The sequence below is a fragment of the Polypterus senegalus genome, chromosome 3, assembly GCF_016835505.1.
Source record: "Polypterus senegalus isolate Bchr_013 chromosome 3, ASM1683550v1, whole genome shotgun sequence".
Taxonomy (NCBI): Eukaryota; Metazoa; Chordata; class Cladistia; order Polypteriformes; family Polypteridae; genus Polypterus; species Polypterus senegalus.
In genome coordinates, this window is record NC_053156.1 from 87,302,633 (window position 1) to 87,366,678 (window position 64,046).

Sequence of the window (64,046 nt, forward strand, 5' to 3'; positions counted from 1 at the left end):
TTAGAATTTGTTTGTCTACAGGATATTTATGGCTTTAAGAGGTTCTTCAAATGCAAATATTGGTTTTGTAACAACAAAATATTCATATTTCCTTTACTTCCCTTGGCAGTATGTTGACCCACCAGTAAAACAAACCAAAATTGTTGATTTTTTCCATAGAAAGAGAAAAAAAATATTATGTGTAACAGAAATGAGTGAATATCAAAACATCAGCATAAATACAGTAGAAAAGGTATCTCTAATGTCCACTGCTGTACTGATTTAGAATACCGTATGTCCTTCATGTGATATGTCTTAAATTAGTCCAAAATGCACAGCATGTTCCTTTAAGCACTTTTCTTATATTTTTAGATGTTTGCGCTTGAGACGACAGAATGTAACTGCCTGATCCACAAAATTGATGCACCCCTTGTGTTATTGTAGGCTACCACAGTGCAACGCTTGCTGACTTCCACGTTTTCCTTGACACAAACAGTGACAGTTGCTGCATTATGAACAGTGCTTAGGGGCTAACATCTTATTACGCTCCCATTTGATTGCAAACATTATGCCTTTTTGCCAGGCATTTACATGCACCATGGTGAAACTACACTCGACCTGATTCACCTGGCATATCATGGTGGTTTGGTCGTACAGTGTTGTATGCGTCCGTTGTGCTATCCATGTCAATGTCTGATGACCAATTCACATTGTCCTCACTCTCACTTGATTAAACTAATGATTCCGTTTCAGTTTATTCTAAAACTGGCTTTACAGCTTGTCGTTTACACGCCATTGTGTATTTTGGTTAAAGGCTCTGCCCCACTCATGAACATTAAAGAGTTTCCATTGATTGGCAAAACTCATAAAATTATTGTTTTTGCAGAATAAAGTTATTTTATCCACTAGATGGTAGCAAAATACTGTCCTGAGTGTTACTCAGACTTAACACTGTACAGTACACTGGATTATAAAACCTTATCTCGAGATGCACTATTTTTACGTAGAATATCAAGCCTGATAAATACCTCATGGTTAATGCCAAGGAGTTTAAAACTACTTTTGAATGTCTAGCCCTAATGAAGTGATTAACATGCTGAAAGATAGTGTCTGTATAAATTGTTATGGTTAAACATTTTTTAACTTGGCTTCTCTTCTCTTGACTTCTCGTATGATTTGTAATTGTGTATGTCTGTTAGATACTGAAGTGGTATGAGTGACTCAAGATGTACCCACTTAGCTTAAGATTGAGAGAGAGCTCAAATGAGGAGGCTCTTGGGCATTCCCTTTATAATAAGGCCATTTAATATCTCTGAGTAAACTAAAACTGACGTGTGCCATTCATATATTAGATAGCTGTTTTGCTCATAAATACTTTTTCACACCATTCTCTGTTTTTCAGTAGACCTGCAACTTAATAAATCCTTTTAATTGTATTATTGGCTTGAATACTTCTCTTTTAGTATTTCTGAGATCTCCCATTTACTTGTGTTGCACTTCATTATATCTAACACACACACTTCATGAATTTTCTAATTAAAACACTGCAAGATGAAATGTGTTATTTATTGCTTGGTAATGTGTTTTTAGGAAGATATAAGAGGTCTTACATAAAAGAATTAGAACTAAATTTTAATGTGAGAAATAGAAACACACACATGGGCTGTTGGAAGTTAAAATAAACTGCAAATAATCTTTACATTCTTAACCAAGTGACATAAACAATTCAAAGATCATACAACAATGGAGCAACAATCAAGCAAGTGTCCAAACAGGGAGAGAAAAATCCCCGCAAAACAATGGGATAATAGGCAGAACTGACAGGGAGAGGTTTAGGTTTAGACAGCTATGGAAACTGTCTTTTTTATATCAGAATATCTGTGATCGATTTTCACCCAACAATGTTAAATATGTAGGAAAGTATTTGGTACAGGCTTTGCAAGTTGGAGAATCATTCAACAGATGGAACAAATTTACTGCACAACTTAACTTGCAATAAATATACTGAAAATGAAAATGAAAAACAAAGTAGCAGTGTTTGATTGATACAACCTGCCTCAATACAACGACCGTGTTACAGAGTGGTCCGGTGGCATTGCTTTGTGTAGGGTGAAGTTCTTTTTGCTGTAATCTATTGGTTATGTATTCTCAGGCATATTGGTAGTGAATTGAAAGAAAATCTGGATATTTTGTGTATTATTGTCCTGCATCAGGGCCCACCCTGAAAATCCAGTGCCACCCCCAGAACACACTCCCACTAAGTTTGTTTTTGGCTTTGCAACAGTGTTTTACTTGATAACAAAAACTAAAAATAAAGGTTGTTAATAAAAAAATAAAAATGTCATATACTAAAAAAGAACAAATGCCAGAAAACTCAAACTAAACAAAAACAAGAACATCCATCCATCCATTTTTCAACCCGCTGAATCTGAACACAGGGTCACGGGGGTCTGCTGGAGCCAATCCCAGCCAACACAGGGCACAAGGCAGGAACCAATCCCGGACAGGGTGCCAACCTACCGCAGGACAAACACAAACACACCAAGAACATGATAATGAAAACAAAACTAGTTTTTTTTATACCAGTTTATGTATACAGTACCAGCTAGCATAATTTAATTTTTGATTTTAATGTCCCAAATGATTATTATTATTATTAGTTTTTAGTAACAGCAGTGGTGCAATGCCTAGCATTTGTACCTCAGAGCTTTAGGGGTTCAGGCTCAGTTCTTACTCTTGTTACAGTCGGTCGAAGTCCAGTGAAATACAAAGAATTCTTCTAGGACTGATTCCTGCCCTGGGCTCCATGCTACTGACATCGGCATTACATATTTTCCAGAACATTTTTGTGAACAAGGTTGCTTGCAGCTTTTTTGGGTTTTTTTTCCTCTGGATATTTGAGGTTTTAACACGGAATACCAACAATATGCACATTAGGCTAATTGGCAATTCTGAATTGGTCCAGTGTGTGTGTGTGTGTGTGTGTGTGCTACCCACCATGCAATTCTGTGGAGATAAGCTTCAGCCTCTGCACTTCTAAAGTGTAATAAGCAGGTTTAAGAAAGTGCCATTATTCTTAGAGAAGCTCATATTGGAAATGTGCTCAGACTTGATGTTGGTATAGCATGTCAGTCTTCAGTGGTCTGGCTGTATATCTAAAAAATAATATTGCAAATCATGTAAGCTTTGTAAAAATTTCCCTACCATTCCTTTTAAGCCAAAATACCACACAAAAGAGTTTTTTAGTTGTTGTTTCTGCCAACAATTTTAAGATTAGCTATAGTTTAATATGACATATTTTTACACCTCATATTTATTTTACTTTCTTTCTAATTCCAGAGAGCTGTAAGTTAGGTGCATTGGCACTATATGAGTGAGTGTGGGTGTGTTTGCCCTGCAGTAGACTAGCAGCCCATCAGTGGTTGGTTCCTAACTTGAACCTGATGCTGTAAAGATGCCCTAATTAAAACAAAATTCTTTTAGATTGTTCTTTTTAATTCACGTTTTTCTTCGGAGTCTGGTCTCTTTATTGCAACCAAGTAATGAAAATGAGTGGCAAGCAGTGCAGACACAGATTGATTAGTGAAACTTGTTAATAAAAACCTTTATTCACAGTGCTATTCCAGTACTGAATTTGAGAACCAATGCTCTAGTGTTTACAGCGAAAATTAATGTTAACGAGAGAGGTTGGTGGAGAATGGCCAATATACATTCCATTTAACAGAAAAAACACAAATCCTTAGTTAACAGATTTGTACAATAGCAATTTGCAGGAGGACAATACTGACCATGTAGTGTGTAGAACCCTTAGGCAGATGGGCTGCAGCAGCAGAAGATCGTGACACACATGCCATTCCTGTGAGCTAAGAACAGGAAGATCATGTAAACTACTTGAACCCAAGGATCCATCATGACGTGTGTTAATGACACAAACTGCTGCTTATAATGTAATGGTGTGGGGAATGTGTTCATGACACACATTAAGCCTCTCAGTGCCAGTTAAGTATATTTGAATTCCACAACATTCCTAAGCATTTGTGCTGACAGTGTGCATCTCTGTATGCCCACAGTTTACCTTTTTTCAATATACTCTATCAGCGACATAATACTCCATATCACAAAGCATGCGTCATTTCAAGCTGGTTCCAGAGCGTAACTGAACAGAGCACATTTCAGAGAAGGTGAGACAGGAATTTTGACCCATATGTGGCCAAAAATTCTTATGGAATTGCCTGGTTCTATGAAGTCAACATGGACCAGAATCACTAATTGTTTCCTGTGCCTTCTTGAATCAATGAATCAAAGAACTGAGCCTTTTCTGGAGACAAAGGGTCCTACTCAGGACTAGATAGGTATGCCCAATATAGTGGTCACTAGTGCCTGATGGATAATATTGTGACACCGATATATTGGCCAAAATGACTCCTCCACGAATGTATTAATAACCATGTAGCCTCCTGTTGTGATGTGGGGTTTTGCATATAACTTGATAAATGTTTTGTATGTCTTTATTTATAATTTAGGCAAACCAATGTAATTTAGAGCTATTCGTGTTTGCAATAACCCCCTTTTTACGACTGTCTCTTTGTAATTTTGGGGGATGTGTCTTAAACCAGTTTGATGAGTATTTCTTTGCTAAAGTCTTTGTCTCATCCTCCACACAAAGCCAGGTTAGCTTAACATATGGTCTTGGGGGGTTGCAGGTGTTAAAATGTACTATTTCTCCCATTGGTCTGAGGTATGGCTGTCTGGAATTGGCTTGTCTCAGAGGCCTTTAAGTACCATGATGTCCTATTGGTTCTAGGAATTGGAGAGAACATCTATAAATGTACTTGCTCAACCACATTCTCTCTCTAACCAACATATGATGAAGAAGCATCTCTCTTGCTAACCTGTGATGATGAAGACAACACAATGAAGAGCACAGCTCAGCAGCCATATTGAACAGACATGTGGCTGAAAGCTGAGCACCAACGATGCCTTAACTAGAGACATTTTAAGTAACTGCAAGTCTGTGTGCCACCTGAATTACACATCACCATTTTATCAGGTTGTATGGTTGCCAATATTCAAATGTACTTTGCATTTTGTTATTATTTATGAATATTATCAGTAATACATTATTTTATGTGTAACTTAACTCCTGCTTGTCTTTTTACTACATCTAATTGCCTGAGGTTATAGATATAGAAGGGAAGGTGGGGATAAGTTATATACAGTGGTAAGTCTGTGAGATTAGGCATTCTAAGGCTACATATTAATAATACAATAGGGAAGTAGAGCAATACATATATTACTCTACCAAGATAAAACAATTGGCGTAGTCGGCAGGATTTTGGGGTAACCAAGTTTTGCACCCTGTTTGCAAATACTGTTTTGATGTATGTGTTTGTTTATGTATGTGAATTTTAGGGCACCCAGTGTACAAATGCGGTGGAAGTAAAACATTGTTTGGTTGCTGAATGGAATATAACCAACAAAGTGTAGAGACTTCATGTGTGTCACAAGGACACCCGCATGTTTGTTAGTGCTGGTCGTAGTGAGTCCCTAATTAAAGTGCTAGGGAGTGGTGAAAGATGCATGCGTCATTCATACGGCATTTAAGTGGTTAAAGTGCTAGGGAGTGATGGGACATGCATTCGTCATTCATACGGTACTTATTCGTTTAGAATCTTTGTGTATGTATGTGTATGTTTGCTTACAGGGGCAAAAGTAGGCCAACCCATAACGAATTTGGCAAATTGTATTAGAGTAAATTGTAGACTTAGAAATGCCTAAGTTCATTTTAAAGTCAGCCATCTTCCAGTGGAGTGGCAGAGGAAGCAGGCTAAAGCTAGGAAACCTGTAGTTCAGGTAGAGAAAGCAGAAGCTGAGCTGAGTGTGCCACAAAATGGAAGGGGGCTGGAAGGATTAAAAGCAAGAAAACAGAGATCAGGTTTAAAGAAGACAGCTGCTGTTATAAGAGGTTTACTAGCTTGTATTATTGGTAATAAGGAAGATCATGATAAGGAAGAAAATAGCAAAGTGAATGAAAGTGAAAGTTATGGAATGTTGAGTGAGAGTTTTGAAAGATGTAACAGTTGGTGTGATAATTGTGAAGTGTTAGCATGTAGAACATCCGCTGCTAAAGTAGAAAGCAGTGAAAGAAGTGGAAAAAAGAAATGTAAACCCCCATGGTGAAAGTTAGGGCAATAGTAACCAGATCGGACTGGAACCCTAAAACATGGGTGGGTGACTTACATGAGACAGATGAGTGCTCAGATAAAGAGTGGGAATGTGAGTGTGAGGAAAAGGAGAGAGATGAAAGGAAGGGAAAACAGCAAGGGTGTTTTCTTCCTTTATTCTCCACTGCACCACAATCTCCAGTAATTCTGAGGTCTGTCCAGTATTTAAAGAGCATGCTACACTGATAGATATTTCACCACTGTTAGGAAAGGTAACCAGTGCTGCATTGAAATTTGATTTAGGACAAAGAGATCAGATAGAAGGCAGAGGAGCTGGTGAGTGTGAATGGCAATTGTTGACTAGAGGGCATGAACTGGATATTGGCTTAAGGATACTGAATAAAGAAAGTGTGGAATTAACAATGGAAATGAAAGGAATTCAAGTGCTTGTGTGTGAAAGGTCTGAATGTGCTAGTGCAAGAATGGCTGAGTTGGAAAGAAAGTGCACCAGTTTAGGAGTTGGTTTGAATGAAACAGGACAAGCCAAAGAACAAAGGATGGGGATGGTGCAGCAGGAAGCTCAGCAGCAAGCCAGGAATGCACAGGGGTGTGAGGTCCTAACAGCTGTGCTAGGGCCAGCAGTAATTAAAAGCACACACACTTAGGTTCAGTAATTCGAAACCTGACTGACCAGTTGTATAAAAAGACAGCCTATGACTCTCCATGCAATAAAATGGAGAAAAGTGAGCTGGTCTTTAGTAAAGAACACAGGTCAGTTTTAGAGATGCTGGATTTAGAACTTGGGTTCTGGAGAGGCTTCAGCCCACACTTTCAGGTAGCAGTTACCATACAATAAAAAAGGACACACAGGCAATGAAAAAAAAAAATAGAAGGGAAGCGAAGGAAGACAGCAAAGGGAAAATAGTTATTTCTATTTCAATTTTCTGGCCTTTGCAATAGTGCTACTTCTATTGTAAGGTTTTTATGGACTTTGGTTTGGTGCAGGTAATAAATAGTGAAGGCAATTAGCAGAGTAAAATCCATGCAGGAGATCGGGTTACCATTGGCACATTGGAGTGGCATGGCACTAGTGCCAAGCTGTTCCAATGAATGCCTGGAAGCAAAGTTTGAGTTTTGGCACCAGGTCGACAGCCAAGAAAATGAGATGGACAGAACCTGCTTTGTCACCTTCCATTTTGCAGACCTGCCTACATAACTAAAAGAAAAAACGACATTCAAAGACTAAAGACAAAGACAAAGACATGAAGAAGAACTGAAGAGACAGCAAGAAAAGACACTTACTGGGGTTTAAGTGAGTAACAAGTCCACAAGTCATGCAATAATAATAGGACTAGTCACAATAGCTATAGTTTAAAAGGAAAGGTTTGTTCATTACTGCAGCAAATTTATATTCCAAGGGGTGGAAACTGAACAAACCAGTTAGGAATGCCAAAATAAGGGGATTAATTTTGGGCTCATAAAGTATACATTCTGGGTATTAATTAATTAAGTGGGATAATTAATATAAGGTAGACTGAGCAAATTGGTGAACCTTTCAGGAAAGCAGGTGCAGCTGGTACATTTGCAAGACATATGGGCTCCGATGTTTAGGTATAGTCTAATTGGGAAAATATGGAAGCCCTGCTGAGATTGTCGGCTGTGGTACAGGCACAGGACCAGTGGGCCAATTCTGAACTGAGGTGTTTAGCACAATGAGTATGCATATGGTGAGCAAACAACTCTAGGGGTGGCCTACGGGGGGAATGATGAGAGTTGCATAGCTTTGATGTCTCATGGTGGTGATGCCAGCCTATACTGGTAAAGGCTGATGGCAGTCAAGAGTTGCACCATGGGTAGGAAAGCACAAGAGGCAACTAAGTCAACCCCAAATGTGTGCAGAGGGGCCACAAATGTTGGTTTGTGAACAGTTTATGCAGTGGCACATGTGCTGTCACTTGGGCAGAAGTGGTTGTACTGGCACCTGTGGCATGTTACCTTTCAAATTTTGATGTTAATTGTACAGCTGCATATGCTTAAACAGATAGTTTGGGACAGGGGTCTAATTAGCAGTTAGACAGAGAACAAGTACAGATTAAAAATTCACACAATAGACTAAATTGTAGTGGGCTAGTTTAGTGGAAGGTGTGGACTTGTCTCATTTTGAACCACCAGATCTGATGACATATGAAGACTGCAGAAAGAGTTGAGCAAGCCGGAGCAGATACAAGTCATCAGGAGCGCTTCCAAGTTCTTCAGATTGTCTTTGAAATAAAGAAGATATGTAATGGACAAATGGTCACGGACAACTTTTAACACTGGGAGAGCAAATACTGCCAATCAATGCATAAGTTATGCATCAGACTCTTGAAACAATTTAAAGACATTGTTTATAAAGACATTGTACAAAACATTCATCGGGTGGAGTGTTGTGATGTGGATTTTGCATATAACTTAATAAATGTTTTGTATGTCTTTATTTATAATTTAGGCAAACCAATGTAATTTAGAGCTATTCGTGTTTGCCCCCCCATTACCACTGTCTCTTTGTAATTTTATGACAGGATTTGGGGGATGTGTCTTAAACCAGTTTGATGAGTATTTCTTGCTAAAGTTTTTCTCCCATCCCCCACACAAAGCCAGGTTAGCTTAATATATGGTCTTGGGGGGCAGGAGATAAGATGTTCTATTTCACCCATTGGTCTGAGGTATGGCTGTTTGGAATTGGCTTGTCTCAGAGGCCTTTAAGTACCATGATGTCCTATTGGTTCTAGGAATTGGAGAGAACATCTATAAATGTACTTGCTCAACCACATTCTCTCTCTCTAACCAACATATGATGAAGAAGCATCTCTCTTGCTAACCTGTGATGATGAAGACAACACAATGAAGAGCACAGCTCAGCAGCCATATTGAACAGACATGTGGCTGAAAGCTGAGCACCAACGATGCCTTAACTAGAGACATTATAAGTAACTACAAGTCTGTGTGCCACCTGAATTACACATCACCATTTGATCAGGTTGTATGGTTGCCAATATTCAAATGTACTTTGCATTTTGTTATTATTTATGAATATTATCAGAAATACATTATTTTATGTGTAACTTCTGCTTGTCATTTTACTACATCTAATTGCCTGAGGTTATAGATATAGAAGGGAAGGTGGGGAGAAGTTATATACAGTGGTAAGTCTGTGAGATTAGGCATTCTAAGGCTACATATTAATAATACAATAGGGGAAAGTAGAGCAATATATATATTACTCTACCAAGATAAAACACCTCCTCTGACACTCTGCCTAATATGATGTTGAAACTCTAAAATGCAAAGCACGCTGTTTAGGTTATTTTTGTAGGATAGTCTGTCACAGTTTCAAAACCTACTGGATGGATTTACAAAGTGACAGTAAGAGTAATTCCAGGGGCTTGAAAACGCTAAACTCTGTTGGCATTCCTCACTCTCCACGACTGAGACTAGGCCAGGTATTCACAAAAAGTTATTGGCTTAGTAACCTTTTACCCTTGATACAATTTTTCTGTAAAAATGTTAACACATTTCTTCTTATTTTTAACCAGTAATGGCGCACTGCACAATAACACGCAGTGAATACGCTTGACTTACAGTTTTCATCATCTTTCTCTGTACGTTTAGCATTCGTTTCCTCAGAGGTTGATGTGCTTCCTGTTTCCTGAGCAGCTCTTCTTTTCTTTTCCCTAGTGACCCGCTTCTTCTCTTCTTTTGTCGGCATCTTTTCATGTTAAAACTGATTAAGTCAGCAATTACTTACTACATTTTCTTAAATTTTTCACTTAAGCTGGCATTTAAGTCTTCAATCTGCCTCAAGAATGATTTAAGATATGAAGAGGTAGAGTAAGTGACGACGAAGGTGGTAGAGATGAGAATGGCACCCATATGCATGCGCCGCCTGCTAGCTGCTGCCGAGAGTTGATTCTGCAATAAAATAAAAAAATAAATAAAAAGAGGAATAACCTTGGAGGTCAATCATCACCCTGAAAGCGGATAGTAGACATCAGGTAGTACAGTGGTGTTAAAAACTATTTGCCCCCTTCCTGATTTCTTATTCTTTTGCATGTTTGTCACACAAAATGTTTCTGATCATCAAACACATTTAACCATTAGTCAAATATAACACAAGTAAACACAAAATGCAGTTTTTAAATGATGGTTTTATTATTTAGGGAGAAAAAATCCAAACCTACATGGCCATGTGTGAAAAGTAATTGCCCCTTGTTAAAAATAACCTAACTGTGGTGTATCACACCTGAGTTCAATTTCCGTAGCCACCCCCAGGCCTGATTACTGCCACACCTGTTTCAATCAAGAAATCACTTAAATAGGAGCTGCCTGACACAGAGAAGCAGACCAAAAGCACCTCAAAAGCTAGACATCATGCCAAGATCCAAAGAAATTCAGGAACAAATGAGAACAGAAGTAATTGAGATCTATCAGTCTGGTAAAGGTTATAAAGCCATTTCTAAAGCTTTGGGACTCCAGCGAACCACAGTGAGAGCAATTATCCACAAATGGCAAAAACATGGAACAGTGGTGAACCTTCCCAGGAGTGGCCGGCCGACCAAAATTACCCCAAGAGCGCAGAGACGACTCATCCGAGAGGTCCCAAAAGACCCCAGGACAACGTCTAAAGAACTGCAGGCCTCACTTGCCTCAATTAAGGTCAGTGTTCACGACTCCACCATAAGAAAGAGACTGGGCAAAACGGCCTGCATGGCAGATTTCCAAGACGAAACCACTGTTAAGCAAAAGAACATTAGGGCTTGTCTCAATTTTGCTAAGAAACATCTCAATGATTGCCAAGACTTTTGGGAAAATACCTTGTGGACTGATGAGACAAAAGTTGAACTTTTGGAAGGCAAATGTCCGCTACATCTGGCGTAAAAGGAACACAGCATTTCAGAAAAAGAACATCATACCAACAGTAAAATATGGTGGTGGTAGTGTGATGGTCTGGGGTTGTTTTGCTGCTTCAGGACCTGGAAGGCTTGCTGTGATAGATGGAACCATGAATTCTAGTGTCTACCAAAAAATCCTGAAGGAGAATGTCCGGCCATCTGTTCGACAACTCAAGCTGAAGCGATCTTGGGTGCTGCAACAGGACAATGACCCAAAACACACCAGCAAATCCACCTCTGAATGGCTGAAGAAAAACAAAATGAAGACTTTGGAGTGGCCTAGTCCTGACCTGAATCTAATTGAGATGCTATGGCATGACCTTAAAAAGTCGGTTCATGCTAGAAAACTCTCAAATAAAGCTGAATTACAACAATTCTGCAAAGATGAGTGGGCCAAAATTCCTCCAGAGCGCTGTAAAAGACTCATTGCAAGTTATCGCAAACGCTTGATTGCAGTTATTGCTGCTAAGGGTGGCCCAACCAGTTATTAGGTTCAGGGGCAATTACTTTTTCACACAGGGCCATGTAGGTTTGGATTTTTTTTCTCCCTAAATAATAAAAACCATCATTTAAAAACTGCATTTTGTGTTTACTTGTGTTCTATTTGACTAATGGTTAAATGTGTTTGATGATCAGTAACATTGTGTGACAAACATGCAAAAGAATAAGAAATCAGGAAGGGGGCAAATAGTTTTTCACACCACTGTATATGTGTACCAAATTTCAGGTCAATTGTTCAAACGGTTTGCAAGCTACAGGTGATTTAAAATCCTGGACAGACAAACAGAGTGTGGCACTTACACTAGTAAAAACCCACAATGCATAGTAAAAGTTGAAAATGCAATATAATTAACTAGCCAACCCGCAGCATAGCATACGCCGCATAATCAGGCCGCTTTTTAAATGATTTTTAAGCACAGAGGAAAAAATAAACATTTGAAAAATCTGTAATTTAATTAATCACCAAGAAAAGTAACATTGCAACAATGCACGCTACGAACGACATACAATTGTCCGTGACTGAAAATCGGAGGAGTGCCATCGCGCTTTCTCCTTACAAAGCGAAGGACGGGGTTGAACGGCACTCGTTCAGTACGCACTGCCCGCTTATGTGCCCGCCCCCAACTCCCTACCTGAGTCGCTGCCTGTGTACAGTCCACACGCACCTGTGAGTCACGTTGACTGTTAATTTTCCAAACACCGCCTCAGTCGGTTTCCACATTGATTTTTCATTGTTCTTTGCGGTTCCGGCTGCTTTTTTTTTATATATAATCCACCAAGTCACCCAACCATGGGGGCTTTACAAAGGGCAGGACGTAATCAGTGCGAGCGTATGACCCGCATCGCGTACTGGGAATTTCGCTCATGGGGAACAATTGGAAGCCACGGTCTCCATCACGAATGGGGTTCAACGGCTTACCCACGCTCCCGCGCCCGGTAGACACGCGTTGATCCATTCAGTGTAGCGCGCGTGCAGTACCGGACATACAAGTGCATCACAGACCTGTTATTGCTCAATCTCACGTGGCTGAAAGCCACTTGTCCCTCTAAGAATTTGGACGCCGACCGCTGTTGGGTCGTGTAACTATTTAGCAGGCGGGAGTCTCATTCGTTTTCGGAAATAACCAGCCAAATTGCTCCACCAACTAAGAACTGCCATGCACCACCACCCACAGAATCGAGAAAGAGCTATCAATCTGTCAATCCTGTCCGTGTCCGGGCCGGGTGAGGTTTCCTGTGTTGAGTCAAATGAAGCAAAAGGCTCCACAGCTGATGGTGCCCTTCCGTCAATTCCTTTAAGTTTCAGCTTTGTAACCATACTCCCCCCTGAACCCAAAGACTTTGGTTACCTGGTTGGCTGCCCTGTTGCGGGGCCTACATTGGTGAAGCAGGTGAGACGGTAATGAAACAGAGGCACAGGGCTTATTGGTTTTTAAAGACTGCTTCCTTCATTGGGTTTTAACCAACACACAATCGTCCGTGCGGCGCTCAGGGTGGAACGGGAGGAGAGGAGAAGGACATCCACTCCGCTCCCTCCGTCATGCTAGTCTGCTGATTTCTCGTTCAGTATACACTGCCTGCTCATGTGCCCACCTCCAACTCGTCACTCGACACTTTTCATTGCTCTGTGCGGTTTTGCCTGCCTTGCTATATATAATCCACCAAGACACCCGACCATGGTGGGAGGGGGGTGTGTACAAAGTGCAGGAGTATCTAAGAAGACGCATGTTTGTCGCGGATGCGAATTGCTGTATGTAGCGTGTAAAACAGTTTGCTATAATGCACGCGGTCGTGCGTCGTAACCAAAAACTCATTTTTTAAAGACTGCTCACTTCATTGTGTTTTAACCTCAGTTGTAAAGGAACGTTTCAAGGATCCCATGGCATACCCCTCGCAAACAGTTTTACACGCCGCATATGGCGATTCACTTCCGCGAGAAACACGCCTCTATTAACAGTCAACATGGGTCAGAGCTGCATGTGACCTCTACGACAGACGAATATAAATGAAGCCGGTTTTTCTGTGTCGTCGCGTCCGAGTTGGTGGGCGTGGCTCTGTGAGTTGTCTTCGTATCCAATGGTCTTGGAGTTGGTGGGCGTGGCTCCTTCCTACGTGCGCCATAGGTGTCTCAACTTGTCGGCGGCTTAGTGAATCCATGCCCCTTCTGGCGTGCTTTCCATGGTTGTCTTGCCTTAGTGAATTATATATATAGATTGTTTTGCCATGGTAGTTTCAGTCCAAATACATTAACACAAAGACTGCAATACTGAAAAAAAAAGATTACTTAGCTTTCTGGTTTGAGAGTGGATGGGATGCTATTATAGTGATAATTAACAAATGAAGTGCATGAGCAAGTCATTTGATAATAATGTGGTTCAAATAATCGGCTCAATAAAATCCATCTATATCTATATATATATATATATATATATTCTTAATATATTTCCAAATACTAATGAATTAAGAGAATTAACAACAACATTTATTTATATAGCACATTTTCATACAAAAAAATGTAGCTCAAAGTGCTTTACAAAATGAAGAATAGAAAAAATAAAAGACACAATAAGAAAACAAAATAAATCAACATTAATTAACATAGAATAAGAGTAAGGTCCAATGGCCGGGGGGACAGAAAAAACAAAAAAATAACTCCAGACGGCTGGAAAAAAAATAAAATCTGTAGGGATTCCAGACCATGAGACCGCCCAGTCCCCTCTGGGCATTCTACCTAACATAAATGAAACAGTCCTCTTTGGATTTAGGGTTCTCACGGAAGGACTTGAACATGATGGTCACGTAGAGTTCTGCCTTTTAATCCGTCCATCATTGTTGGAGCATCATGAAGCTTTGAGTAGGTGGTGGTGGCGCAGGCCACCGGAAAAAGAAACAGAAGAGAGAGTAGGGGTCAGTACGGATTTTAGAGCCACCATGAATAGTTATAATGATGAATTGAACATACAGAGTATCAGTATTAAGTTAAAGTGAAGTTATAAAAAAGCCATGTTAAAGTAATGTGTTTTCAGCAGTGTTTTAAAGTGCTCTACTGTATTAGCCTGGTGAATTCCTATTGGCAGGCTATTCCAGATTTTAGGTGCATAGCAGCAGAAGGCCGCCTCACCACTTCTTTTAAGTTTAGCTTTTGGAATTCTAAGGAGACACTCATTTGATGATCTAAGATTACGATTTGGAATATAACGTGTCAGACATTCTGATATATAAGATGGAGCGAGATTAATTAAGGCTTTATAAACCATAAGCAGAATTTTAAAGTCAATCCTGAATGACACAGGTAATCAGTGTAGTGACATTAAAACTGCAGAAATGTGTTCGGATTTTCTTTTCCTAGTTAGGATTCTAGCAGCTGCATTCTGCACTCGTTGCAAGTGATTTATGTCTTTTTTGGGTAGTCCTGAGAGGAGTGCGTTACAGTAATCTAGTCGACTGAAAACAAAAGCGTGAACTAATTTCTCAGCATCTTTCAATGATATAAGAGGTCTAACTTTACTTATGTTTCTTAAGTGAAAAAATGCTGTCCTAGTGGTCTGATGAATATGCAATTTAAAATTCAGATTACAGTCAACAATTACCCCTAAACGTTTTACCTCCGTCTTGACTTTTAATCCTAATGTATCCAGTTTATTTCTAATAGCCTCATTGTATCCATTATTGCTAATCACTAAGATTTCAGTTTTCTCTTTATTTAACTTGAGAAAGTTACTACTCATCCATTCTGAGATACAAGTCAGACATTGTGTTAGTGAATCAAGAGAATTGGGGTCTTCAGGTGCTATAGATAAGAAGTTGTAAGTTAAGTAAAATAATATACAAATACAAGCCCAAATGCTAAGTTGATTCCTAGATAAATATTATGAATGCTTCTAGTAAGCCACATGTCCCTTTGTTTTCTGTTAAGTAAGTAACAGTTTAAATTCATGGTGATTGTGAACCAGACTTGATCCATGAGCCCATACTGGATTCCTACCTTTCGTAAATATTGCTTAGTACTATTAAAGAATGCCTTTTTCTTAGAAGTTTCTTTGCTGTAACTGAGAAAGACATACATCCTTCGTACATTAGAATCTCTTTATGTCAGGCCTTATGGAGAATCTTTTTCATTACGCATGTTAAATTAGTCTCACAAGAAAAACTATATTATTATTTACCATGTTGTAATTTCCTGGAAGTTTGTTCAATAGTTTCAATGACATGCACTTTTCCACACAGTACCTACACTTTAGCATCTGTTTGGTTGTCCTGGTGGTTGTCTTCATTCATCTATCAATTTTTCATTAAACCTTCTTAATCCTGTTTATGTTCATAGGGATGTGTTAAACTTGATGCATTCAGAATTTCATTGCTGAATAAATACATCCATTGATTTTAGACCTGATCTTTAATTACAGGTTTGTGGAGAACAAGAGTCTATCAACAAAAGATCTATCCTTGAATGAGACATCAGTTATTATTAGCAGAGACTTTAGTCATCATTAGTAGATGACATGGCATCCCAATTTAGAGTCACAAGTTAACTCAGACTTAACAGCTTTGGAATAGGAAAGGGAACTGGAGAAGCTGGAGAAAGCCAATACAGAAATTGGGTGAATGTGCAAACTTCATGGAGATCATGACTGGGCTGGGAATGAAACCCTGGTCCTTTGACCCGTGAGACAGCAGTCTTGGCTGGTACTCCAACATGCCACACAGAATAAATAAATTAAATGCAAATGAAAACGTAAAGAAATAATACTATAATAAACTACTAGGCCTCTCACTATTGGTCAGTTTTTATTTTAAATAACACAAAGCGTAATGCAAGAAGTTGTTTTTTTGCAAACAATACTTTATTAAAGCACCACTTTACACTTGAACTTCTTTACAGAAATAATGTATTAAAATGTCATAGTGACGTACATAAACTTTGGAACAGCTCCAAAAGCATTTTAATGTGCAGCTTTTAAAAGCGCATATGTAAATTTTCACATAGTAACAAATCTATAGTAGTATAATTGGATACTATTTGTAGAAAATATTCTAGTCATTTTTTGTTAGTAAAAAATATAACTAAAAATGATGCAATGAGTTAATAATGAAAAGAAAAGCACACCTTTGATTGCATTATTTTATATCTCAAATGCACTATGCAATGCAAAATTCAATTGGCAGAAAACATTTTTAGGATTTGTTCACATTTTTCCCAGAGTGGTCATTTGTACACATGCTACATTGTTCCTCTCTAGCAAAATAAAATATATATATATAGATATACACTCACCATACCATTCCATTTTCTAAGCCAGCATAATCCTGATATATACGCATGTATTTTTCCCCCCTGAATTTATTTTACTTAAAGCATGTCTTGATTTCCTTGCTAATACAATCTGGCAACATCGGTGAATTTAACAAGGAATGTTGGACCTGCAGTGTCCCTTTAAATAATCATGGTTTAAAATTATTTGTACTAATAATTTGTTGGTGTTCTGAGGTGTGCAAGAACATATAGAATATTGGTCGATGTATTGTAATATTTGCTTAAAATGTAAGGTATTTGTCAAATTATGAAGAAGTCGTTTTTTTTCTTTTATGGCATAGTTTCTCAATGTGTAGTTACATTTGAACTTTCACATTCATTTTTCACTTTTGCTGGCACTTTGGCCTATTAGAGCCAGAGAGTAAAGCACATGATTGTAAGTGCAAGTCCCACTACACACCTTGGATGGAACAATCAGAGGCTTCACTTACAAAGAGACCGACAGTCTCAGTCAGCTTATAGTCACTAAGTGTCCCACAAGCTCATATTTTGTATGATAGAAGAGGTCAGAATTCCAATTCCTTATAGTTTACCAGACGCTCGCTAAATTTGTGTCAGTGTTTTAGTGAATTTACTCTTCCATCGCATGTTGTATGCTTATTATAATACTTTTAGTTCATAGAAAAGTTACTGAAGGTTCAGGTTCAAAATAAATGGAAAACAAAATTGTTATATTTGTAGTATCAAAAAATATTGCAGGAACACAACAGCACTTCCATTTTTACACACAACATGGAAACTCTTGTGGTTGGTTGAACTGGAGGATTTCCCGCACCCATCTGAAAAGTTATAATTGGTTAGCTAAATGCCCTTTGTCCCAGAAGACTAGTATTTGACCAAACTGGAAACCAGGGGCTCCAGTAGAACAGATTTTCCAAGAAGAGGCTTAGGTTGCAGAGTAAAACACAAGGAGACAAAACAAGTGTAAAATTGAAGAGATAGTGAAAAACAGAATTGATCATTCTTAACTGTATAATGCTATCCAGAACTCTGTTTAGACATTCTGTTGTCATTAACAACAACAGAGGCTCATCTGTCTAGTAATAAAGTACGTCATATCATTAAAAATGTTTACAGCAAGCAGAGTAATGTATTGAAGTCTCACAGATAAAGTTATACATTCATTGGTCATGTTTAATTACATTCACACCCTGACTATAATTAGAAATCAAAGTTTCCCTACATCTCATATATGCTACGGTCTTTTATTGCGGTAGACATTCATACAAAGAGATCATTTTGCTCTCCATTATTTTTATTATTATTGCTCTTCTTACAGTGAGGCTAGAGCTTACAGTCCTAGCAAGAAAGTGACAGGAAAGTCCCACTCAAATAAACACCTGTCTGATCCTAGCAGGAGTAATCCAGGGCTACTGTACATATATTTTACGATAAAAGAATCTTAATACCAAGGATGGCTGCTTTTAAATTCATAGATGAGTGAAATAAGGAGATATACATCTGAAATATTTGGATGTAAAGACAGGACATGGTCAACAATATTCTGTGGGAAAGTGGCATAGAGCTTACTTTTTACAAATCTCTGATCTATTGCAGATGATGCTGCACCTGATACAGACTGGCTGTTATAACCTGAGCTCCCAGTCGTCGACTTGTAATGGCCATCTTTCCAGCTGCCACCAAGAAGAATGTCGTTGGAATGGTGTGAATAATTCTGATGCTCCAAGTGACGATGGGGCTGATGCCTGTCATCCACCATGTTTGAACTTGGTTCAGTTTGTAGTTCCATTCCGTTGCATGACTTGCACTTAAGTCTTTGAAAATCAGGTGTCTGAAAAAAGCTAGGAAGTGGACACAGGCTACAACTCTTTTGAGGTCTGAAATGCAGCTGGCAACTGAAAGGGAAACAGGAGAGCTGGCTGTCTTTAGAACAGCTGCATTTCTGCAAACAGGAACAGTCAAGATTGTGATGATGACATCCCAAAGAGGCAGCGCTAAAGCTGTGTGCTGCCGTCTCTCCCCATTTGGAACACAGGGCATTCTTATTATTATAAATATTCGGGTCCACCGATGCTTTGTGTGGAGTTTCTTGAATGCTCAGTGCAGACAGTTGAGATCCTATTGATTCGAAGCCTTCGTCATTCTGAAAGGAAAGTGAAGACCTTGGAGAAAAAATGTTAGATGAACTTATATTATTGGAATCCTTCTCCACTTGGATTCCTGCAGACACAACCCCATTTTGCAGGTCCAGTTTTTGTTTTTTCTCAAAAGAATAAAGATCATGCGCTGCAGGTGTAAGTGACCCTTGAGTGTCGGGTTTTGTGCAATGAAGAATGATTTCTTGTTCTTCCAGGACAGGCTTTGGTGATGATGACTTTGTTTTGGCTCTTAATTCATCAGCTACAGATAACTGTGATTGATTCATCCTCTCAGGATGGTAGAATTTGCACTTAATTCCATATGTACACTTCTTTCCTAAAATGAAAATAACAAAGATTTGTCTAAAACAGAACGATCAAATAATAAGTGCTGCATTGAATTTAAAGTATTATCCAGTGTGTTAAATGTCTTTGGTTAGGTTAGTTGTGTGAAACACTATTTTTGCATTGAGAGGATGTAAAGCCCAGTCACTATAAAAAAAAGACATTGCAGACCTCAGGTTGTAATGGATTGTGAGATTTTATCACAACTGACAATAACTGTCACAGACAGCATCAGGATTTGCCGAGCCATTCCAAATGCCTGTTATTAGTCGGGACCACTAAAATCAGTATCTGTTGCTACGTAACACTAATTACGTGGTAGTCAACGAAGAGGCGTGGGAGATGATGAGGGCAGACCAACTACTGATTTTCTTATGAGTATTGCCAAACTCTCTTTCCTTTTGGGCTAGAGTCAAGTCCTTTTTTGTAATATTTACCTGTTAAAGATATCGTGTTCTACCTGATTGTCTATTCTTTGGATTGTGGAATTGCATGTATATATTTACATACAATTTTAAGGGTGCAAGGTAGGAAACAACTGGGAAGAAGTCGAGAGTTCAATGTAGAACCCACTCATACACACAGCCACAAGGAGCTAATTTAATAATAATAATAATTCTTTGCATTTTTATAGCGCTTTTCTCACTACACAAAGCGTTCTGCAATTGCAGGTCAAGGGCCTTGCTCAAAGGGTCCAACAGAGCAGAGTCCCTGATGGCATTTACGGGATTCGAACCGGCAACCGTCCGATTGCCAATGCAGATCCCTAGCCTCAGAGCCTTCAAACCACTCCGCTTTAGAACTGCCAGCTAACTTAACCTCCCCATCTTTGGTGATGTGGGAGGGGAACTGGAGTACCTGAAATGCACAAAACTGTTTAGGTGTTTCCCTGCTTGAAAGCCTTTCTGCTTCATGGCTTGTCAAAATCTGCATCTCATCCTCGTTCTTCACTGTTGAGGTTTCCTCACTAAGAAGGTTACATTGGGAGGAGTACAAAGTAAAGATGTGCTTATGTAGGGCTGCAGCTGTTGAGAAACTGTGAAGAAGAGAGTCATTGGAGCAATGTTTTATTTTATTCCACAATCCAAAGAATTGTCAAAATAGGCAGAAGGTCTTACATTAAGAAGGCATACTCTAGAAAACACACCAAAGTTACTAAGGCAATTTGACGGTGGCTTTGAAAAGTAATGAGATTCGCAATGCAAAAGCAAAGGCTCCCTGATTTTATTTTCCTTGTCTTTTCCATCCTTATATTGCTGCCACATAATGAGTGTTGAATCGCAGAAGACATACTGTGTAGGACTCCTCCGGAGCTCCAGCTCACTTCCAATATCTACACCATTGTATTGTGCTAAGTCATCTCCTTTTGTTGTCTGCATCCCTGTCCTTGTCTTTCCTTTGTGTGATCAGAACTGAATAGACTGATAAGGAGAGCTTGTACCAGCATGGCACTAAGACTTTGAAGCTGAGGATGCGACAGTATAGCCTAAATGTGAAAAGGTTGGCAAGTAGAGTAAGCAAAAGGACAAAAAAGAAATGTAGTTAAATCCAGGCAAAAGAAGGTGGACAAGTAGCAAACAATTGTAAAAAGAGTAAAGCAACATTCTCAAAGTTATATAACAAGAATTACAGGAAAAATAAACTACAGGAGGCAACTAGATATACCAGCCCAAGAAAGAACACATGCAAGTTTGTAAGTGGTGGCCAAAATTCTGAAATATATTTATAAGTCATAACATTTTGGCTAGTAAAGTCTTATTTAAAGCAAATGAATGCCTAAAAGACTACACGCTCTGCATACACCAAGGAGCTCAAGTTGCCACTGGAATAGCAGGTAGGGAACATGGATTTGAACGTGAGGTAGGTGTGTGTAGCATTTGTGGCAAGGCTTAACTGCACATATTACACCTTGCCCATCTGTCCACTCTTCAGGCTACATGAACGACCAGTGGGAATAAAAGTCAACAGGAGAGCTCATTATGCCTCCACCTGATAATTCCAGATATCTTGAGAGTTTGCAGATTGTAAATGGATCAGAATAATACCAAAGACACTTGCCAAAAACCCAGATACTTACCATAAGGACAGTGCCGCCATTTATTTTCTGGATGTTTAGGGGTTTTTCTAAGAAAGTCTTCAATGCTTGGCCCTTTCCGTCCCAACGGATCATCTGGTGGCATAAACCTGGGGGGAAATTGAGAAGGAAATGTAAAATGATTTGTAACACAACTGTTAACAGATATTAAAACAGTCATAAAAAGTAAAAATAACACTCAGAAAATGCTACATAGTGTCTCTAAGTAATAGCACTTTTCTTTCTTTAGTTAACTTTAACTGGATTGTCTTATGATAGAGAATACAATGAAAAGCTTAATTGCATACTCCATAATCAATTCAAATTAACTGACATGTTTTAAATACAAACAGTGGCCTTTTAGGCTCCTCTAAAAATGTTTACTCTCAGGCTAAATGTGTTCACAAATGGGTACTGTAGCAATTTGGGGGAAACTCATACTTCTTTACAAACAAGACATTTTGTTTTAATACCACTTTTAATACTGAGCACATCTCAAAGAATTTGAACACACCCGCTTAATGTATTCTGCAGTCAGTCATCTATAATAATTAACTGAGGGTTAGGCAGTGGGCCTGTTTGCGAAGCTTGAACACGTGTCTTCGCCATACACACTACACTATAATTTGAAGTGGTGATGTTTTTATTGTAAGCTGGCTTCATTTTTCTGTAGAAGTGGATATTTTCTTTTGAACACGCAGTAAGATTCCTCAAAACACCATTCATTTCATATTATTAGGGAGATGGTGCAGAGCGTGTAGTCTTTTAGGCATTCATTTGCTTTAAATAAGACTTTACTAGCCAAAATGTTATGACTTCTTTATGTGTCCGTGCATTTTCTGAACCAGTTTTTGCCTTTTGTGTAATTGCTGGGAGTTGAAGCCTATCCTGGCAATATTAGACACAATTTAGGAGCAAACACTCAAAGGCACACTTACACAGTTTCGAGTAATCAGTTAACCTAATGGCCACATCCACATCCTCTTTAGTGTCTGGGAGAAAACCAAACTGAGAGGCGCATGTGTGTATATATATATATATATATATATATATATATATATATATATATATATATATATATATATATATATATATATTATCTCCACTCTGCCACTGTCTCCCCAACCTGCATGGGACTCTATCCAGAAACTTCAGCTTTTCTCTCCCATTACAAAGATGTCCTAGTTAGGTTTACTGGTTACTCCAAACTGGCCTGGTGTGGCAATGAATCAGAAACCAATTGAGGCCCGACAGCCTAGTGCAGAATATACTGTAATCTAAACTTTTTGGGGAGACTGAGTTATAAACGTGCAGCTAATTGTTTTCAGAGCATGTAAGGTATGAAAATATGATTTGTGCCTTTTGTGATGGTGTGTGATGTCAAAGATACTATAAAGGTATATAATAAAGATTGATTGCTTACATGAAGCAGTGAAGATCTATTAATATTGACCTTTGATTTAATTTTTCTCTGAAAAGAAGCTAATGGGTAATGAAATATTTGGACAAGCGTTTAAACACTAAATGTCAGTCATTCTCCAATCTACTGTATCCTAACAAAGGGTCACAAGAGTCTGCTGGAGCCAATCCCAGCCAGCACAGGGTGCAAGGCAGGAACAAATCCCCGGGCAAGGCATCAGCCCACCGCAGGACACACACACCCACACACCAAGCACACATTAGGGACAATTTAGGATCGCCAATGCACCTAACCTGCATGTCCTTGGACTGTGGGAGGAAACCGGAGCGCCCGGAGGAAACCCACGCAGACACGGGGTGAACATGCAAACTCCATGCAGGGAGGACCTGGGAAGCAAACCCGGGTCTCCTAACTGTGAGGCAGCAGCGCTACCCACTGCAAACACTAAATGTATCTCAATCCATTTTCTTAAAGAATAGACTCATAGGTCTGTACTGATTTACAAATAAAAGGGAGCAGTTGTTAAGTAGCAACCATAATAAAGTATAAGAATGAATGCATGTATCTATATGTTGACTTTAATGTGTTAAAAGTTTCTTTATAGAAATTCTATGGTAACTGAGTTTTATCGTTTCTAATTGTAGAAAAAGAAGGTAAAATATAGTAAGTTTAGAGGAGTAAAATTGCAACAGAGGAGAGGAAGTGAAAAACTCCAGACTTTGACCCATCAAAGTTGGGACCCTATGCCATTCCTGCATTTTTGCACAGTATTATTGCTAAGATGACTGCATGTCCACTCACTTATCATTAACAAAAGAGTACATGAGGAGCCTTTCTTCAATGAATTTTTTCCAGTCTGGCTTCTCACTTTGCAGATCCCGATAGTTGTCATTCGAGACAATGATGCCATCTGAGTCATAAGCCAGTTTTACAATGTAGCGATCATCATAGCACACCACTCTTTTTCCATTGACACGACGGGATGGAGTGTAGACAAGGATCTTTCTTTTTTCTAAGAGGTGGAGAATATTTTGATCTGAAAGATGAAATAACATTAGAGAAGTTACATCTTTAAAAATCATAGGCAACTTTAAAAGGTGACTATTATAGCAACTGTAGAAGAACTGTTTAAATTCCATCAATACAGCAGAATAATAGTTTAATACAGAATTGTACCTATCCATTTACTTTCAGACATGCTTAACCTCCTTAGCATTACATTTTTTCTCAAAAAGCCATGTAAAAAGTGTTGCATTTTTTTGTCTTGAAAAGTGATAGATTTATTAAATCTTTTTACTGTAAAATGTGTAAAACACTAAAAATACAAAGTCTGAAGTGTAGAAAGTATAATAATGATACAAATAATAATGATGATGATGATGATGAATAATAATGTGAACATCACAGTGCACATGTGTGAGGGATGCAAGCGTCACTTTCGTATTTCCAGAATCACTTTTGGTTTCACTGCACTTTTCAGTTTCACTGCCTGTAGACATATTCACATCGCCGGCACTGCTGATCTCAGGCGTTTCTTACGAGACGCCATCATGAGGCCAGGAGAAGACGCGTCTACACAGTTGCCCAGGTAACGCTCAGGCTTGACGCTTGGCACTAACACTGAGGCCACTTTTACAGCCTGAATAAACCTCGGGTCTTATGCTAAGGATGTTGATCCAGTTTATGGTAGTGGTGATCCAGAGCAGAAACAAACCCAGACTGAAGTGCCAGTCCATTTCAGGGCACATTCACACTAATTCCTAAGCTCACTCATACTGAGCCAGTATATATTAGCTTTAGTGTAGTTGATAGTGGTGCTGTCTCACAGATCCAGCATTCTACTCCTGGTTGGTTTGAGGAGTTTGCTCATTCTCTCAATGTCTGCATGGATTTTTCTCCAGCATTCCCAAAGGCACACAAATCAGGTTAACTTGCACCCCTGAATTGGCCCTGTACAAGTATGAATGTAGTGTCCTGCTTGTCCAGGGCTGGTTCCTGCCTTGTGTCCATTATGGCTTGGTTAGCCCTGCACAACTGTGAAATGGTTTACATAGGTTTGAGAATATCATGTTATGTTAATTTATACTATAAAATATGTGTCAATAAAAGTGATAAGGTAAATCTGGCTTCAGAAGTAGTTCAGTTCAAGTATAGTGTTTGAAACTCCGTCAAAATAAAAATGAGCTCACTGTATTATCATTAACTTTCACCTTCAGCAAATTACTCACATTACTTAAATTTTACAATTACCTAATTTTAACCAAATGGAATATTATTAAAATAGCAATTTTTGATTTCTCATATATTAATGATTTCAAAAGCAGTTTTTTTTAATTTTGGCCATTATGGCTGGGTGTCTTACTCTGTTTTTGTGGTTTTCTTTCAAGAATAATCTAGGGCTGGCAACGGCAAAGAAACCAAGAGTGGGAAAAAGTGAACTATAAATGACTGCACATAGCAGGACATAACGGAGGAAATCTGCTGATGACCTATAATATGCTCTATAGGAACTGAACGAACACCTTAGAATAAAAATTATGTCCTGCAAAGCCTGCTGCTTGTAATCTGGCTCAGATGATTGAGTGTGTCTTGTGATTGAAAGCTGTTGGTTCCTGCTTTGGGTTGGATGGTTCCATGGGAGTTTCTGGTACCCTTTAACCCTGTGCTGGAATACAAATATCCTGTACTAGATAATTACAATTAGGTTTATACTTAAAGGAAAAATGTGTGTATTTGTTCCGTTTTTTACAACCAGTCTGCAGCAATTATTGTGGGAGAAATAGTTGAAATCTGCACAAACTTTGGCAAAAATATTGTCCTTCAACAAAAGAATTGTGTTTCTTCTCCAGCAAGCATATTTATCATGTTAACAAGTAGGTCCAGTCACATCTTTAAGGACCCAAGTTCATTTTTTTTAATTTTGGTTTGGAGTTTGCAGATTTCGCCCTGAACTCTGGGATTCAGTCTCAGAAATGTGCATATAAAGTTAGTGGACAGCTGTAGGTTTACCTGTAAAAGGAGGGCATGCTTTAATCTCCATCTTTTATAAAACTAGGGGGCTTCGCTCACCAACCCCCATGTTTGGTTTACCGGATATACAATACAATACAATACAATTTATTTTTGTGTAGCCCAAAATCACACAAGAAGTGCCGCAATGGGCTTTAACAGGCCCTGACTCCAGACAGCCCCCCAGCCTTGACCCTCTAAGAAGACCAGAAAAAACTCCCAAAAAAAAACCCTTGTAGGGAAAAATCAAAGAAACCTTGGGAAAGGCAGTTCAAAGAGAGACCCTTTCCAGGCACGCTATGCAGTGGGGACAAAAAGAAGGGGGTCAATACAATACAGTACAATACATAGAACAGAATAAATCCTCAATACAATATAAAAATAAAAATTCTAGAAGTACAGAGTAGAATTTCACATTAGAAGATATTATATACAGTAATATTATTTAGATTTGTTTAGAGTGTGGAGACCTCATTCATCAAGCTGCCTCCCCCATTTGGCCATTCCACATCTGAAATAGCACTAATCCGATGAAAGGACCCCTCTTTCCCACGATTCCTGCAATCCTCCATCAGGAATGACTTTACATTAGGCAGGCAGTATACAATTTAAAGAGATTGTTATTTTCTTGGGAATTGTTGCATATGCATTATTTGCACTTTTACTTTAAAAATTGTTGTAAAAACAATACTTGTCCTTTATTTTCGGCCCCGTGCGTGGTTACATCTCTTCCTTGCCAGGCGTATAAAGCTGCTTGTGTTGTGAAGGGGAGGGCGGCTGACTAAGGATATGCCGTCTCATCATCTGCTGTCTTCCTGCTGCTGGCGAGCTGCACGTTTTGCTTGTCTCTTGTCGTTGTTTTAAGAGCTGGGAGCACATGATGCTTGTCCGACAGATGCAGTCCAACAACTGCTAGGGGTAGAGTTCTTTGGACTTGTTTTAAATGATGGCTCACTGCTTGGTCTCGCGTGAAGTTCTAAAAACAATATTTGTCCTTTATTTACGGCCCTGGATGTGGTTAAATTCTTTCTTGCAGGACGTATAATGCTACTAGCATGCGGTTGAGGGGGTTGCTGCTGTCGCGCTGCCCTTCGATCTTTTTAAAGCCTTTACAGCCTCTGTCCTTTTCCTACTTTGTGTGTCTGCTGCTCGCGTTCTGATCGTTTCCCCGTCATCGTAAATATACACCTGGCCGAATTGTGTTTTCTTTGAAATTAAACTTGTCTTTGTTCTTTGTAGCATTTTTTTTTCTCTCCACCGCTTTTGGGTCTCTTTTCTCTGCGCTTTCCTTTCTTATTCGTTTAGTCGTCGACGTTTCATTTCTACTGTATTGACCTTATACACTTTATATGCACTGAGAACCCTGGAGCTGTGTGTGCTGCGTGACTGCCTTTACACTACTGATTTGTTTTTTCTGCCCGTGGTCTTATTTGTTAATATTATAAGGCATGTCTTGCAAGAATCTCGTTCTATGTTCCCATGAGACGCACCGTGGCAATTCTCTTTCGTCTCGCGGGTCTTTTAAATGTCTTCCAAGAAGATCACGTATCGTAGCCTTGCTTTTGCCTTCCAGGAGAGGATTTCTTTTTATAATAGAGAGATTCCTCCAGACAAGTATGCAGATAAAGAATAAATAGACTATATGTATGCTGAGCCTTGACTGGGCAAGCAGAAGATAAAGCCTGATGGCTATTTTAAATGTAACATGGAGTAACATCTGAATATAAATTTTCTACTGTTCAAAAACAAATTATTATTAAAAAGAATCCCATAAGATAGTTATTAAGCATTCAACCAAGTGAAGCAGTGTGTCAATAATGTATCATCCTTCATACCTGTTATTGGGGTTTCAGGTCTGTGTTGCTCCTTTCGCCAAGATGGGACAAAGACAGTGATATCTCGATGTCCTCTATTCCAAAACCATTGCACTGCTAGCTGGATACCACGGCAGGAAAATACCTGCTTGTCACCATGACTACAAAAACAAAAACATGAGGGAATCAAAAATCAGTTTACTATATGAATTTTCCTTTTCTAATACAGAATGGTAGTAATTTCACATGCCCAACAGTTAAAAGCCTAGATTTTCTTGAATTAATGGAGAATTCTGTTGGCTGAATTAGCAAAGATGTTTGCTTGCTGCTTCCCACACCAAAAACAGGACTGAAATTTGCATCCCTCTGTTGTGATGACCAGAAGCTTTAGTGAAAATCAAATCTGAAATATCCATCTAGATCTGAGCCAGGAGGGTGACAGTGGCTTCAGGTTTTGCTTCTTGCCACTTTCTTCATACGTGACCAATTTCTGCTATTCTTTTCCCTTCATTTTTATTTAGATAGATAGAAAGATAGATAGATACTTTATTAATCCCAAGGGGAAATTCACATACTCCAGCAGCAGCATACTTATTGAAAACAATATTAAATTAAAGAGTGATAAATTCCTTGTTTTTCAAGACTCTGTAAACTTCTTTTTTCCTTAAATGGCAGTCAAACAAAAATGAGATGTGAAGTGAGCTAACACATATTGAACTAACTCAAACCAGCTTCACTCCAACCAGTTTCCTAATTAGAAGCCAATTTCTTGTTAATTAAACCCATTATGTTTTTCCATGGCTTGTTGGTTCTATCATACTGCCACACCAGATGTTTCAGAAAATGTTGTTTTTTTTTCTAAGAACATCATTAAAATGTTTTGGTTTCCTGAACAAATCAACATTATTGAGATCTTTGCCTTTCTTTATTTTCAGATATTCTATGATGGACACAGGTTACCATCTCATTATTATTTGGCTGTTAATCCAAGAACAAAATGATTAAGAGGTTTGATTCCTAAATACAAAGTCAATAAAAACAAAGGCAAAAGAAGTTAATTACCAGCAAAAACTGGTCTCTGATTAAGAAAAGGGCTAGAACACCCCTGGATCTAGAACATCTGATGAAGCACTGGGAGTGAAGACAGCTTTCGACGGATAAAAGAGAAGCGCGTAGTGGAAGCAGTGATATTGCGACATGTACAGAGTGAGTTGAAATTCTTATTTGCTTTTCCCAAATCATACAACATGGTGACATAATTAAAAACAATGAATAAGCAAGACCTACCACCTTGGTTTACCTGCAGTCAACCACACAAAATGTCATATGCTGATTCCAGTGCAAATAAATCAGTAATAATACATTTGACACTGATGTAAGTCACTGTATTTTACAACAGAACATACATTATGTGAACAATGTGTTTCTTAGACTGGCACCCTGCCCAGGATTGGTTCCTGCCTTGTGCCCTGTGTTGGCTGGGATTGGCTCCAGCAGACCCCCGTGACCCTGTGTTCGGATTCAGCGGGTTGGAAAATGAATGGATGGTGTTTCTCAGATGCTGGTTTTCTGCTTGGACCTAGTGTGTACAAACCCATGAATAATATGCTACAGGGGGTGGCTATGTGATAACTTGATAAAATGAGAATTCATGAATGGACCACAGTTAAAATATTAGTTGACAGGAATGCTTTTCAGTGGATGTCTCATCTTTTTGCAGGTAAGGTTCCTGTTAAGTCTGTGTGGGAGGTTAGCTGTAAAAAATTAATGGAAGTATGTATCAGTGGCTATAAGGCAGTCCTTCCAGGGTCCCACTCAGGCACACCAGGACAACAGAGAACCTCCAGTTAACTTAGCATTTCCGCATTTTATTTGTTGCTGGTAACCAAGGAACCCATCTCACATGAGCATGGAAAAGAGACAGTGAATTAGGCTAGAGATGGACTCCAGGACAGTGAAGAGTATTAGAAAAAAAATGATTAAATTCATTTCTTGCTGTTATGGTGAAAATGTTTTTCTTCCATGTTTTTGCAGTTAAGTATTCCATCACTCATTTTGAGATCGCATGTCAGAAATTTAACAAACATAGACGGTGGGGTGCTTCTCCACTCCACTGTTACATATACTGGTGGCTTACTGCTTATGTCTTCAGTCTATTTCACTACGACTATTGTTCATGCAAACATCAAAATTGAATCATGTAAGCATAGCATATTTAATATAGTGCCTTTCTGCAGCAAACACCATTCTAAGGTACCTTACAAGTACAAAGGAGCACAGGAAGGTTAAGTGACTTCTAGGGGTCACACAGGGAGTCCAATTTAGGGATGGAACTGCCATCCTTGGAGTTCATAGTTCAAAGTCATTTTTGTATAAATGCCTAAAGCATGAAACTTGTATGAAGTTCATCCATCCTAAAAGAAAATGTGACTATTCTACTTCATTAAATATCCATGTTAGCTTTTGAACAATTAATGACATATTTTTGTCTGCTTCTAGTGCACTTTCATGTTCTACATGAAACGTGTCAGTTTTTAACCACACTGTGCAAAAAAGAACTCCCTGCAAACCTACTCAGTAGAATAACTACAGAGCAAGTGTAACGATGTAACTGCATGAATAACATCTCATGTTAAACTTGGGAAGCAACCCAATACTTATTAAAATACAAATCAAAATGTCACATTTAAACATGCCTATAGTGTATATTCTATAATAAGGAATCTGTGCCTATCAGGATCAGAACTTAAATCTTCATTGTCTAAGTCAAATCTGCTTTGTTTTAGGCAGCAGGAAATGATTAACAGGAAATTAAGCTGTGTGAATGTATCTTTACATGTGAAATATAAAAACAAAAAAACAATATTTAGTAAGTCTGAAAGGGATGGTACAGTGGCTCAGTAGTAAGACCTGCTGTCTCGTAGATCCAGCTTTATGGGTTTGAATCCCATGTTTGAGTGTTACCTATTTAGAATTTGAATGTTTCCCCTCCTTAAAGACATTTAAAGACATCTATATTATGGTAATTGGTGACTCTAAAATCAGCCTTGTGGTAGTTTTTGGCCCCATACAGATTTGACAGTACGTATATATAATCCATCCATTATCTAACCCATTATATCCTAACTACAGGGTCATTGCCGGAGCCAATCCCAGCCAACACAGGGCGCAAGGCAGGAAACAAACCCCAGGCAGGATGCCAGCCCACCACAGGGCACACCAAGCACACACTAATGACAATTTAGGATCACCAATGCACCTAACCTGCATGTTTTTGGACTGTGGGAGGAAACCGGAGCGCCCGGAGGAAACCCACGCAGACACGGGGAGAACATGCAAACTCCACACTGGGTGGACCCGGGAAGTGAACCCGGGTCTCCAAACTGCGAGGCAGCAGCGCTACCCACTGCGCCATCATGCTGCCCAGTATATATAAATAATACATCATTTTATTCACCCACTTATTTTCTGAACTTCTTCATGCTTTTCAGAGTTATTGTGAGACAGACCAGAACCAGAACCTCATAACTACCCAGACTCACTCATATCAGGCAAATTAGGAGTAACATAATGTGAACCTCGATAGGATGTGGGAAATGATAAAATACTTTTACTCATTTATAGACAAAGTCCATTAAACAAAATATATGTGTAGTGAAAAGATGGTGGGCGGCACGGTGGCGCAGTGGTAGTGCTGCTGCCTCGCAGTTAGGAGACCCGGGTTCACTTCCTGGGTCCTCCCTGCATGGAGTTTGCATGTTCTCCCCATTTCTGCGTGGGCTTCCTCTGGGCGCTCCGGTTTCCTCCCACAGTCCAAAGACATGCAGGTTAGGTGCATTGGTGATTCTAAATTGGCCTTGGTGTGTTTGTGTGTGTCCTGTGGTGGGTTGGCACCCTGCCCAGGATTGGTTCCATCTTGTGCCCTGTGTTGGCTGGGATTGGCTCCAGCAGACCCCTGTGACCCTGTGTTCGGATTCAGCGGGTTGGAAAATGGATGGATGGATGGATGAAAAGATGGCACAGATGGTTAGTGCTACGACCTCATGGACCCACCAGGCAAGATTTAAATGGCTGTTTGGTGTTTAAACCATGCCCTGGGTGTATTTTCCTCTCACATCCCCAAACATTTACAGATTAGTCTGGTGACTCTAAGGTGGTCCATTGTGGTTCTATGCATTAGGTGGTGCTGGCACCCCATTTGGGGATGGATTGGGTCTTGTGTTCATCAGTGTCTGGATAGGTTTCGGCCTTTCATAATTCTGGACTGAAGTAAATGGATTTTTACATAATAAACTGAAAAATGCAAACTTGACTTACAATGAGGTATAATGAATAATTATTAGAATATTGACTGTAATCAAGTAATGCAGGTTAGGTGGATTGGCGATTCTAAATTGGCCCTAGTGTGTGCTTGGTGTGTGGGTGTGTTTGTGTGTGTCCTGCGGTGGGTTGGCACCCTGCCCAGGATTGGTTCCTGCCTTGTGCCATGTGTTGGCTGGGATTGGCTCCAGCAGACCCCCGTGACCCGTGTGTTCGGATTCAGCGGGTTGGAAAATGGATGGATGGATGTAATCAAGTAAACAGGTTTAGTGAAACAAGCTTTAGAAAAATGGAAAATCACAGGCCATTGCCAAGAAGCTGCTTCTTCCTGTTGTCCCTAGGAGAATCATGCAGTGAAAGTTTGACACGGAGCAGAGACAGTTCATGTATGCAGGTTTTGATTCAGAGATTTTAAAAAGGGCAGCAACTCATTGACACAAATGCTCACACTGGCCAAGGTTTCAGTATCATGAATGAGTCATATGAGGGGTGCTGTCTTTTTCCTATTTGTGCAAAAAGGAAAAAAAAAACTATCAGTACCAAAAACAATGATTACACAGTAAAGTGTGTAGTCTCGACTCTGAACAGTAATTGCTAAGCGCTTTGAGTAGTGAGAAAAACACTATATAAATGCAAAGAATTGTTATTATTATTATTATTAACAGTAAAGACAACTGCAGGGTTCTAAGCTTTATTTAACTTGTTCAAATTAAAGAAACACTTTTAAAGAATATCATGGGAATCCTAATGAGATCAAAATATCTACAAAAGGGGCATTACTTTGACCATATATGTTAATGTGGTGTAGTAGTTAAGGCTGTGTGTTTTAAGCCTCTGAGGTTGTGGGTCCAAGTCATTGTACTGACACTGTGTGACTGTGAGCAAGTCACTTCACCTGCCTGAGCATCAACCGGAGAAACAGAAGAAAAGTAGACAGTTGTATCTCAGATGTTCTAAGTCGCCTTGGTTAATGACATTAGCCAAATAATGAGTAATAATAAAGTGGTCTCATTGTAACTGTCAAACAAAATAAAACTCTTTTAACTGTTTTAAATTTAACCTGATCACAAGAAGCCATTGCCTGTCCTGACAGCATCGGATATACGGCAAAATAGGATGCCAAATCACTGCAGGGGGCTACAGTAACGTTTTACAGAAATTAACACAATATTGATGTATGTTATTGGACATCTAATTAATTAGCAGTATGATATGAACCTGAATTCAGATAGTGTTATGTCACCCTCCTGAGTTACTAGTCCAATATAGTGTGCATCATCCCAAGGTACATGTACTAAAACTAATGTCTGCATTTTTCAGATAGTAGATAAAGTTAATACAAATACTTGTTGGCCTTAATAATTCTAATTTGATCTCTGTAGTACAAATGGAATTTTTTCGAAACTGCTGCCTCACATCATGACAGTTGCTGGATCCATGTGAAAGATCATGTGGCCTATGTGGTCTGGCCATTTGACACACACACACACACACACACACTCAAGCCACTTCTTCTGTCTCTGATTTACTTTTGACACTGACTTGCCCAACTTTTCTACAGTTGTAAAAAATAAATGCAAACAATTATATTCTAAACTTGCAAGTTACCTTTGTTAAAGGTGTCTGCTAAATACAATTTTTCTAGTAACAAAAAACATAGTAATAGCAGTGTGGAGGCTTCTTTCCCAGTCTGTGAATGTAATGTTCACCTTATGTGCTGGTAGTTTTCCGTAGGTATTCCGCTTTCATTGAACAAACCAACAGAATTGGCTTTAAATTTACTCTGCAGGACTGATGTGCTTAGCAATGGACAGGCATCTATGGCTGGTTAATGCTTTATAGCAAGTGCAGCCCCAATGGTCTTTGCCTCATTATGATATAAAGAGTGGCATTAGAAAAGCAATGACAGTTTGTTTCAGTGTGGTGTCACCAGTTTTGCAAGCTCCAGACCTTCTTGTCTAGCTCATGTGGTTTCTGCCTACATGTCTACTCTACAGTTGTACTGTGGCCAGGGCAGCCAAGATCTGATAACATGTAAGGGTTGGGCTATCAAGGGCAAACCTGATCTGGGTCACAGTATATGCCATGAACTTGTCATCTTCAGTTGCCCTATTGAGGCCCATTGAATTGCTTTTCCACTAAACTACACTCATATGTTCTTCAGGACAAAACCGACCATACATATTAATCTATCTTGGCTATGAAAAAATACAAAGAAAGCCAGTGAAAAGCTTTTGTATTCTTAAGTTCTTGTTTTTCTCTCTCCTCCATTACCAACTAGCCTTAAGAGCCAACTAGCCTTAGGTAATGGCTACAGATTCCAAAATGTTTTGTGTTTTACTGTTACTGTATGGTGGGCTGGCGCCCTGCCCTGGGATTTGTTCCTGGCCGTGCGCCCTGTGGCTCCGGCAGACCCCCGTGACCCTGTAGTTAGGATATAGCGGGTTGGATAATGAATGGATGGATGTTACTGTATGCTGCAAATCAATGTGATTTCTTAAATCAAAAGCCCAGAGCCTATTCACTGAGAAAGGCTTCTTTATAGCGCTGCTGACGATTAGGCAGCAGTCCACAGAATGGCAAGAATTACCTTAGTGTGAAATTCTTTTTTAACATTACACAAAATGACTCTATAAAATATATACTCCTTCTGTCCAAAGATGCACTTTCTAGGCTATTTGCCAACTCTAAATTGTTCCGGTGTGACCAAGTTGGAGTATGTGTGTGAGTGTGCCCTGTGTTAGGCGATTCATCAAGGATTGGCACTTGCTTTCGACTCAGTGCTACCAGCTTCTCGCAAATATTTAGAATTACATAAAAATGCACAAATCGGACACCAACAGCAATCTAATAGTTAAAGGTGTATACTGTTCCCTTTGCTCTTGACCCTTTTAATTACATTATCTATGTAGAGCATCACTGCTAAAACATTTGCGTCATGTACATTATATGCTATCTTAATAAGCAGCTTGTACTCAGACCTTTATGTTACTGTAACCAGTAATCCCATGAACAATCCCAGCTCTGTTGCCAACTATTAAAGTAGTATATAATAAATGCTCTGTGCCCTCCAGGATTTTCACGTTATGATTTAATCTGCTACATTTCTCATCGACTTGTATATGAGCAGCTCTTTATTTCAGCCCCTACACTTTTGAACAGTTGCAGTTTATCAGGGAGAGTCCTGTTTTCTTAGCTTATCTTGTATCAAAGTGGTAGACACATTTATGTAGCGTTTCCGCAGTTAGTTTGACTTGAAAACTGGAGATTTAATGGATGATATAAAATCCCTCTGCAGCTTTTAAGAGTATTTACAACAGACGTGCTGCACAGAGTTCATTTGATATAAACTTGCAGTTGTAAAGAAGTCAAGACAATAAAGATTTTTCAGACTACAATCCTTTGGCAGACACTCACCTCATTGCAACATTGCTTCCATCGATAACAATGGGCCTCAAACTGCTGTAGGTATCAGCATCCCACTCGTCCACTGCATACTTTGGCGTCAGTGACTGAGGAGGAGAGCAGCCACGAGGCACCAGCTGTGGACTGTAGCTTCTTGGTTTGTCAGACTCTGCCTCTGACCTGCGCCCTGTCTTAATCAGTTCCTCTAAGATGTCATTGGTCAAGGCATCGTGGTGCAGGTTCTCCAGGACTCTGATAATATCAGCCTCATTGTAGCCCAGCTTAAGGAAGCGATCAATTTTGTTCTGATCCTTGTCCATGCTTGCAGTGCAGGGCCCTTTCTGCAGCTTGTGCGAGTGTTGTTTTGAATTTGCCTTCTCTTGAGGGAATCCTCAGCCTTTTATCTCATCTGCCTATAGTTTCCACTGCACTGGTGTCGGTTTTGGAAAGCTCGTGGTCTCCACAACAGCAGGCAGATAAAGTTTCTGTTATAACCTAGAAATACAGGAAGTAAAAAAAAAAATAAAAGCTGTCAGTGGGGTTTTCAGCCATATAGAATGTGGTTGGTTGCTACGATATGATCTCCTTCTTGTGTTAATCTCTGTCAGAGTAACATGTTTATATAAAGCCCTAAAAACCCCTTAAAATAAGATCACATGAGTAAAAAAGTGATATAAAATGGTATTATTTTAAAAAAAAAAATGAAACTTATGTCATGATTGATCTTTTGCCACAGCATAGTGCCTTTTGATAAAGCAAATTACAAAGCTTGAATAAGTTTAGTTCTACTAATTTTAAAAGTTAAAATGTTCCAATGTAAGGTTAAAATGTTCCAATGTACATGGAAAGTTTTTCAGATATTTAATATAGTGATTGATGTGAAACATTCATCATTTTGGATGTTGCACTGATTGTATTCTTTTTTTTTTTTGGAGTGGTTTCTTATTCACAATAATGTAATTTACTAACTTAATAATAATAGAATAAATTCAGAATATTTTCCAATTTTAAAATATTTACAACAAATACAAATAAATGATCCGGTACCCCATCCTATATGGCTTGGACCCACTCAACCCTGAATACAAACACAGAAAATGGAAGGAGGAGTGAATTAAAGATGTGCATGTCAGGTTATGTGGCGACTCTAAGTTGGCTTAGTGAGAGTAAATGTGGATGTGCATGTGAATGTGCCTTGTGATGCTGGTTTACAACAACAACAACAACAACATTTATTTATATAGCACAGTTTCATACAAACAGTAGCTCAAAGTGCTTTACATAATGAAAAATAGAAAAATAAGAGACACAGTAAGAAAATAAAATAAGTCAACATTAATTAACATAGAATAAGAGTAAGGTCCAATGGCCAGGGAGGACAGAAAAAACAAAAAAAAAACTCCAGACGGCCAGAGAAAAAAAAATAAAAAATGCTGGTTTAGGTATTCTGCATTTATTCCTTTGTAAAATCCATACTTGAATTTTACCTGAGATGTGGTCACAGCATTCTGATATACAAAAGTAAATGTAAACTGAAATTATAAGCACCGGTTATCATAGATTATGACCTGAGTAATTGAGTTAGAAAATGGATGAATGGTGTATCAAACCTAATTTTCTTATGTATAAATTTATTATGAATTAATGTTAGAAGTTTCTATTGCTTATTTGTGTTTATATAAATGTATATATTTTTTTTTATACCAACATGCCCTCACTGTTTTCTCCCAGTTGCTACCATTATGCAGCATCGTTGCATGTTAAGTCCTCATACTGCCAGTATTTAGGATGCTGGTGTGATTTTCACAATGGTCCAGTTTATGAATGAACTACTTAAAACCAACTCTTTGATGTGTGATTTAGAGATGCACGGAACTGAGCCTTTGCTTTGTTACTTTCAACATGGCTAAACGTCTCCCAGGTTTTTTTAACTTTATTCTGTCCCTTGACCAAATTACTGCTTGCTCCTAAGCAATATTTAATTTTTCAATCTATTTCTTTAACCTCTTTTCTGTTCATTTGTCTTAAGCAAACAACATCATCATAGGTGGACGGAAAAAAGTAAAAACCTCACTGGTAAAACCAAGTAAGATAAGACACATAGAATAGGATTTTGTTAAAATATAAAAAGGGAAACTTCCTTGTTCTGAAAAATCTACTCCAGTGACATACACTCTTTGAATTGCAGAGCTATTAGTATAAGATATGTCACAGTGAGTTATATACAGTACAAACTACCTACTTTTTATATAGCACCTTTTCACAGTAGTATCCTGAGTTGTAGTACCTGCATACTTGCTACGGTTGTACAAAAGAGATGTACTTGGCCAGCAGTGAGTCAGAGTGAAGGATTACACAGATAGCAATGTCAAAAGCCTTACAAAGTAACTGGCTGCACTGCTTAACATTATATGCTGGAGGGGCTTTAACTGTCTCTAAAAAAGAAACACTGTATGAAAAAGAGGTACTTTTTATATTTCACAAGCTACTCCATAATATTATCTACTCTTTAAAAACCTCCAGCAAAAGCACAATAAATATTAATTAGACTGTTGAGCTACAAGAACATCAGCAATAACTGGTAAGGATTTAGTTAGTTCTGATGTCCTCAGTTCTCCAGAAGTAGACAGACTCGCTGTCTAAGGAGTATTAATGTAGCATTCTGTGCAAAAGTTTGAATTGTTTTTATTTCCAACGTTTTATTATATTATCTAATAAGAATCTATGTTGGAATAGGCCCAACTACAATACTAAGTTGATTTTTTTTGGCAGTACCATTACAGCTCTGTTTGATTTTCTGCTTACTTGCTATGTTTGTGGAGTTTCCACATTCCTTCGCATCCACATTGATGTTGTCATTCCAGTTACCTCCCATACCTCAAAAACATGAAAGTTAGATTAAATTGGTCTGGACTGAGGGAATGCCACTTGTGGTGGGCTTGTAAATGCATTTCTCATTAAAGCATAATTTAAACAAACAGATCAGGCAACTTAGCAGCACAGATAGTTAGTGCTACTGCCATACAGCTGCTGGGCCCTGGGATTATTCCCTATCCGAAACATTCTGTGCAGTTCACGCATTTGCCTTTTGGCTACTTGGGTTTTTCCAGCGTAGACCGATTTTTCTTCTGCATTTCAAACTCATGAATGTTAGTGTGACTGGTACCTCTAAATTGGCTTAGCACATACGTATAGGTCATGCAGTGGTTAGCATCCTGGGTCCAGTGCACCTGCTTTGAATCTCTTGCCCAGTTGTGGCCTGTTTGCCTTTTCTCTCCATCACAGGATGGGTTCCCTATAGACTCTACCGTATCCCAAAGGTATGTATGTTAGGTAAATCAGTGGCTCTAAACTGGCCCTGTGTGGGCACATGCATCAATTTGCCCTGGAGTGGACTTGCTCCCAAAAATATGAGTAGTAGTAATCATCAGGGTTGTGAATTCTGTGTTGTTTTATGCATATGTGACTGTACCCAATTCAGAGCTGGGTTGTTAATAGTGCCCAGTGCTGCTAGGATAGACTCCAAAATTCCGAATGTGTATAGATGGATAGATTATTGACTGATACGAAGAGGTTTTTCTAAACTGAGAACCAGGCATTCTTCCCATTATTATTAGAAGTACTATTGGTGTGTAGCATATTCCAAAATCTGCCAGACTTTGATAGCAACCTTAACACCAAAGTGTCTAAGGCAGGCAGTACTTTGCAGTGTCATATATTTAGGTTTACTATTGAAGCAGAGGCACTTTCCTTACCTCGCACAACATCTTTGGGTTAAATTTGACCCATTTTGTGTTTGAAATCCATAAAAGCACCCTAATTTTGATACGTTTAGGATGACACTTTGTGACTTTCCCTACATTTCCTCAGATTAATGAATGCTAAAAAAGGTTAAACATTCCATAATTTATACACTTTCTAAAAATGTCACCTTGCCATGCGTTTTGAGTTAGTTTTGACCTATTATTGAATTTTATGCTGAATTTAGGGCAGTATGTGTGTTCACAATCCTTAAAAACACCCTAAATGTAATCATTTCAGCGATCCAAGTTTGCAAAAAGCAAAACAAAATTCCAGATGTCCAATGTTTGTACAACTGCTACATGTTTTGAACAATGCTGTGTACTTCAGAGGAACTTTGACCCAGCATTTGCTTTACTGGATATCTTGTTGGGCACTGTGTTTGCTCACAAACCTATAACAATTTCCTAAATGTCAGCTTTTTATTTAAGGAATGTGAAGGATTCAAGAAAAGCGCTCTTACTTTACAAAAAGCAATAAAAGTTTGCAAAAAAGCTTCCAAAAATGCCAAGTCTGCTAAAAGTCAGGAACATCGATTAATCAATATAAAATGGGTTTGGAGTGGAAAATGTGATGTACAGGGCACTTAAAAGGGGTGTCAGAATTGGGTCAAAAAAGACCCAGAAGGCACAGACAGAATTGAGTCAGCACTTGAAAATGTTATGATGATGAATTGCTGACTTCTTGAAACAACATATAAAGTTTAATTAACCGTCAGTCAGTCAGTCAGTCATTTTCCAAACCATGGTGAACATGATCAGTAAGAATTTACAGCCTACAGTAACATAGTATATAACATGACATTTTAATCTAATTAAGGGTCACAAGGACCTGGCAGCATTGTGCATAAAGCTAGTCTTGGACAGGATGCCAGTCCATTGCAGAGTGACTACAATAATAATATACGGGAATGTGTGTTGACATGAAATAAATACGGGTTCTAAGTTACTAAACAAGCATTGTGATTTGAATCTTGAGCCATATACTGTCATGTTAGGCTTTTCATAAACTTGCGTAAACTGTTGTTATGCAGTCTACATAATCACAAGCTCAGGGTGCTACAAAATGCACTGTCTCTGCTTTCAAGGTGCTTTCCTTTTAGCCTTTCATACATCCGTCTATGATTGAACAGCACTACTGTGGTTAGTACTGATTCCTCACATTTATGGAATCTGAACATACACCACACATATTTGAGCAATTCTCTGACTGGACCTGAGGCTGATGGGATATGCTCTCCACAACTTTGTAAATATAAAAAGTGTATTCATAAATCAGACAGACAAATAGATACATAGTTAATCTACTGTATCGGTGTTCTGGTCAGTCCATGTTTGACAGGATGTGAAGCCTGTCCTGGGAGCAACAAGTTCAAGTTGACTACAGGCAACACACTTAAACTGAACATAAGAAGCACTCACAATCAGAAGAACCACCAAAATCCACAGAGACAGTTCATTGAGTCAGAATTGAACCTGTGTCCAAGTACTCTGAGCCAACAAACCTCCACCACCAACCAACCCATGCTTTTCATGCAATTTTTTAATATTACACAAATTTGAAAGTAAATTCCATTGAACAAAATATTCTGAGGAATTTGCTTTAGATAGACAGTACTCATTAAGCCTCAATATCTCAATAACCCAGTGATCTGAAAAGGTGTGAGTTTACATTTTCCTTAAAGTAATGGTAAAATAATAATTCAAATGTTTAAGCGTGAGATAATGACCCCATCAATCAGTTTAAGATTTTATTAATTGTAAATTAAGTAAGTATTTTGGGGCGGCACGGTGGCGCAGTGGTAGCGCTGCTGCCTCACAGTTAGGAGACCTGGGTTTGCTTCCCAGGTCATCCTTGCGTGGAGTTTGCATGTTCTCCCCGTGTCTGCGTGGGTTTCCTCCGGGCGCTCCGGTTTCCTTCCACAATCCAAAGACATGCAGGTTAGGTGGATTGACGATTCTAAATTGGCCCTAGCGTGTGCTTGGTGTGTGGGTGTATTTGTGTGTGTCCTGCGGTGGGTTGGCACCCTGCCCAGGATTGGTTCCTGCCTTGTGCCCTGTGTTGGCTGGGATTGGCTCCAGCAGACCCCCATGACCCTGTATTCGGATTCAGTGGGTTAGAAAATGGATGGATGGATGGTAAGTATTTTGTAAACCAGCTTTTATTTTCATTAAATGCATTCTATGTTCTAGAGAAGGAGTGTTAAACTCCAGTCCTGGAGGGCTGCAATGGCTACAGGTTTTCAGTCTAACCACCTTCATTAGTGACCTGTTTTTGCTGCTAATTAACTTTTTTTGCCTTAGTTTTAATTAACTCCACTCAGATCCCTTAGTTCTTTCTATTTCCTTAATTAGCAAACAAACAATGAGACACAAAACAAGCTGCCACGTGACCAGCTAACCACATTATCTGAACATAAAGAAAAGTGAGGTTCTCCGTAAGGTTGATCTCTCAGGTCAACAAAACATTTTGACAGCATTCATAGAAAAAAACTGAAAATCAACCGGTTTGGAAATGTCTGCTGCAGCCGAATGAGAGCAGCAGCAAGCCATGGAATTAAGTAATGGCTTTAATTACCAGCAAGAATTGGCTTCTCATTAAATTAGTTGGAGAGAGATTGATTGGAGTTGGAAGCCCCAGTTTAGCTGGTCATCTGTTGGCCCGTTTCACATCTCATTTCTGTTTGGCTGCCATTTAATGAAGAAACAAATAAAATTGTGAGGACTGAATCCTTAAAAACAGGACTATTAAAATGAAGGGGAAAAAAGTTAATTAGCAATGAAAACTGGTCAATTGGTAGAATGAAAACCTGCAGACACTGAGTTCAACACCCGTGTTCTAGAGGATTACCTTAGAAATACAGGGGCTAAAGAACAGAGTGATCCCCACATGGTAAACATGTCTATAACAGAGCACACTTATTCATTAATGGCTGATGTAGAGTAGACAACCTACCCAACAGCACTTCTTTGGCCAGTGGGAGCAAATTAAAATCTGAATGGATGAGTAGTACTAGGGTGTAGTACTATGGTGGATGAGTAGTAAATTTCTAAAACTAAATAAGGAGAAAACAGAAATTTTAGTGATTGGCAAAAATGGATATAATTATTAGAAATAAACTTGATGCATTAGGATTAAAACTCAAGACGGAGGTAAAGAATTTAGGGGTAACTATTGACACTGACCTGAATTTTAAATCAGAATTTTAAATTTAAATTAAAATTTAAAATAAAATAAATAATTAAATAAAAATTTTAACTTTTAAATCAGATTACTAGAACAGCATTTTTTCACTTAAGAAATATAGCAAAAGTTAGACCCCTTATAACATTGCCAGATACTGAAAAATCAGCTCACGCTTTTGTTTTCAGTCGACTAGATTACTGTAACGCACTCCTCTCAGGAAAAGACATAAATGACTTGCAGCGAGTGCAGACTGCAGCTGCTAGAATCTTAACTAGGAAAACAAAATCTGAGCACGTCTCACCAGTTCTGATGTCACTACATTGGTTAACTGTGCCATTTAGAAGTGACTTTAAAATACTGCTTATGGTTTACAAAGCCTTAAATAATCTCTCTCCATCTTATATATCAGAATGTCTGACACCTTACACTCCAAATCGTAATCTTAGATCTTCAAGTGAGTGTCTGCTTATTATTCCAAGAGCAAAACTTACAAGAAGTGGTGAGGCAGCCTTCTTCTGTTATGCACCTGAAATGTGGAATAGCCTGCCAATATGAATTCAGGCTAATACAGTGGAGCACTTTAAAAAAAAAAAACTGTTAAAAACTCATTATTTTAACATGGCTTTTTCATAGCTTCATTTTTGTTTAATCCTGATGCTCTGCATATTCAATTAATTATCATTACTGTTCATGGTGGCTCCGAAATCCATACTAACCCCTACTTTCTCTTCTGTTCTTGTCCCGGTTTTGTGGGGTGGTGACCTGCACCACCACCACCAAATCAAAGCACCATGATGTCCCTACATTGATGGATTAAAGGGCCGAAGTCCACGTGACCGTCATCATCAAGTCCTACCATGAGAACCCTGAATACAATGAGGACTGATCATTTGTTAGGTAGAATGCTGAGAGGCGGCTGGGCGGTCTCGTGGCCTCAGAACCTCTGCAGAGTTTGCTTTTTTGTCTCCAGCTGTCTTGAGTTTTTTTTTTTGTTTTTTTCTGTCCTCCCCAGCCATTGGACCTTACTTTTACTCTATGTTAATTAGTGTTCCCTTATTTTACTTATTATTTATTTTGTCTGTTTTCTCTTTCTTCATCATGTAAAGCACTTTCAGATACATCAATTGTATGAAAATGTGCTATATAAATAAATGTTGTTGTTGTTTTGTGGAAGTGTACGTGAACCCCAACAGCATACAATTCTCATACAGAAAGCCAGTTGGGGCACAAGTTTTGTGGGGACTAATTGGTGACTCTAAACTGGCCCAGTGTGAGTGTGTGCATGACAAGTTAAAGGAGCTTATATTTAAGCCGTATAACATACTAGTGAGGTCTCATCTGGAGTACAGTGGTCAGTCACTGAATTCATTTCCCTGGTCAAAGTACTGAAGGGATTAAAGCTATTGTAGAAGCTGGAATGAATTTGTCTTAATGTTACACAGTATAACACTTTCAAAAAGCACTAAATCACAAAACACTGTAACAAAGCATATAAAAATATGAAGAACAATAAAGTACAATACAGGATAATTCAAATATGTCACAAGGAAATAAATACTATTAGAAAAAATACTTCTGCCAGTTTCCCAATAAGCGGCTGCCAAGCTACCATAAACAAATATTGCTATCCAAAAAAGGAAGGTGTTTAGCATTTGTTATTAATAGCTAATTTCACTTCTCCTTCATGACTCTGAATGAAGACCTCACTGAGGCCCTGAAACTTACATAACCCACCCCATTGTATCACGATGGAGTCTGTCTTTACAAGGGGAATAGTATGTTAGCTGTAGAAGATCATAACTTGATGTTTTGAACAAATATATACAGTAATTATTATTTTTTTTAAGTCACAGCTTTGTTAGTGAGGGTTCCCAGACATGAAAGCCAAATGGAGATTGTAATGAATCAATATGAATGCAAGAACAAAGCTTCAAGCCGTCAAGTGGTTTATAGCATTATCTTTGTTAAGTGCCAATCCACTCAGATCTCGCTATTCAATCATGTGCTATTACTGAAAAACTAAGGAATATAAAAAAAAGCCTTACAGTAAGTTCACGCAATAGTGAAGAAGACTTTCCATGCTGTCATCTGCTTTGAAACAACATGACAGAGATTAAGAAAAATACAAACCAGAAAAGAAACTACAGTGAAACCATAATCATATTATCATTATCTGGCATTTCATTGAGCAACTAGCTTGACAGGAAAACACTTAAAAGGTCAACTTTCCACTTGAACCAATAACAGGAATTTGTTAAATTCTCAGTTTACCTCATGATTTGTACTGCTGGCTAATATCATCTTGTGTACTCCCAGCAGTTATGATGTGAAGAACAATTATTATTGATAAAATTTGCTTATGCAGTAGAAAAACATTGTTTTTGAAAAGACAAAGTAAAACTTTTTAATTATTGCTCTTCCTTACAAAAAAAAAAAACAGTCATCTTTTATTTTAGATAGTACCTTCAAAGTATAGGCTATAGTCTTCAGGATCAAAGTGTGCCTGCTTCAGTAGGTTTCAAGTAGCTTGCAGTTTCTTCTTCAAACCATTTTGCTTACTATAAATATACCAATGGATTGGTAACATCTGCCATAGTGTTGGCAGTAAAGTGGCACAAGGAAGTTATCTTAAAATGTTTTTTTCTTTAAAAAGACAATGTAAACATCAGTGTGACTTGTCAAGAGCATACTTTCCATGGGTTACTCCAGCCTGGAATGAGGAGAGAAAGTGTGTGAAATGGTTTGTTTATCCATCTATTTATTAAACCTGGCGTTTGTATTATAGTGTTCCAGGTACCAGAACCAGGAAAAAACCTTGTTAAAAAAAATGAACACCCAACAGAAACCAGCATAGGACAGGATGGCATTATGTTACATTACAACAGCTTTGAATAGAACAAGTCATCCAGCACAACAAACCTTGCCAGTCTTCTTTGCCTAACAGTTTCAAAATATCATTGAGTAGAGCCCTACTCACTACTGCACTACTTAGCAATTTATTCCATATATCTGTGATTCTTTGTGTAAAGAAGGGATTTTTAACAGTTGCTCAAAGTCTATCCTTAAAGTTCCAACTGTGTCCTTATCATTTACAGTAAATTAACAATTGGGATCAACCATACTAATTTCTTTCATAATTTTAAAAACTAAAATCTTGCCACTTCTTAATGTCTATTTGCTTAAACTGAAAATGTTCAGCTCCTCCACTCTCTCGTCATAGCTCATACCTCGCAGTCCTAGAATCAGTCTAGATGCCAGTCTTCTCTGGACTGTCATTAGTGCTGCTATTACAGAGCACATTCAACAATCAATGGTATTGCCTAAAACTAAAAACAACGATAAACAGAGAGGGAATACCATATTAATTTAATTTTAAACAAAATCCATTAATAGTCCATTTTTAACTTACTCAGTCAAATTCAAATCTTATTCCTGGGAGTACCAGCAGTCTCAAGGCCATCCATAAGCTGGTTCACTCAAACACCCACAACCCTTGCTCACACTGGGACAATGTTGTATCACCAGTTCACTTAACACACACATCTTTCAGACCAGGCTAAAGTGAAAATGTGTACAGTGACAACGTGGCATTGTAACTTCTGCAGCTGAGAGGCATCAACACTACAGTATTTACTCTGCCATATTGCTGCATAGAGGGAGCGCACAGTATCAAGTAAAGTGCTCAGCTCAGCCCTTTGTTCTCAGTGTTTTTTATCAAAGCAACAAAGTCAGGCTTGAAGAAACGAACCAGTTAAATATTAACAGCTCAATAGGTCACAAAGTTTTCCTTCCTATTATAATCAAGTTTGCATCCTGTAATCAGTAACAAGATGTCAAGAGAAAAAATATTTATGTGGTTATTGCCTATGAAAAAAAAGTGTTTTTGCTCTAAGGGTCATTGAAGTGAAAGATGTTAGAGTTGCGTGTATAAATTACAACTACAATCAGTTCAGAGTCAGGTATGATTACATACAGCACAGTTATATATATATATATATATATATATATATATATATATATATATATATATATATATATTTATTATATATATAATGTGCAAACACACTCATCTATACTAATAAAAGGCAAAGCCCTCACTGACTGACTGACTCACTCACTCACTTACTCATTGACTGACTCACTCATCACTAATTCTCCAACTTCCCGTATTGGTAGAAGGCTGAAATTTGGCAGGCTCATTCCTCACAGGTTACTTACAAAAGTTAAGCAGGTTTCATTTCGAAAAGTAACGTTCATAACTGAATCCTACATACGTACATATATACGGCCATAGCCTGCAGCTCGGTCGCTGTGTGATGCGGAGTTGCGTCCCCCATCACTACGCCTCCCACGTAGTTGGCTGCCTGTCTATATTGCGTCCCCCATACCCACGCCTCCCACATAATTGAGTGCCTGCCCATATAAGGCCATCCGTCAGCAGCAATCCAAGCTGTGAGAAAACAGTAAAAAGGAGGCGTGTCAGCCGTCGTGCTACATTTTCTGATGCATCTAGACGGAAACAACTTTGTGACGCTGCCGCCAAATACTCGCAGAAAAATCTGCAAGTTAATAGACACACTGTTACTAAATACTCGCAGGCAAATCCACAAGTTCATAGACACGCTGCTGTTAAATACTCGCGTGCTAATCCACAAGTTCATAGAGACGCTGTCGCTAAATACTCGCGGGCAATTCCACAAGTTCATAGACACGCTGCCGCTAAATATTCACAGGCAAATCAAATGTTAATACCGGGAATGCCTGTTAAACATCTTAGATTCACGAGTACCGATTTGGGTAGTGAACACTTCAATGAATGAAACCTGTTATCTTTATAACGGTTGACAAACACGGAATATAACTTGAACACAACACATCCTCCAAATACGAAGCTGATTGAAAGAAGTAATGATATTCAAATCCTTGATGACAGCAACACTCATAACACAAAACAATTACATTGACAATCATGATACGTTATTTTTAAAATTTTTCCTTTTCTTTTTCATAACTTCTTTAACACACTACTTCTCCACTTTGAAGCGTGGGTACTTTGCTACTATATAATAATAATAATACATTTTTTTTCTTTGTAGGTGTCTTTCTGAACACTCTAGGACCCTGAACAATATACAAAACACAGATTATAAAGAAAAGTAAAATACAAAAGTTAAAATCAGACAGAGCAATTGTAATCAAAGAGAAAAAGCAGTCTTAAATAAGTTTTAGGTTTAGATTTGAAAAGTGAAAATGATTCAATATTTCTAAGCTCAGGTGGTAGTGAGTTCCAAAGCTGGGGAGCAGAGCAACCGAATGCTCTGTTCCCCATAGTGGTAAGACAGACGAAGGGGACAGTCAAGTGAATGGAGGAAGAGGATCTAAGGGTACAGCAACATGGAGGAGGTCAGACAGATATGGAGGGGCAAGGTTGTGGATAGCCTTAAAAGTTAGTAGGAGAATTTTGAATTGAATTCGGAAATGAACTGGAAGCCAATGAAGCTGCTGCAAAATGGGAGTGATATGGTGTATAGAGGGGGTTCTAGTAATGATGCGGGCAACTGAATTCTGGACCAGTTGAAGCTTATAAAGAGATTGTCGAGAAAGACCAAAGAAAAGGGAATTACAATGATCCAAACGAGAAGTGACAAGTCTATGAACAAGGATAGCAGTGGTGTGTGTACCAATGAGGAGAACCTCAGTTTTGTCAATATTTAATTTAAGAAAGTTTGAAGAAAACTAGGATTTGATTTCTGCTATGCAATCAATAAGTGAGGAGGGTGGAAAGGAAGCAGTAGGTTTGCTAGTGAGATAGAGCTGGGAGTCAGCAGCATAGCAGTGGAAACTAATGTTATATTTATGAAAGATATTGCCAAAGGGAAGGAGGTAAATAATGAAAAGGAGGGGTCCCAGGACAGAGCCCTGGGGCACACCTGAAGTAACAGCGGTGGGTTGGGAAATGAATGTTTTAAGCTGAACAAACTGAGTGCGGCCTGAGAGGTAGGATCTGAACCAGTCTAGTGGTATGTATGTACTGCCAATCGAAGATAATCCATTGAGAAGAGTAGTGTGACAAATAGTGTCAAAGGCTGCATTCAGATCAAGGAGGATGAGAATAGTAATTAAACCAGAATCAGCTGCCATAAGTTGGTCATTAGTAATTTTTATAAGTGCCGTTTCTGTACCGTGGAAAACCAGACTGGAACTGTTTACAGATTATTTAGAGATAAATGAGGATGAAGTTGAATAGCCACTATTTTTTCAAGAATTTTGGAAATGAAGGGAAGATTAGAAATAGGATGAAAATTACTGAAATTAGTCGGATCGGCACCAGGTTTTTTTCAGTACTGGGGTTATTGCAGCAGTTTTAAAAGATGGAGGAACAGTACCAGTAGTGAGAGAAGAGTGGATTATAGCAGAGATAAGGGGGGCCAGAGAGGAGGGCAGGCTTTGACTAGAACTGTAGGGAGGGGGTCCAGTTGACAGGTGGATGGCTTAGACTTACAGACAAGATCTGAGATTTCTGAGAAGGTAGGAAGCTGAAAAGAGGAGAATGAGTGAGTTGGTGGGTAAAATTCAAATTAATTACTGGAGGAATCCGTACAGAGAGACTGGTGAATCTTCTGGATTTTTTTATTAAAAAAAGGACATAAGAGAATTGCAAAATTCAGTTGAGTAAATGTGAGAAGGTAAAGAATCTGGGGGTTGTGTGATATCGTTAAGTAGTGAAAAGAATGACTTGGTGTTTCCTTCATTGGAAGAAATAATGAGAGTATATTAGGTTTAGTTTGGGCAATACAGTCCTTGTAATAAAGTATATGTTTTTTGTACATCTCTTTGTGAACAGAGAGTCCAGTTTTTTTTATATAACTGTTCAATTTGCTGGCATTTGGCTATCAAAAGCCGAAGTTCAGGTGTGAACCAGGGAGCAGAAAAAGGAGAAAGAAACAGATCTAGTTTTTAATGGAGCAACAGAGTTAAGAATACCATTAAGTCCAGTGTTATAGTGGAGTGGATAAATTATCAATGTCCATAATGGAATCAATACTAGAGGAAAGAGAGTCTAAGTTAATATTCTTAATATTACGGAAAGACATGAGACGGAAACGCTTAGTGTTGGAAAGTGCAAGTTTAACATTGAATGAAATAAGAAAGTGATCAGTTATGGGGAGTTCATCCGCAGTACAATCAAGCGGGGTAACTCCAGAAGAGCAAATCAAGTCCAAGATATGTTCTTTGGAATGAGTGGGAACATCAGTATGCTGCTGGAATCCAAAACTCTCAAGGCAGGATGTAAAGTCTCTAGTAATAGGGACATTGATATTATCCATATCCATCCATCCATCATCCAACCTATATCATCCTAACTACAGGGTCACGGGGGTCTGCTGGAGCCAATCCCAGCCAACGCAGGGCAAAAAGCAGGAAACAAACCCCGGGCAGGGCACCAGCCCACTGCAGGATATTATTCCTTTTGTATATTCAAATCCCCCAGAAGCATATTGTTTGATGAAACAGTAGATACATGTGTAAGGAAAACAGCAAAGTCGTTCAGAAAGTCATTATTTGGTTTAGGGGGCCGGTAAACAGTTGTAATAATAGTAGGAATAGGTCCATTTAATTGGCATACAAGAGATTCCCATACATATTTAATTATAATATATACACACACTTTCATGCGTGCTGCTGCCTCATGGCCTAATGAATCCAGACTGTGTGGAGTTTGCACTTTTGTTGCATGTTCTTCCTGTGTCTGTGTGACTTTTGCTCTGGGTACTCTGGTTTTCTTCTCCAACATGTGTAAGTGCCAGATTGACTGAGTGTTTGTGTGTGCGCTGTAAAGGACTGGTGTCTTATCTAGGCTTGCTTCCTGACTTTTGCCTCTTGTTGCTTTAAAAGGCTCCAGCTCTCCATAAATCTAACTTGTATTAAGCAGATGTGAGAATTTATGTATGCCATATATATATATATAAACTGTATTTCATATATATAATTTTTTACTTTTATTTTGTTTTTTCATTGCATTGAATAATTCATTACTTAAAAGCCACAAGAACTGTGATAATGCACTATCACTCCACCTGCAACTGTAAGTACTATAAACAGTGCCTTATAGATTTCATCTTTGAGTGGACAAAAATCTTATATTTTTGTACAAAAGCTGGGTCAATAGGAATTAATAATAATTAATAATATGCTGGTCTAGCTAGGTCTTATTTGATGAACATTAGAACCAAGAAAGAAAATCAACACAAATGCTGCAAGTACATAAGTACCCTTTATTATAGCCTGAAGGCTGGGATGGAGGCAGTATTATTTATTTGTTTGTTTGTTTGTTTGTTTATTTTTTAGTATTTGGTACACTGTATTCATCCCCAAGGGAAGCTGTCTTTATGTATGACCTTTGGGGGTCAGAGCACAGAATCAGCCATTGTTCAGTTCAATTTCTTCAACCTAAAAGCCAGGACCCACAATTATGTTTCTTTACTTCTATCAGAAAAACAACATTACACTATTGTACGAGTTTTTTTAATCAAATATTGTTTTGGCTCTTCACAAGAATGCCAGTGTGATCTTCAACTCAGATCTTTTCTATCACCTCGACCACACCAGTATATTAACCTGCGAAGTAGCAGGCCCATTAATCTAGCCTAGGAGGCCACATGGTTTTTCTTATGCAGCAGACTCCTCAAAAAGTATGCTATCTGGTTCGTCTACCTTTTCAGTTCTCATATTGCTAATTATAAAAATCATTTAAAAGGCTTAATTGTGAACATCAACAGACAAAGTAAAATTAAGTCTTATACAGAAATGATGACTAAATGTACAAGCAATTCCATCCATCTTCTAACCCGCTGAATCCAAACACAGGGGTCTGCTGGAGCCAATCCCAGCCAACACAGGGCACAAGGCAGGAACCAATCCTGGGCAGGGTGCCAACCCACCACAGGACACACACAAACACCAAGCACACACTAGGGCCAATTTAGAATCGCCATTGCACCTAACCTGCATGTCTTTGGACGGTGGGAGGAAACCCACGTAGACACAGGGAGAACATGCAAACTCCACGCAGGGAGGACCCAGGAAATGAACCCAGGTCTCCTAACTGCCAGGCAGCAGCGCTACCACTGCGCCACCGTGCCGCCCTACAAGCAATTGCTTAAATTGAAATCTGACTTGTGAAAAAAACATGAGATCCTCTAGCAACATTTCTTATAAGAATGGACTTATATGTCCAGTATGTTTAATGCTGTAAATAGCACCCCTAGCCCAGATAAAAACTGCCACCAAGACCTAAATAATCTGAGAAAAGTTGGGGTTTGTACTGTATTTCATTTGCTTTTTTTCTATTTTGTATGTATTTACTGAAAAGTAAATGGTTGTATCTGTATTGTTATTCTTATATGTTTGAATAGTAGAATGCTACTGTAATGTTCTGTTTTTCAGAAATAGAAAATTTAAAAAAAATTGCAAAAGGTATCATTTTTCAACTGTCTTAATGTAAATCAGTGTTTCTGGAGGCAAAAGCTTGAGGAGAACAAAAGCATGCTGAGCCAATAACCCGGAGGTCAATAGTTTGTAACCATCCCTTGATTTTAGTGTTTCATATTAATCAGAAATCAAAGTATGGCTGAATAACACAAAAATGCATAGTATCAAATAAACAAGACAAACAGTGATGTGAATCTGCACTCCCACTAGGGCTCACGTTGGCTTAGTCACTACCTGACTAGTTGAGGTTAATAACTCTACTTGCCATCTCCTTTTCAGCTCTGGCTATATACAGTATATATATATATATATATACAGTGGTACCTCGGTATACGTCTGCTTTGGAATAAGTCCAACTTGGTATACGTCCTGTTTAGAGGCGAAATATTTTGCTTGGTATACGACCTTTGTTTGGAAAACGACTCGTGTGCTAGAACAACACGTGTGGTATACCGCGCGCACGCCTTCAAAAAAAAAAGGGCCAAGTTTTAACCTGTACAGTAATCCCTCGCTATATCGCGATTCGACTTTCGCAGCTTCACTCTATCGTGGATTTTATATGAAAGCATATCTAAATACATAACGCGGAATTTTCGCTGCTTTGCAGGTTCTGCGGACAATGTGTCTTTTTACTTCCTGTACATGCTTCCTCAGTTGGTTTGCTCAGTTGATTTCATACAAAGGACGCTATTGGCGGATGACTGAGAAGCTAACCAATCAGAGCACACAGTTAAGTTCTCCTGACTGAGAAGCTAACCAATCAGAGCACGCAGTTAAGTTCCTGCTTGCTGAATGAAGTGTTAACCAGGAAGTCTCGTCTCGCTCATTCAGCATCAACGTGTTTCGCTGTGTAAAGAGTTGTGCTCTTTTGTGTTTCTTTGCGCATAGTCAAGCCCTTCATTATGGCTTCAAAACGATCTGCTCCTGCTACTGCTTCAGGGGCCGTGCCCAAGTGCCAATGGAAGATGTTAACGATTGCTGAAAAGGTAAACGTTTTGGATTTGTTGAAGGCTACGATTCTTTTTATTTAAAAAGTAGGAAAGCAATATAAGATCTACGGCCGCAGTGTCCTTTTAACCAGGGTGCAAAACAAGTTGTAAGTGGATGTAATAAGGCCGTAGTCTGGATGGAATCTGCTTTAGGGATTTGGATTGAAGACTGCCAGAAGAAGAACAACGGCAGTGCTTCACAATCGCCTGAAGTGGCTCCTTTAGAAGGGCTGTAACGCTCTCCTTTGTTGTGCAGTAAAAAAAAACTCATTGTTATCGGACAAGTCATTTTCATTTATTTCATCTAATTGCTTTTGTATTTATGTATTTTAGTATTAAGCAGTGTTTAAATTATTTTATACAACCCCATCAATGTATAATATGCCAATAACTGTCTGTCAGCAAGGAACAGCAAGCTGCTATTTAGCATTCTGCATCCTATGAACCTGTTATGTATTTACTGACAGTCATTAGAATAAAATCTAAACATTGTCTTGTATTTTGTGTAAGTGACTTAAATCAGCCCAGAGCAAGCTGAGGGGTTCTCCATTTCTGATCGTTATACAGCCTATTCAACTGTGAAGTAATACGTCTCTTACCTGTGGTTGACAAGACTCAGATTGAGTTTTGATAAATAAGTTCCATTACTTTGCTGGAAGACCCCAAAAATCCTGTTATCTGGAGTGACTGTTGTGTCACTTGATGACTCACATTGTGAGACCGCTGTTTTGCTTTCATTTTTTTCTATTTCACTATTTAATCAGATTGCAATTGCACAGTGTTTTTGTCTTTTAATTGCATATGCCTTGTTTTCTTTATGTTTTTTACTTTCTCTCTTCAATAAAAATTTGATCGTAAAAAAGACTGAAATAGCAATGTGTCAAACTAAGTGTGCTATAGCCTGGAGGAAGGAAGAGGGGGAACCCCATTAGATGTGTAAACAGTTAGCAGAAAGGTGCTTAATGAACCTGCAAGGCATCTTGGAAAGGATAGGACTAAAGTGAAAAAAATATTCTTGTTTCTCAGCATATATTTTATGAATGAGTTGAAGAACTACAGCTAAATGTTGCTAACTAGAGATGTTAAAAGTAAACAGGGAGACTGGATCTTTTTATATTTAGCCAGAAACATGCTGCCTGGTTGTGTAAAGTTCGTCCTGGATCTTGTGGTTATTTCTGACATGAACGCAGTATTTGTATCATTTCTCTGCAGAAAATACAACTAAAATTAAAACTGGAAGAGTTTTCTAGGTTAGGCTACACTCCCAATTCTATAATAGAAAACACCCCTGCTGGATTTGACATTTTTCTAAGTAAACTTTATATTTCACACGCTCCATCTTTTTTCAACCCTTATTGTGGAAGAATGTGAGCCCATGAAATGGACAGATAATGAGGTAAGGTTTTTTTTATTGTTGTTCACACCTTTTTTAGAATCTATTGGAATTTATGATATGGGATTAATTAGACTACTTTACATCAGATATTGGGTTCAATGAGAAGTCAAGCAAAATGACACCTTTTATTGGGTGGCACCGCGGAACAGATTACAATATGCAAGCTTTCAAGGCAGCTCAGGCCCCTTCTTCAAGTAACTTGTAACACCGAAACTGGAGTTCCCTGTGTTTATAAAGACACTGAGAACGCATTGGAAGACCTTTAAGTGGGTCTTCCTCAATGTAAAAACTTAACAGACCTCTCCATCATAAGATTTGTTTAGCAGGAGAGGAGAAAAATCTTTAGTCAAGATCCTTTGACCAAAAAAAAAAAAGTTTTTGATGAGTTTTCCTTGCAATGTCGATCTCTATTCAAATTGTCTGGGTCAGTCAGAGAGATGTACTGTAAATAGTCCTCATATCTGGTCATAAAACTACTGTCTCTATTTAAGCCATGTTGAGGAGGAGATTGGGAGCATGCACTGATACAGCACATTGCTGCACCCACCAAATGACAAACCACCTGGATTGGGACCCAAGTGCAGACATGCAATGGGTGGCACCTCAGCACCCCACTGGAACAGTGTGAGTTTTTTTTACAGTGGTTACAGTGCCAATCCTGCCACCAACCCTCAAATTTTGCCTTCAAGTTTGAGAACCTGCTTGCAGATCTGAATGCAGATAAACATCATACCCAGATGAAGCAATTGCAAGTCAAGGGCCCAATGGAGTAGAGTCATTTCTGGTGTTTACGGGATTCGAACCAGCAACCTTTCCAATTGCCAGCGCAGATCCCTAGCCCCAGAGCCGCCATATTTAAACCATGTAGTAATGGTTTACATTTTAGCATCAGTTTAACTTCCTTTCTCTCTTGCTGTGTTCTGAAGTTGCCCATAAGCACTGTGACTTTAAAGTCCTCCTCACAGTGTCCATGGCTATTGAAGTGAGCTGATACAGGAACATCTGTGAGGCCATGCTTGATGTAGAACCTGTGCAAATTCATTATTTGACGAGGTGTTTGTCCAGTTTCTCCCACATATAGTGCAGTGTCAGGACATTTCATGCAGAGAATAAGTGTGGTAGACCACATTAGAAGATCTGCAGGAAAATTATCCCTTTATGTGATGTCCTAGTCGTCAATGTGGTATAACCACACAATCTGTATCATAAATGTAAGCACACATTTTACATCTTTTCTGTAGGCAGGGAGATGTGCCATTTTCTTTTGGTTCACACGGGAATTAGTTGCTGCAGGTTTGGTGGTTGCCTGTATGCCAGGGGGAAGGTACTGGGGAATACATCTCTCAGCATGTCATCATTATTTAGTACTGGCTAAAGTGCTTTCATGAACGGTGTAGTGTATAAAGTGTATATAGTCTATAATGTATAGTGTATAAAAGGTGTCATTTAGCTTGACTTATCATTGCACCTATAACAGCTAACATGGTACAATACTATACTACTCAGATTGAGTTTTAAGTTTGTTTTTTTGGAAAATGGACCATTCTGTTTCACCATAAGAAAATTGTTGTTAACAGGCATGTAGGGCTTACGCCAACAGAAGATGTACACACATTCTATGTCTTCTCCAGAGAACAATTTACTTGAGAAGAACAATTGAACGCACACAATCTATTTTTATTCTGTACATGTATATTGCATATGAAAAATATCAGGTCCATTTTACTACAGTACAAAATAAGAGCCACAGACTGGGATTACCAGGAGATAAATTTTACAGTGAAAACTTTGGTACATTTCATTGGGGCCTGCATAGTCCTGTTATAATGGGGGTGCTTTCTCTATTTTGGAGCAAAGAGATTCAATATCGCACAAGATTTGTACTACTCAACACAACACATTCCAAACTGGAATATATTAACATTTACTTGTTTACAGTAATGTCCCATTAGATCTATTACTTCCTTCAAATGATAACATTTCTCTTCAGACTAAAACACAGATAATTATCTTTTCTAGTGTACCATCATTCTTTTAATTATTCTGTCCTTTGGCTATATTTTTTCTTTATTTTAGTTGATATATACATAGGTATCAATTTTAATCACAAACATTTTTTTGTGGGGTAATGTATACTATGGTTTTATCCAAAATTTTTCTGCTATGGTTGAAATGTAAGCACAGGCAGAGGCGTAGCTAGGGTTTTCAGTGCCCGGGGACAACTGTAGATTTTGTGCCCCCTCCTGTTTGCCAAAATGCAATGGGGAAGGGAAAGAAAATTTAAAAAAATGTATTTAAAATAATATTTCATATTTTTTATTTTAAATAGTTTTAAGTTTTTAAATATTTTCATTTTTTAAAGCACTTTTATGCGTATATTTTCAAGGTTTCACTAAATTTATAAAGATAGAACGAAATAAAATAATTAAGACAACAATGGTAGTTCAATAATTCTAAAATATTATTCAAATATAACATTGCAAAAACTTAAACATTACATTGGATATAATAGTATAATAACCTGAAAATGAAGTTAGTATAAAGTAATAAAAATAGTTTGATGTATAATTCTTTAAATGTAGTTATTAACTTCAAAGAGAAATTTTCCTAGCCTTTGCTGCTGCAAATTTATCGATTACTAATCTCAGATCCTGATTATTTTATTGTAATTAAAAAGTCAAATGTTTGTACGTGTTTGTATAATTTAATAAATAAAAAGTCTCCGAAAATGATAATGCCGCCTCGTGTTCTTTAAAATCTAAATCCGTCATTAGTTTTTGTTGTTTTCCGCATTTAAATATTTTAAAGAAAGTACAGTATATAGCAAATTATAAAGCAAAATAATTCTATATGTACTGTATAAAAACTTTACTTACAATTTATTCGTACGAAAATATGATGGGGAAATGTCTAGATTTATGCAGCCATCTACTAGAATACTTCACCACAGCCCAATCAATTTTCTATCAAACACATAAACACAAATCACTTGGCACATAGAAATGGCGTTTGTAACAACTTAGACAGTGATACACTAAATGCCTCATGTCAGTCACACGACCTGTTTAATAACGTCAGAAATGTTTCTGGGTGGGAGTCAAGCATGTTAGAGTAGAGGAAGGGATAAATTATTGTCTGTTGGGTATATAGAACTAATACGTGCTTCGAAATCAGAGACAAAAAACATAGGAAAAAGATATCCTCATACTGATGGAGTGATGGACTGAGTATGCAAATGTTTTTTATTTACTTTTTGGTGCATTTAATAATGAAAAACATTTCATTCTAAAATTTCGTAACATCAATTTGGTGCCCCCTGGATGCTGTGCCCGGGGACAGATGCCCCCCTTGCCCGCCCCCAGCTACGCCACTGAGCACAGGTAGGAATTTTGGAGCTGACACAAATCCATAACAGTCGCATTACTGTCATTGCAAAATACTGGAGTGTATGGTATGGTACAAATACAGTACAGCAAGTTTAATACTCAGGATGCACACTGTCACTCAAACGTCTTTGCAATAGTATGTTGAATGGCAAGAAACCCATTTATCCATACATTTTCTAAACTAGCTTGTTCCATTATATGGTCACAGTGAGAAAGTCGGCAGCAGTGGTGTAACACAGAAACAACAGCAGGCTGAATGCCAGTTCATCACTCAGCGTGCAATATATGGTGATTTTTTATTGTGTTCATGAACTCTAATTAAACATATTGAGACCTAGTACATAGTATCTCACTAATTAACTTTAGATTGAGAAAGAAATGTTTTTTATGTTTGTGTCACATTACATACTGAGGGTGCTGACACATTGATATGCTTCATTTTTATCACAGATGAATTTACAATTACTTTGAAATGTGTATGAAAAAATATACATTGCAGCATGGTTTACCTTCCACCAGAATTTCACAAAAATCATATGGTGTATACTAATGGTTTTCAGCTTCAGGCCGGGAGCCACTGTAGATTCGTGTCGCCACCATCATTTTCTTTTAATTGGACTTCTCCCTTAATTAAGCAAGCTGCTGTTTCTCGGCTTCTGTGTTTTGGTTTCAATGCAGAAATTTCCACACCGAATTTGGTAAACGTGTATTGGAATGTGGCAAGCATTTAAACATGATTTAGTGTTTTTTTTTTTATCTTGTTTTTAGATTTTCACTGTCGTTATAATTTCATTCCACTTCATTGGGTGTTCTGACAATCAATTTGCTGCATTCTGTATTATTTACCCTCATGTCTCTTCCTCTTGTCGTTAATTGTCTTTTTTAGGATAACATTAAGGGATCCAACTCCACAGAAAATTTTTCAGAATGCAAAAATAAGAGAATTAAAAAGCTCAACTAATTAAACAATGAGATCAATTAAAGGTAAAATAACTTTGCTGATTGTGAAACTGGTTAGAACCAAAACCTGAAGCCACAGTGGGCCTCCAGGACTGAACTTGAGGACCTCTTGTCTATACTGCGCAGGTCAACAACCATACCAAAGTTCATAACATTTTGTCAAATCGTGCAACAACATAAGCCATTAGAGTAAGCAGATAAACAAACACCCAAGCAAAAATAGCCTTTATATACAGTCATTTAATAACAAAAGAAAAACATGAATGATAGTTTTGGCAGCTTTTACATGTGTTACTCATGTGAGTAACTGTAAATGTGTGCCCTACAAAGAACTGGCACCTTATTCAAGGTGAGTTGCTTTCCTTATTTCTGACTTTGCCAGGTAGGTTGTAGCCCCCAACTTTTAACAGGGTACAGTAATGGATGAATGGGTGGACAAATCTCAGTACCAACTGCATTGGATTTACATGTATTATAATCTCTTATGAATTGGCAATCTTTAATCATTTTAAGCACATCTACAAAAAATAAATGGTCAAAAACAATCAAATTTCTACACATTCACTGAACACACTTTACACAGTTTAGGGGTTTCAAGTGCTGATGCTGCAACGGCTACTATATTCTTAACTCTGTAAAAAATTCTACTTAGCAAAGATTTACTTTTATTAAAAAAAAAACATACAGCCTGAAAACATTAGGATACCACCTGTATTTCATTTTTTTTGGTTAAAGATTACAGTACATTATGCAGAAAAATCACAATTAAAGAAAGAAAAAGATTTGATTTTTCTCACCATATCCAGCCTGTGTGTGTCTGCTCTCTGACATTTACTGACACAAATGGTTAGTCTCTGTTGATTTTATTTTTGATTTAGTCATACAAGGAAGTAGGGTCAGTGTTAACTTTGTCAAATGTAATTGAGGAAGCAGCGCACTCATACTGTAGCTTAGCTTACTTCCTTATTGGACATTCAAGTGCACTGAGCCAACTTTACTTTGTTCAAGTTACATTAAACTCATTGCTCACATGCAGACTGACTCAAGAAAGAACAGAAACCTAATGATTCAGCTGTTGGCATTTGGAGTTTCAACATAATACATGCAGGAAAATGATTTGTCACAAAAATATTGGCACCATAATCTTTATTAGCTGCTTTTGGGTTGAAATTCACTTTTGATTGAATCAGGTTGTCAATCTTATTAACCACTTTTAGGGTTCAGTAACCGTATGCCCTGCAGGCTTACACTGTTTCTCCAGGGAGCAACAGCCAATATCACTTTACATAAGTGTGAGGATTTCTTAATTTTACTATGGGTTTTTAATTGTGTGTGTGTGTGTGTGTTTTAGCGGTGAAACTTGTTTAACAAATCTGCAAAGAGCACCATGCTACCATAAAGAAATGCAGTTTCACCTGCCTCAGGCAAAATGGTTCTTGTGCAATTTGAGGCGTTTCTGGTATTTTCAAAGACTTCCCTCTTTTCTTTACAAGTAGGAAAGGAATTGCCTTAACTGCTTAAAGCTGTTTTTCTCCTTTCAGGGTAACCTTTAATAATTTCACATATCATTTTAAAGTGATTCCTAGAAATGCCCTTTATTTCCCTGTCATAAGGAATACTGACAACTGAGTCACTGAGTGAATGTGCGCCAACCACTGAATACTAGGTGAGCAGCCAGAGAAGGTACCAGAAACAACTTGTAACCATTAAGCAACAAGTATTATTAAAATTATAACATTGTCAAAAGATTACTTCAGGAGACAGAATCATGGAGCAAGTCTGGTTTTTAATCTAGCCGTTTCCTTAGTATTAATCATTTTATAGAACAAAGTCCTGTATAAAAGTGGTGCAGGAGGGTTTTAGGAGGAGACATTGTTTGGCAGGGAGTTGTTACTGAATTACACTTTAAAGACATTGTGACTAAGACAAGCAAATGATTGCGTGCACTGTAGATGGATTCACCATCCCTAGGGCCCACTTAAACTGTCTGAGCATGAAGCCCAAAGGCAGATTCATTTCTTGTCACTGTACCAGTCCACCACTTTGCATACCTGCCTACATTCACACATACCACGCCAATTTGGGGCCACCATTTGAATGGACTTTTGACCCCTTCTTGGATTCAGAATCAAAAAGCGGTGTACCCAGAGAAACTTCACAAGAATGGGGACAAAAATGCATAACTTATGCACATCACTTTTCTAGCAAACAAAGATATAAATAAAAATTAATTTATTTAGCCATTTTATATAGGAAAAAAGGTACTTTACAAAGAGAGCTCAAAAGTTCAACTGTTTACCTATTTTTTAAAGTTGGATCTCGGGCAACTTGTCCAAGGTCACACAGTGTGTCAATGAGGTAAATCAGTTTCAGTTTCAGACAACCTTTGAAGATTTCTGGACAGAAGAAAAAACATGCATAAAGTTCAGAGTTAAAAAATGAAAAATGTTCAGTAATGAAAGAAGTTTTTTATAGCCAAAGTAGGGGTTCATGGGGCTGCATGACTGGTGCTAATAGAAAATTCACCAAAAGAAGCAACACTGTTGTAGAGCTCATTGTGATAAATAGAGAAGTGATTAAAAGACTTACTCAATATACAATAATCAATATCTTTTAATAGAAAAAAGGCTTGTGTTTATTTACTACATGCAGACTGGAAAAAATATATTTTGTGTAAATAACATTTTGTGACAGAAGCAGTATCTCTGGAGGAAACCTTAGCTAAATAAGAATGATGTTAATGCTAATATTATTTGTGGCATCTCATTCTATCAACTTACTAGTATGAACCAGAGGCTGGATTTTGCTGCTTAAGATCCCTAGGCCAGATCTTCATAAGGCCCCTGCCAAACAACTCACACAGTGCCAAAAAAATGTTGGTTTTTTTTGGCTTTAAATTATTTGTGTTTACACAAAACAAAAAACTCAAATGCGCATTTAGTCCTTGGCCAAAAGATTCTCAAAGATAGACATGACTGAAGACTATCATTTGCGCCCATACAATCACTCAGAATTGGGATCATGGATTTCATCCATCCATCCATTATCCAACCCGCTGTATCCTAACCACAGGGTCACAGGTGTCTGCTGGAGCCAATCCCAGCCAACACAGGACGCAAGGCAGGAAACAAACCCCAGGCAGCACACCAGCCCACCGTAGATGGATTTCATCTGGGTACATTTTTATTGACTTAGAGGTATGTTAAAAATACATTGAACGTGGATAAGGAACTCTGAAAGGTACACTGCTCACAAAAATTAAAGGAACACTTTAAAGAAACACATTAGATACATCAGATCTCAATATGAAGTTGGATATCTATACAAATAACGACAGGGCAATGTCTTAGGAACACAAGGATGCCAAGTCTTTTAATGGAAATAAACGTTTTCTTCCTACAGAGGGCTCAATTGTGTAGACACCCTAAAATCAGAGTGAAATGAAGATGTGGCAGGCTAGTCCATTTTTTCAAAAACTTAATTTCTGCTACTCAAAATGCTTTTCAGTATCTTGTGTGGCCCCACGAGCTTGTATGCATGCTTGACAACGTCGGGGCATGCTCCTAATGAGACGACGGATGGTGTCTTGTGGCATTTCCTCCCAGATCTGTATGAGGGCATCCCTGAGCTGTTGTACAGTCTGAGGAGCAACCTGGCGGCGCCTAATGGACCGAAACATAATGTCCCACAGATGTTCTATTGGGTTTAAGTCAGGGGATCGTGAAGGCCATTCAATTGTTTCAAATCCTTCATCCTCCAGGTACTGCCTGCATACTCTTGCCACATGAGGCCGGGCATTGTCGTGCATTAGGAGGAAACCAGGACCTACTGCACCAGCGTAGGGTCTGACAATGGGTCAAGGATTTCATCCTGATACCTAATGGCAGTCAAGATGCCGTTGTCTAGCCTGTAGAGGTCTGTGAGTCGCTCCATGGATATGCCTCCAAGATCATCACTGACCCACCACCAAACCAGTCATGCTAAACGATGTTACAGGCAGCATAATATTCTCCACGGCTTCTCCTGACCCTTTCATGTCTTTCACATATACTCGGGGTGAACCTGCTCTCATCTGTGAAAAGCACAGGACGCCAGTGGTGGACCTGCATATTCTGGTATTCTATGGCAAATGCCAATTGAGCTCCCCGGTGCTGTGCAGTGAGCACAGGGCGCAGTAGACATTTGGGCCCTCAGGCAACCCTCATGAAGTCTTTCTGATTGTTTGGTCAGAGACATTCACACCAGTGGCCTGCTGGAGGTCATTTTGTAGGGCTCTGGCAGTGCTCATCCTGTTCCTCCTTGCCCAAATGAGCAGATACTGGTCCTGCTGATGGGTTATGGACCTTCTATGGCCCTCTCCAGCTCTCCTAGAGTAACTGCTTGTCTCCTAGAATCTCCTCCATGCCCTTGAGACTGTGCAGGGAGAGACAGCAAACCTTCTGGCAATGCCACGTATTGATGTGCCATCCTGGAGAAGTTGGACTACCTGTGCAACCTCTGTAGGGTCCAGGTATCGCCTCATGCTACCAGTAGTGACACTGACTGTAGCCAAATGCAAAACTAGTGAAAAAACAGTCAGAAAAGATGAGGAGGGAAAAATGTCAGTGGCCTCCACCTGTTAAACCATTCCTGTTTTGGGGGTCATCTCATTGTTGCCCCTCTAGTGCATCTGTTGTTAATTTCATTAACACCACAGCAGCTGAAACTGATTAACAACCCCCTCTGCTACTTAACTGACCAGATTAATATCCCATAAGTTTCATTGACTTTATGCTATACTCTGATTAAAAAGTGTTCCTTTAATTCTTTTGAGCAGTATATTATATATATATACAGGTCAGATCCTGTTATAGTGAATACCAAAGTAACAAAATTTTCAGTTTAATAAATACTTTTTGTTTGTCCTAAGAAATGTTCATACAACATCATGTTAAACAAATTTTGCTTTAATGAAATGTAAATTTCAGTATAACAAATGTTTTTTCAACCAAAAATGGACACCAAAGATAATAATATGATGAAAAAAATACTTAATTCTGCACCTACAATTTCTACACTGAGTCTTGGCAACCCGACAACAGGCTGTCTCTTTATTGTTAGATCAAAACAAAGTGACAGACTTTTGCAAAATTTCCAGCATCAGGTAATCTTGGCGATTCTGAGTCAGTACTCCACCCAGAATTCACGTGGGTTGCTGTGTCATATGCAGATATTGTACTGTTCAAGTTTCATAACACTTCTCAAATTTTTTTTGAGATGAACAAGAAAATTGAGAAAAGGCATCAGTTTAAAGAAAAATGAACTATACTGGAAAAAAATTGATTCTGGAATGAAGAAAAATTACTTGGTGAAAGCATTTGGAATCAAATATTGATTCTGGGTTGTTGTTCAAGTTTAATTCACACGTCTTTTCCATATCTGCATGTTTTTTTTCTCCAGATAGTGCAGTTTTCATCTCACA

General features: G+C 38.5%; 1 protein-coding gene across 1 annotated transcript; it reads right to left on the reverse strand.

The window, feature by feature from the left end:
* Nucleotides 1-16,400: 16,400 nt before the first annotated feature.
* LOC120525346 (probable ribonuclease ZC3H12B) lies at nucleotides 16,401-59,492 on the reverse strand. The gene is made up of 6 exons (XM_039747566.1): nucleotides 59,383-59,492; nucleotides 35,388-35,870; nucleotides 27,672-27,811; nucleotides 23,629-23,863; nucleotides 21,411-21,517; nucleotides 16,401-19,325 (listed from the first exon to the last, which is right to left on the reverse strand). Exons 2-6 carry the CDS (start codon nucleotides 35,693-35,695, stop codon nucleotides 18,292-18,294), a joined length of 1,824 nt encoding a protein of 607 aa, XP_039603500.1. The 5' UTR covers nucleotides 35,696-35,870; nucleotides 59,383-59,492; the 3' UTR covers nucleotides 16,401-18,291.
* Nucleotides 59,493-64,046: the final 4,554 nt, after the last annotated feature.

Excerpts from the sequence above, each read along its gene's own strand:
- LOC120525346 (XM_039747566.1), bottom strand. The coding sequence starts at position 35,695 with ATGGACAAGGATCAGAACAAAATTGATCGCTTCCTTAAGCTGGGCTAC. Across the intron at positions 23,864-27,671 it reads ACCTGAAACCCCAATAACAG|ATCAAAATATTCTCCACCTC; the intron begins GTATGAAGGATG and ends TTCATCTTTCAG. Across the intron at positions 21,518-23,628 it reads TACTCTTTTGTTAATGATAA|GTTTATGCCACCAGATGATC; the intron begins GTGAGTGGACAT and ends ATTTCCCCCCAG.